We start from the raw sequence: 72,089 nt of genomic DNA, 5'->3' as shown, positions 1-72,089 counted from the left end.
AGCAACCAAATGTTACACATTTTCTATGGTCTCTTCCTTCACAATGTTGTTTGGTGTCCAAGGGTTTGACTGACATCGTCAGGTTGCACTGTCTTTCAACTGTGACAAACGATCGGGCACCACTCAAGTTTTATATCTGCAGTTAAACCTCATGACACTTGGTTTAAGAACCTGTGTGAACTCTCATCCTTCTGCTTCTGTTTTCCAAATATTTACATGGATCTTTATATTATTTAAATGCAAGATAGATCCAGCTGTCAGCAATTGGGACATCCAGATCGAGAGGAAATGAAGTATAAAATGACTCACTCCGGCTCTTTGTCCAAAAGGCAAGTGAGAAACATTTTAACAAATATACGTAATCCTCACAGCTAATTATGATTTTTCTCATTGCAATTTTAATTATTTTTTTAAACCCATACTTTCTTTCATCCCTCATGGCAGCTTCATTGTCATTAAAAGTACCGCTCTATTGTGTACATCTTCTATTCATATTCATGAGGTCAGGACCATTCAACCACAGTAATTGAGCGGTCTGATTGGCTGAATGTCCCACAGTGGTTTAGAGTGATACTGATTAACAAAAGGCACCAAAGCCTCTGCCATGATAGAAAGTATAATTAAGTAGGACCCTAAATGGGGACTCCAATCATCTGACAATGCCCATTGGACTCACATAATATTAGCGTGTTATCTATCATCCCACTATGATTAAGTAGTATTTAATTATTCTTTTTTGTGGGGATTATCCCCAGTAAATATGTCTCATACCTACCAACTTAACACAACTTCTTTTCTGGGTTTTCTAAAGAGGATTTTTAAAATCTAATATAGAAGTCAGGCATGAGCGTACCTAAAATGGCTAACCCCAAATTGGTAAGATGCTTGCAGGAACATACTGGTACATAATGATAGTATTGAATTGTATATAGGTTGTTTTACTGTAGGCAGGATAAAGTATGACGGTCTTTTGTCTCCTGGCTCCTTACTTTGAGCTCCAGGGGAGATTCCTTCTATTTCTTCCAATACTCTGGAGCCATGTAACCTCTGGCAGAACATTTAATCTCTCCGGATTTCGGATTCTTTATCTGTAAAACAGGAGAGGTTGGGAAAAATGGTTCAGAAGCTTTCTTCTAGCTTTAGAATTCTGTGATTTTATGTAAATGAATGTCTGTTCTACTTCATGAATGGGATTATTGTCAGAATTCCATAGTCTGCATGGTAGCTCATCCAGTGGTTTCAAAGTGGAGTCTGTTATATATGCATTTATAACACCATTTCCAGGAGGATGGGAAGAACTCATTCGAACTTTATTTATTTACATTTATTTTCAAATTACCTTTCAAGGTTTCCTATTATATATTTATGTTTTCTATTCATTAAGTTTTATGAGCACTTAATATGTGACAGGCACTATTCTAAGTGCTTTAAAATTATTAGTATTATTTAATCCTTACAGCAACTCTATGAGGGAGACACTCTTACTATATTGATTTTAATGATGAAGTTGAAACACAAAGGTTATGAAAATGACTTGAGATCATACAAAGTTAGAGGTATTGAAGCTGAGAATTGAACCCAGACATGAGTTAACCTCTCAACCACTTACTATGCAAAATAATACAGTTATAGGATCCAAAATAAGTAAGCACACAAATAAATCAATCCTTATAATATAGGAGGTATGGCAGACAGACTTTGTAAGATGACTATCCCCACCCTCTGTGATTCCCAGTTCCTGATGTTCCTAGGTTTGTATAATCCTCTCTCTTTCAGTATGGGCAGCATCTCTGACTTGATTTTAATGAACAGAATACGCCAAAAGTGAGGGGTTGCCACTCTCATCCCATTTACTAACAGATTTATTCTAATAGATTTTCTCCTTTGGTGGCTCTGAAGAAGCAAGCTGCCATATTGTGAACTGCCTTTGGAGAGGGCTACATGACAGAGAACTGTGGGTGGCATCTAGAAGTTGAGAGTGACCTCCGGTCAATGGCCAGCAAAAAACTGAAGCTCTCCTTCCTCCAACCACGAGGAACTGAATGCACTGAATGCTGCCAACAAAATCAGGAGCAAGAAAGCGGATCCTTCCCCAGCAAGCCTTGAATGAGACTGGGCCCCAGCCAACATTTCAATTGCTGCTTGCAGAAGACCCAGCTAGGCTGCACCCAGACTCCTGGCCCATAGAAACTATGAGGTAATAAATGTGTGTTGTTTTAAGTCTTTAAGTTTGTGCAAATCTGTTAGCAATAGAAAATGGATATAGGAAGTACCTGTTCATGTTTCTAGCCTAAAACAATGAGCCATAAAAAATATATACCACTTTAGTGCCTCTCTCTAACCCATCAGATGGAAGTAGAAAATTTGGTTTGGGTCACACTGGAGTCTAGCTATCCTCAGGTACACTGTTCCCAGCCAATACATGAGTATCAGTGTCAACAATATCCATGCACTGAATAGGCAGCTAGCAGAACATCAGAGAGCTTTCTGTCCAGCGAGCTGGGCTGCTCATGGGAAAAAAGGTTCAGGAATTGATTTATTAAAAAATATATTTAAAGAAAAAAATTAAGAAATGATGCCCACTAAGGGTGCCTAGGTGGCTCAGTCGGTTAAGCATCAATCCTTGATTTCGGCTCAGGTCATGATCTCAGGGTGGTGAGACTGAACCCCACATTGAGCTCCACACTCAGCAGGGAGTCTGCCTGAGATTCTCTCCCTCTGCCCCTTCCCCCCCACTTGCACACACACTCTCTCTCAAAATAAATTTTTTTTTTTTAAATAAAAAGAAATGGTGCCAGTGATACAGAAGAAAATAAAACTGGACCCCAATCAGACACCATACAACAATAAATTCTAGCTATTTGTATGATGGAGAAAATTACATGTAGAGATACACACCATAAGGTTATTTATGACTTCAGAGAGGCAAGTACAGGAAATTGCCTTTCTGTCTTTGAATGGCATGGAACAACTCATTAAGCATATTCCAAATTTTAATTTGAAATACATTTCATAAAAAATTTATTTTATTTTATTTATTTATTTTGTTTCAAGTTTTTTTTTTTTTTTATTTAAATTCCAGTTAGTTAACACACAGTGTAATATTAGTTTCAGGAGTAGAATTTAGTGATTCATCACTTACATGCAACACCCAGGGCTCATTACAACAAGTGCCTTCCTTAGTACTAACGCAAATTTTAAATAAAAAATAGAGCAAGGTTTATTTTGCTTTCTTGCTTAAAACACACATATGTGGTTCTCTTTTCATTTTGTGTATATTGTTTTTATTCATTGTATTAGAATTTTTTAATTGTACAAGTAATGCTTTGTCCTGGTAACAAGTTAATCTATGTAAAGATGTTCACTTCCTTTTTCCAGTCTCCTCGCTGCCCACCCGTCCTACTCCATTATCACTGCAGACTCTTTGATGTATATTTTTTCAACTTTAGCCATATCCATACAAGCAGAGAACAGTGGGGGTAAGGCATTTGGAAAGCAAGATCTCGACAATTAGTATACTCGTTACTATTGATGTCACTACTTGGGCCCTTTCAATGGATAGAGCTCAGAATTAAGAGTTATAAATCATGAGTTCATACTGATAATTTCAGATGCAGCTTTATAGGATTCTTTCTTATTTTTCTCCATTCCACAGTCATATCTTTTTCTCCTACAGTCAGAATGCTGATTTTTCTTTTTTAAGAGAGAGTTCCCAAGAGCGCAGGGGCCCACAAGGGGGGGTGGTGCAGAGGGAGAGAGGGAATCTCAAGCGCAGCGAGGAACCCAATGCAGAGCTCCATCTCACAACCCTGAGATCATGACTTGAGCTGAAATCAAGAATTGGACGCTTAACTGACTGAGCCACTCAGGCGCCCCAGAATGCTGATTTCTCTAACAACATCAATATATGTACTCATTTGTTTTGTCATATAATACATGAAAAATTGTTTCAGATCTACCACACCAATACTATTATGAAAAAAGAACTTTGTAACTAAACTTCAAAATTTCTCTGCAGTTCCTTTTAACCTTAGACTGTAACTCGTTAAGGGTATACAATTAGATTATTGTGTGTAAAAATTATAAAAGTTAATTATTTTATCTGCGTGATTACATTATCAGTTGAACATAGCTCCATTTGTTTCTATATATATTAAATTTTATATCTTTTTTAATTCACTAGAAGTATCTTAATTACTGTAATTTTTGAACATGTAAAACACTTCAAATTTTGAAGGTCAAAAATATATAAAAACATATACTGGCGATATCTTACTACAATCCCTAACCCTTCCTCCATGTGGCTACCTAACCCCATAGTTAAAACCACTTTTAATTAGAATCTGAATTAGCCTTCCTATGTTTCTTCTGCAAAAATAACTGTCTGCAAGGACATACACAGATTTATTTATGCATTTCAATTTTTTTCTTCTTTCTTGCATAAAACATAGCATAATATGTGTTCTCTTTTGTACCTTGTTCTTTTATTCAACAACATATTCTGGAAATAATTCTATATCAGTTCACAATGATTTTCCTCATTTTCACAATATGTGGATGCAGCATAGATAATAAACATTCATATATATATATATGATATATATACATGTATCAGCTGAATTCAAATAAAGAAAGAGAAATTGTAAAGTGCTAGACAGGCAGAGAATATTGAATACTAGGATACCAGCATGACTAGCAAGTGTAGTTACACAGCAGCTGCATTGGGAATGAGCACGCTGGTGAGAACCACAGGATTTTTAGTCTAGGGACATGAGTTTTTATGCCTACAGTTCATGGGTCAGGGTGAGGCAGAGTCAGCACTTAAATTCCCCACACAAAGCCAAGATCCTCAAAGAACTGTACCCTTCATGGAGGAATAGACCGGAAAAAAGTTGCCCATTGACTTACATAGACAATAAGAAACATTGTTTATGTTTGCCTAGTTATGATATACACTCATGGTCTGATAAATCTTGAATTAAGAATGTAACATAAAAATTGATCCTTGGACAGTAATATCCAAGGTAGGTCCTAGAAGAAGTAATATAAAACTCTTCTCAAGATATAATTCCACAAGAAGTTCATGAAGAATATTTCAGAGGAAGAGCTATATTCTGATAGAAATAATTACAAAGCCAACTCAGTAGCAAGACTAGAATCTCATGAACTTCAGATAACATGAAACAATCACAGGGGAGTATCAAAAAAGCATGTTTATTTATTTGTTTAAAGATTTTATTTATTTATTTGAGAGAAAGAGAGGGAGCAGGAGCAGAAGGAAGGGGAGGAGGGAGGAGCAGACTCCCTGTTGAGTAGGAACCAGATCCCAGGACCCCGAGATCATAACCTGAGCTGAAAGCAGATGCTTAACCAACTGAGCCACCCAAGCACCCCTCAAATAAGCATGTTTAAAATGGTTAAGTACAGAAAAAAAATAAAAAAATCAAAAGCCTAATGAGGCACTATAAGCAAAAAACCAAATGAGACCTCTAGAAATAAAAAAATTTTTTAAAAAAGCAAAGTCCATTAGGAGAAGGAAGGGAAAAATGAAGGGAGGGAAATTGGAGGGAGAGATGAACCATGAGAGACTATGGACTCTGAGAAACAAACAGGGTTTTAGAGGGGAAGGGGGAGGGGGGATGGGTTAGCCCGGTGATGGGTATTAAGGAGGGCACGTATTGCATGCAGCACTGGGTGTTATACGAAAACAATGGATCGTGGATCACTACATCAAAAACTAATGATGTATTGTATGGTGACTAACATAACATACTAAAATTAAAAAAAAAGCAAAGTCTATGGAATGAAAAGCTTAGTAAATAGGTTAAGCAGAGTATCAGACAAACTTATGAAAGTAATGGTTAATAGATGTGACAGTTTAACAGAAGGCAGTTCAGAGAGATAAAGGAATGGAAATTATTAAAAAAAAAAAAGAAATTAAGATATGTGTAGGACAGAACAAGAAAGTCTAGTATCCAGTAGTAGTGTTTCTGAAAAAAGGGAGAATAGAGAATGAGAAAGGTAATTTTTGAAGATAAGAATGAAAGATTTCCAATTTAACCAAAGAAATTAATCCTCAGGTTAAGGAAGCAAAATAATTCTTTTGAAGGCAAACAACTAGTAATCCATACCTAGACTTATAGTAAAACTCCAAAATACCAGAGGTAAAGGTCAATCTTAAAAACAATCATAAAGAAGATAGAGCACTTTTAAATGAAAAACTTCAAATGAAGATGGCTTTAAAGAAAAAGCATTATCATTTTCAAAAAAACATAAGAGACCTAGAAGAGCAATACACAATGCTAAAAGGAAAATTTTATAAGGAAATACTCAATTCCTATGCATCTAACAACACAGACTCAAAAAAATAAAGAAAAAGAGAAAATCACAAAAAGAAATGGAAAGATCAATGTTCACAGTGGAAGATTTTAACAGACATTTTTTTAGTAATAGGTAAAGCTAAATTAAATATTGGTGTTATTTAGTAATATAATTTATAAACCTGTCAATAAATGTTTACCAATACTACACTTAATGATTAAAGAATATACATTTTTCAAGCACACTTGGAACATATCTAAAAATGGAACACTCGTTGTACCCCAAAGCAAGTGTCAAAAATATTGAAGAGCTGATACCTTATTGCCAACATTCTCTCTAAAAAGAAGCAAAAAAAATAAAGAAATATAAAGAAATAAGAGAGAAAGAGGAAGTGAAAGAGAGAGAGAAAGTATGCATGTCCAACCTTTGAATGCAAGTTAACCAGATAAAAAAGTGAAGATGTGCGGTGTGGTTAGAGGCTACAGAGACACTGTTCTGGGCCTAGAGAAGAGCTTTGGTGGATCTTCTTATGGGGGCTTTGGTATATTTGAGTGAAAGGGGCTTTGGTATATTTGAGTGAAAGAGGAACAGGGTGGCTAGAATTCACTAGTGGAGGAGGAAAGGTAGAATAACATGGGGCTGAAAAGATAATCAAGAGCTAGACCAAGCAACTGTTTATGGATCATGTATTTTTATGAACAAAGGTTTTGGGTTTTATCTGAAAACAAGAGGAAGGCACTAAGAGGTTGAAGAAAAGAAGCAGATGTGATCAGATTTGGATAAGGAAAACTTGCACTTACCTACTGCATGGAAGTTGGACAGAATCAGACAAGAGTGGAGGTCAGAGATCAGTCAGGAAACAAAGTTGTAGTTCAGACAAGAGATGCTGGGGCTTTGGACCAGGATGGGAGCAGGAGAAAAGGTGGAGATGAAAATAAATGGCCTGATGCAAGAGATATTTAGGTGATACTTACAAGATTCAGTGATGCCTTGGCCGTGGGGGTAGGAAGGAGAGCAGGGAGTATTTAATTTGTTGAAATAGATGATATTACCAATAAGAAGAGAGCCAGGTGTCATATTTCACAAACAAGATAATTTTTTTTCTTTCCTCTGAGCCATTTTTTTTTTTTTTTAATGCCTAACTTCTTGCTTTTATTTTAAATATACCACACATATCCTGCAAGGCCTGGAGGATATCTGATTTCTTCCATTCATGGTAATTTATATTCCTACAGCACTATCTGCCCTTTACAATTTCACTTAATTATTGCAGGAAGAGACCCAAGCAGGCCTGAAGGTCTCCTAGTGGGAAAGGATGCTCCAATGTGACCCTGGAGACTGAGTTTTGATTCACTTGAAGCACTCAGAAACATACTAAATTCACCAGGATCGTTTCTGGTTACTGGAGTCTAACAAGAAGGCACACATGGAACCAGAGTCTCCAGAAACACTGAGAAGGAACTAGAGACTATAAAACCTCTGTTAAAATGACAGAGCCTCTCCAAGGACCCATGGGTCCTTTCCCTAAGTGGTAGTAACAGCAGCTTCTGGGCACCTTCAGTTGAAAGCTGCCCCACCTGCTCCATGCAGCAACCATCTGTGCATACTCAATTAATTTGTTTACCCATATTAAAGGAGCTCATATTCTTTTTGTGTCTTTTGACATTTTAGGGCTTTAGCTGGTGTTAAAAAAAAAAAAAGAGCCGAGGGATTTATTCATGTGCAATCAAAACCTTGGAGCTGTTTGCCTCTTAAAACCATTTGGGTCTCTTGTTATTTATCCAACTGATTAGTGAATCTTCCTTCCTCTTCCATATCTATTAAGTTTGATAGTCTATCTCTTTTTGTTGTTGCTATGTTGCTGTCTTTCTGCGATAACAGGAGTGATTCATTAATCAGATAATATCCAGCCTCAAACCTCTCCCGGTGGTTTCCCATCGTACTTAGAATAATAATGATGAACTACAAGAACCTACCTGATCTGCCCCTTGACAGCTTCCTCAAACTCATCTTTCCTTCTCTTTAACTTACTGTCCTTCAGCTACATTGCCCACCTTCATGGAACACAAGCAAATGCACACCTCAAGGCCTTTGCAATTTCTGTCCCCTTTCCTTGAAGACTCTTCCTCCAGATATTGATGTGGCTTACTTTTTTGAGTTCGCATCACAATGACCACTAACCTCTGGTTTTCTTTTACTTCCAGGTACAGAGAGGATTACTTTAATGATAGGCCAATGACATGTAAACACCAGGGACATGCAACTCTTAAGTGAAGGGTTTAGTTGAATCTAATTGTGTTGCTTGACTCTGCAATCCCTCTGCTCTGTTGTTGTCATGATCAGGAAGGTCATGTGCTCCAGATGGCCCTGCTACAAGATGGTGGAGCCCTTGTTGGCCAGGATTACCGCATGATGGCTGCACAGTCCTTACCAGCCCATGTTGGACATTGGTGTGAGTGAGAAACAAATTCTCCATTGTCATTGTAAGCCATTGAAGTTTTGTGGTTATTGGTTACTCCAGCATAACCTAAAATCTTCTAAATGACATATCTTATCTAAGTCTTTGCTCAAATGTCACCTCATCCAAGAGGTCTTCTCTGACCACCTTATCCAAAATAGTAGCCCTCTCCCTGTTTCTCTCTGTATCCCAACAGGGCTTTATTTTTCTTCATTGGATCTATTTTCCTCAATAGAATGGAAGCTCTGTGAAGGTGGGGACTTTGATTTGTTCATTAGGATACCAATTAGCATCAAGTATAGTCCCTGGACATTGTAGATGATCAATAGCTATTTGTTGAATACATGATTATTCATTATTAAAATTGAAATATTACAGATATATATAATTTAGAAAGCAAAAGCCCATGTAATTCCTTCTCCCAGAAATAATTACTATTGTTTATCATTTTTTCTAAATTGCATTGTTTACATACTAACTTATGTATAAATACATTGCATGTATTGCTTTCTTTTTTTTTCACTAAAGGAATATTCCTTCCTAAATGAATTATTATGTAGCTTGTTTTCCCATATAACAATTACTCATGGAAAGTTTCAATGTCAATGTTTACTTATACTGATTTGTCAGGGTTGTTTTTTTTTTTAAGATTTTATTTATTTATTTGACAGAGAGAGACATGGCGAGAGAAGGAACACAAACAAGGTGAACAGCAGAGGGAGAGGGAGAAGCAGGCTTCCCGCTGAGCAGGAAGCCCGATGCGGGGCTCGATCCCAAGACCCTGGGATCATGACCTGGGCAGAAGGCAGACGCTTAATGACTGAGCCACTGAGGCGCCCCCCCCTTGCCAGTTTTTTTAAAATCCGCGATGATATTTACCTTCTTAATAATTATGAGTTTCCCAAGGTTTCTGAAACTTATTATTTATCCATTCCAGGTAACGTTTTTTGCATGCCTGCATTCCAAGCTCTGGAGATTTGGCAGCAATCAAGAAGACAAGATTCTTTCACTTAAGGAGTTTATGTTAAAGTTGTAAGAAATGGATAAATAAAATAAACCCAAAATATTTCAGATGGTGATCAAGGAACATACAAATAAACATGGTAATGAGATGGGAAGTGACCTGGAATAGAGGGGGTCACAGAAGACATCTGGAGGGACTTTTGAGCTCAGCCCAAAGGGGACAGAAACTAGTTCTACATATATTTGGGGGAGGAGCGTGCCAAGCAGAGGGCACTTAAGGGGCAAGCTTGCCATGTCCAAAGAACAGAAAGGCCAGTCCAGCTGAAGTGTGGTCTGTGAAGAGGAGTACCATACAGAATGAGGTCAACAAGGAAGGCTCTGAGAATGTGGAATACACAGTAGGTATTCAGAGATGTAATGGATGGAGTCTTGGCTAACAGCAATAATATGATTTCAAAGGCAAAACTAATAAATGTGCAGAATGGGAAAATTTTTTCATTTCAGTTTCTACTGATTCCATAAGATATTTTGAATCCAAAGGCTGAGCAGAACCCTAGAATGTTTTGGCTCTTTTATAAGGCACCTTTAGGATGGCCATAAAATGTTTAGCCCTTAAAAACACATTCTACAGCTCAGCAGTATGTCTGAGATAACTTTAAATGTTAATGAAATGTTCCATGAGTCCACTGTTTTTAAGGCTGTTAGGAGTCTAAGGAATTTCTTAAATACCATCTCATAAAAAAAAAAAATCTAACTTAAGATTAACTTACATACAGAAAATATGTCACAGAAGACCTGGTATATGACTTGAATTCAATGAGTATTTTCTTCTGAGAAGGAACAGGATTGGTTCTGTACTGGCCTCAAATAGGTTCTTGGAAAGATCTATTCCTTTCCAAATGAAAATATATTAGTGGGAATAAAATTCTTTATAGCTTGTAATTCAGAAGTGAACTTTTATGAAACACTTTGGCGCTGGGGATATATGTCCAGTGGAATCATGTATAACTGAAAGATCTAGATTGTTTAGTTTCTGGGGAGCCATTAAGATAAACTTTGGAGCAGTGGAAACCATATTTCTGGAGACATCCTCCCATTCTACTTTAGACAGGTGAAGGGAAAGAAGAGCATGATGCTCTTATGGGCACATTTGTTCTGTTCTGTTCTGCTTCTGCTAATTATTTTGTGAATGTATTTTTTAATTCCCAGTAGTGACAGCAGTCCGAAGTGACCCTAAAGAAACAGCTAGGGGAGACGCTGCAGAAATCAAATCAGGGCACGAAAGGAGAGGAGCTATACGAAATTAAATACACTCACCTTCAGTTTACAAAGATCTTTCATTTCTCTGTGAGAAGTTACATATGGGTTTGCCTTGTTTAATTAACTTCTTTCAGTACACTTTACATCTTTCACGCTGAGAGATATATGTGAGCTAAATCAGAGCAGCATGACAGTATTTTTGTCACTGCTGGAAAAGCAAATTGCTCCTTTCAATTACCCAAGCCCTTTCTCATTGGACCAATGCGTACAATCAAGTTAAAACTTAACAGGAGACGTAAATGTCATTCCTCCAGCCCCAAAGGATAATCTGGGAAGTCAGGATCCCCTACTTCCCTTTGGGTTGGGTTTGGTTTTGCTGCTACCACCAAAGTAATGAAGGCGACATTCATTGTCCCTTGCCATTTAATGGAGGTAATAATTGCCAGCCGGTGTGGACTGTGATGCTAAAACCCAGAAAAAGCCTTTTCAATCATGGCCCCTGCCTTTCCATCCAAGCCCCCGCTGTAGAACACTAGAGAACAAGGTGTAAATCAGTTTAAGACCATAGTTCTGCATTCAAGGCATTGTGGTTTACTGCTCCCAAATGACCTCCATCTATCTTCCTTAGCTGTAGAGGTGTATAATTGAACTAAAGAGAGTCTTGAGTAATGAGGTTGAGAGTGGCAGTTCCATTGCCATGGCTTTAATAGTTTAACTGCCGCATGCTTTTTTATCCCCTAAAATGTAACAAAATAGTCTAGTAGGGCCCAATTCTTCAGGGTGACACTTGCCGAGAGTCTATATTTTAAAATAGAAATAGGTTTTTATAAGCAAAAAACTATAAATCTCTCTCTACAAGAGGGTTCTCAAAATACAATTATACAAGCCATTTTCTGCTGGAGCAGAAACTAATATGAATACACGCGACAACCTGTACTTCTTTTTGTGGGGAAATCATTTTTAAGCCTTTATTCTTCTAACGCAACGAACAGCTGCCTTTTCAGGCTCCAAAGGGGCTGGGGATTGATAGCTTTCTCAAATCATGAGCTGCTGGGAGTTATAGCCAGAAGACCCATGTTATTTCAAGTTTTCTTTTCTTTTCTGAAAAATTTTATTCGGTTTGTTCAGTGAAATTCAGGAGATACTGCTGTTAGAGAATTCTTTTTTTTCCAAGGAACGGTTCGCTTGCAAATGAATGTTTCTCTTTTAAGGATCCATGGTTTATACGCACTTCTCAGGCCTTGACCATATGCAAATTGCTGGGTGAGCAATTTAGTAGAAAATGTTAGTAGAGCATAAGAACTGAACAAAGACATAACCACCTCCTCGTGAATTCTCTGGGAGTATAGGCTGAATGTTAAGAATGAGCTTATTAACACAGTCATTTAATATGAGTAGTTAGAACTACATGGATGGTTTCAGGGGCTCTAAAACCTCTACTCTCCCAAAAACAAGATCCTAAAAGAAAAGAAAAAAAATAAATAACCTGCTTGTTGACTGTGCTTGAAATTCCATTTTGGACATTCAACACTATCGCGCAAGATATTCCTGGTTAACATGCAAATCTCACTAACAGGAGTAAATTGTTAAATAATACCAATGACAACAACTAACACTTCCTGATAGCTTATAATATTCATAAGAGTGCTAAGCACGTTATATGATTTAACTCGTTTAGTCCCCCAAACAACCCACTGATGGCCTCCATTTTACAAATTCAAAACCTGAGGCAGGAACAGAGAAGTTGAATAGCCCAAGGTTATAGTTAATAGGACACTGACAAGATTGCCTGAGTTTAGAACGCTTGGTCTTTTTTTTTTTAAGATTTATTTATTTATTTGAGAGAGAAAGCGAGCACGCACAAGCAAGCTGCGGGGGCGGGGGCGGCGGGGCACAGAGGGAGAGAGATTCTTCAAGCAGACACCCTCCTGAGTGCAGAGCCCAATGCAGGGCTCAATCTCAAGACCCTGAGGTCATGGCCTGAGCCAAAATCAAGAATCAAGCCCTTAACCAAATGAGCCACCCAGGTGCGCCCCAGAATGCCTGGTCTTAACCACTCTCTTCCTGTGGATCAGTTTATTAGATTCATCAGTGAGAAGAGAGAACTGGGAAGTTGAGAGAGATGAATTGTGCACTCTGAGGAGCCAGCCTCCTTTCAGAACCCACAACTCTTCTTGGGACCAACAGGGGAGGCAGTCGGTGGTTGAAGATTTGGTGATGCCACCAAGTTATCCTTAAAACCAATACCACATCATTTATGCCATTACTGTGTCACAGAAAGGTATCATAGTCAAAATTGTTTTCATACTAACATATGTTATTTACCTTTTTCACTTTGCTGACATTTGCAATGATGGTACAAAAGCAAATGGTGGTTACAATGGCTAGCAGTGGCGTCAAACGTTGAATTCTTCTCTGTCACACACTTGCAGTAAAAATATGCCAGTTCCATTCAGGAATGGCCTTGACAAAGCAGTAAAAATGATTAATTTTACTAAATGTGACCCTATGTGCTTTTTACATATTCTCTGTAATAAAATAGGGAGTAGGCATAAAGCACTTCTGCTACCTATCCAAAGTTCAATGGTTGCCTCAAGGATAAACCCGTATGTGATTATTTAAGTTACAAGTTAAACTAGACACATTTTTCATGGACTACTAGTTATTACTTGAAAGGATGACTGACAGACAAATTCCGGTATTTGGTAGCTAGGTTTTCTAAACCAAGCCTACCACACCAAGGAAACCAACTGACTTCCGCAACTAATGATAGTGTTGCTGTTACCTATTCGCAGGAGAAATCTGTGGAACTCTCTCTACAGCTCCACATCCCCCCCACCCCACGCACACACCCCTTCTTCTCGCAGGAGGTGTCTTTCCCTGCCCCGACCAACTTGATTGGGTTGAGGTGGGTGACTGACCCAAGCTGGGTCAATAAGGCCAAAGCTATAGCATGTAAAACTCATGAATATGCGGGTCACTGCATCCATGCCAATCAGAGAGGTGTGAGGCCACCATTCTGGGAGGAAAGAGAAAAGAATGAGGTGGCCATGATGTTTAAGGAACGGTTTCTCATTGTTTCTGAGGCTCACAGGTCCCCATGAACTCTGTTATTTGGGCAATCCATGAAATAAATTACCTGGTATATTTCCATTGGCTTCTTTTGGCTAACACTAGTTTAATTTGGATTTCTATCACATGCACTCAAAAGAGTCATAACTAAACTTTATTTGGCTCCATTTCCTACTGTATGCCTCTGTGTACCTTCTGTTCTACTCACGTTAAGCTACTCAACAGACCCTAAACAAAAGTGTTCCTGCATTTTCAGATGCCTTTGCCTTCTTCTAAGATGTTATTCCAGTGCAGAGTTACTTTTCTTTCTATCAAAATCCTTTCATTTCTCAAGCCTCAGGTCCAGTACCACCTACTCAACCAAACCTTCCCTGATTCACCCACCCAGCTGCACATTTCATAGCATCTCCATGTTGTGCTGTGTATTTCTCTATTGGTTTTCTCATTCAGCTCTGTATGATAGTTATTTTACCACCTGTCTCTCTCACTAGATGTTATTTCCGTGTGGGAAGGCTCACATCATTCTCTGATGCTTTAAGCCTTAGTACTTTAGTCACGGCACTTAGTTGGGCTCAGTAAGGGTTTGTGCAATGTGTAATTCCGGTGAAAGGGTCTCATAAAAGAACTTGTCATTCATGTCTCTCTAAAGCTGCAGGGTGAATGTCTTGTTTCTTGTGATATCTCTTCTTGACAATCTCTCTATTCTTTGTATTAGTGCCCTCTTTTTCTGATTTGTCATTATTCTTACCCTGTCTTGGCCAATTTTTTTCTCATTACAAAAGCATTCTGTTTCAGAGCCAGATGGTCCATTTCCTGAAGTAACACCTTATCTAGATAATGTGATTTTTCTCCATTGCTTGTTTCTCATGTTATTGTCAGGCCTTCCATTTACACTATTCAAGGTTTGTATTTTTTTTTTTAAGATATGATCATCCTGGACGCTATATTTATTTTAGCATAAATATATGTGAAGTCAATATATGGATTCTTTTGTGTTTGTATCAAGTTTTATTCCTTCTCGTTTTGTATTTTATGCCACCAAAGCTAAGAATGGGAGGTTGTGTGGAGAGGATAGGTTCACCCACCATCCATACATTAGCTCAATAGAGCAGTTTACAATCAATGAAGATACCATAATCTCATTATAATAACGTTTCACTAAAGATCGGTCATAAATCTTGGGTCACAGTAGCCAAAAATATAATTCAGAAAGACTTATAGGGGTTTTGGAAACAAAAGACACTTAGGTATCAGAACTGAGTTCCAATCTGGAGTTGCCTTACTTACTAGCTGCAGGACATCATATCACAGATCATGCATTATCATAAACAACTCAGAGTATCTGAGATAAAGTACCTCAGATAGATTCAACTACATAAAAAGTTAAATTTAAATGTCAAAAAGCCCCATTAATGAGTAAATAAGAGAAATCTGAATATAGCAATATATTTTCATTTATTTATTTAAAGTTTTTATGTGAAATATACTTGACATTTAATATTAAATTAGTTTTGGCTGTACGACATAATGGTTTGACAATTATATACATTACAAAATGCTCACCATGATAAGTGGAATACAGTATGATTACTGACTATATTCTCTATGTGGTACTTTTCACTCCTGTGACTTATTTATTTGATAACTGGAAGTTTGTACCTCTTAATCCCCTTTACCAATTTTGCTCATCCCTCCACCCCTTCCCCTTTGGCTACCACCAGTTTGTTCTCTGTATTCATGATTCTGTTTCTCTCTTTTGTTGTTGTTTTTTAGATTCCACATATAAGTGAAATTGAAGTCGTATCATATTTGTCTTTCTCTGTCTGGCTTATGTCATTTATTCCACTCTAGGCCCATCCATGTTGTTACAAATGGCAAGATTTCATTCTTTATTTCTTTTTTTTTAAGATTTATTTTATTTTATTTTATTTTTATTGGAGAGAGAGAGAGGGAGAGCACAAGCGGCAGTGGGGGGCGGTGGTAAAGGCAGAGGGAGAAGTAGATGCTCCACTGAGCAGGGAGCTTGATGCAGGGCTTGATCCCAGGACCCTGGGATCATGACCTGAGCCGAAGGCAAATGCTTAACTGACTGAGCCACCCAGGCACACCTTTCTTATGACTAATATTCCATTTTGTATATATACCACATCTTCTTTATCCATTCACCTATCAGTGGACGCTGAGGTTGCTTCCATGTTTTGGCTGGATATATATTTCATTTTTAATTGCGTTAATATATGGAAAAGATTAATTACGAGTTAATAAAAAAAAGATGAAGCCCTGGACAGAAAAATGGGCAAATAATATGAATAAACAATTCACAAAGATAAACATAAAAATTGTCAACAAACTTGTGAAAAATTTTCAAATTCACTAGAGACAGAGGTACATGAGTTAAATTTTAAAAAAAGACAAAATACCTTACAATAATTAATTGTAAAAAATAATTGTATCTTAGATTGCCAGAAGTCAGAAACAATAATAGCCTTAGATGTGGTGAGTATGGGGATTCTTACACATCACTGGGGAATAGTTACAACTTTTCTGGAGGCTAATTGGGACTAAAAGCCTTAAAATGTGTATACTTTATATATTTGACCTGGGAATTTCACTGCTGTGGGTTAATGCTAAAGGAGTGATTGAACAACAGTACCACGAGGCAGGGTTTTGTTTGTTTGTTTTAATGCAGAAGATCAGAAACAGTCTAAACAACCAACCAGGAGAAAAAGATGCAAATTAGAGATGTTATTTAGCACATCTGAAGAGTGGAATGCTGTTCAACCGTATAAAAAAGTGCCAAGAAGACTATTTCTCAACATGAAAATATACATTGGAGATAGAAAAATGTTTAATGAAAAAGAAGCTATGAAATGTGAGATTAGAAGGAAAAAAAATGCCTCTTTAGAATGATGTTAGGACGTTGGCCAGTGGCTTTTCTCTGGTGGTGAGATAATGGGTGATTATGATTAAAACGAAATCTGGTGTTCAGAAGAGCCACAGAAACCTACCATTAAAATTGATTGATAGCAGTCATTCCTCACACCCCTGGTGCTTTCCAAATTTCTCCATGAAGCATCAGTGAGACTCCTCTATGACCCACCCCAAATCCTCATTCAAACCATGGCGGCAGCGCAGGACGCATCTCTTGTGAGGCTTCTCCATGTCTCCGGCAGCAGGTGGCACAGGTCGCCCTTAACCAGGGTGGACAGAGCCCTCAGATGAATCCCCTCACCTTGCCTCCCCCAGGTGGATAATGCAGAGGTGCATTTTTAGGGTCCCTCAGCAGGTCTCAGCACCTGACCCCTGGCTCTTCACCACACACACCTGGTCCTGGCAGGGCTGCGGGCACCCGTGCCTCACAGACTTTTGCATCAGTCCTTTCTCCTTCTGTCTCACCCTTCCCAGCCCCTCCCTCCTCCTCTGGAATAAACTGTCTGTCTACAAACAAACCTGGTCTCAGGCTCTGCATGCATAGATTCATTACATCACAATAAAATGCAGTAACACTAAAAGCATGCTATTATTTTAATACAAAGAATGAAAAGCCCAAAGTTGTGAAGCACAGGGATAACACCACCACCAGCATCAGAGGATCTGTTGTTTTTCAGGAGGACTTCTGGGCTCCCAGAGCCACAGGGGAGCTCCCTGCTGGCCAATAGGCAAGCTGAAGATAACGCCATGCTTTCCCTTAGCTGTTTGTTCAAACCAGTCCTTAGATTCTGTAGGATCTGTGCTGCTGCTATAAATAGTGTGAGGACCGTTGAACAAATGACACCCATCACACCTCCAGGGGTGGAGTCTCCCTGCCTGGACGATAGCAAAGAGCGTAACAATGCCTGCCATCAGAGGCTGCAGTTCCAAGATGCCAACACACGGCACGGTTGGCAGGTGTCAGGCCACCACGAAACACATGACTCACACAGGCACCGCGTGGAGCAATGCTTTACTCACGTAGCCACTAAGACACAGATCAGCTTCGCTAGTGGCCGTCTCTCGTGGCCAGATGTCTCCCCACACAGCCGCTGCACGGAGATGGTGTGCACGTACCCCTGTTAGGCTGCAGGTGAGGGACCCCATTCCCTCCATGCTGAGAACAGATATAAGTGGGTTTGGCCGGGTGCCATATTATGCACACACTTAAGCAGAACAAAGAAGTACATGTCAAATCCAAAACAGGGACAAATATTCCCAAACAGGCTGTGAGGGCTCTTTATCCCTCAAAGGGAATGTTCTGTTCCCAAGGCACGTTCGTATGCACCCATGCAAGGGTTGGGACAACTGAGTGCGCATGACTGCCTTTCCCAACAGGGTCAGTGGTTTAAAATATGACATTCATACGTAGGAATCCCATGGCCGCCGTGGAATAAAACCCGCTGCTAGGCTCTACATTCCGTCTAGGTAAACCGTTTTTGCAAAGGTCAGCAGAGTAATTATTTTTACAAGAGCATCCACCTTTATGGGATTAGAAAGTTCTATCCTTTTTCTAATTACCACCCCCTTCCTGGCAAACCTTGATAACCTAATCCAGTGGTGTTCAGAAGAGCCACAGAAACCTACCATTAAAATTGACTGATAGCAGTCATTCCCCACACCCCTGGAAAAATTAAGTTTATAGATACCATCTTTTTCATCTTAAGTATTTCTTCCACAGCTTTGGCCTAAACCTTTGGCACCTGGTCTCACTGGCCTTTCCTAGACTATGGTCAGCAATAATATCTGATTTATACATATTTATTTTGTAACATAAACTTGATTACCTCATGGTGTTCTTTAAAAATGCCATTCCTTTGGGTAGTTATACCCACCCAAGTGAAACACTATCCTCGTGGAGCATACGTTTGCTGTTTTTTCCCCGTTTACCTTCCTAAATACCTGTGGGGGTGGTTTATAAGAATTGCCACAATGCTAAATGGGAAATAAAGTGGTGAGAAAATTAGAATCTGGCCAAGTTTTCCCTGCACGTCTTTTGACTCGAAATCTTATTCTGTTTCCTCTTATTGCCTCTAGCAGGAGCTCTAGGGGAAAATCTCAGGAGGAACTGGCATTCTTCTAATGGCAGCCCCACTGTCTTCCAAAGGCAAGCCCCTGATTCTAGTTGTGATAGCCTTCTTCATAACCAGGTAATCGTTGGAAGTGATGACATCATAATACAGTGCACACCGAAGGGTGAATTCTGCAACAAAAACTTGTTCTAAGAGATGGACTAATGCCTCTGGTGGAGAAGCTGCCTGTCTTAAGAAGCCTCGGTCATGCAGGAAAGATGCCGCGCAGGACCCAGGGAACCCAAAGGAATAGGCAAGGTGAGGATTGTCCAACTGAATGCCCTGTACGGAACAGGCGTTGTACACGAGAAGGAGATCACCACTGGCAGGTGCATCTAGGAGACTGAAAACAAGCAAGTGGCAAGTTACTCTTGTCAGGAAATAGTGTTAAGGGCTTTGGTGATTTGAGCTCTAGAAGTGTCCTACAAATTTTCCTTTATAGCCAGCACCCTTTCTTCAAGTCAAATCCCACCGGGAGGATCCAACCAGAGTTGTTCTATTTAAATGGAGAGTGTGGAGACCGCCAGCCTTGTGGCATTTTATGTGTCACCTTGACCACAGAGTGCCCAGATATTTAGTTAAACACGATTGTCTCTGAAGGTGTTTCTGGATGAAATTAGCATTTGAATCCGTAGACGGGAGTAAAGCAGATTGCTCTAATTTAATGAGGTGGGCCTCGTCTAATCTACTGAAGGCCTGAATAGAATCAAAATGGTGGAGTAAGAGAGGATTTTCTCTTTCTGCCTGATGGTCTTCAAACGGAAGACAAGCTGTCTTCTCCTGCCTTCAGACTCAGACTCAGACTGGAACTAGACCGGCGGCTGCCAGCTGGCTGACTGCAGATCTTGGGACTTCTCAGCCTCCATAACCATGTGAGCTAATTCCTTCCAATCAATCACTTTTCATATTGTTTCTGTTTCTCTAGAGAACCCAGACAAATATATTCCCCTAATCACCCTTCCCGTTTCCTCCTCCACGCATCCTCTCTAGGAGCTAGCATGGGTGTACGTAGGCAGATTTCTGGTTGGAGGCTCTAGTCAAAAAAATGTGATAAATTCCTAGACTATATACCAGTCATTCATGTCAGAGCAGTCTCTGGCACAAGGATTACACTACAATTTACTGGACTTGGCTCATCTATCTTCCTGGATTGCCTTTGACCGTCTGTCAACCCTGGAAATTATTTACCTCCCCAGAGTTTAGACTAATCCCTCGTTTTCTTCCTTTCATTGCCACACTGCTTATTCACCTGTCAGATGGCAACTATATTTCTTTTGGCTCCAGGGAGTTGACTTGCTTTGAACCTACTGGGTAGATTATAGGGTCTAGGTATCTTAATTTCTGGGAATTCCACAGACTCCTTTTTAACCATTGGAGAAATCTGATCACAGCTTTTCAATTTTGTCTGTCTTTCACATTTCTTTACATCTGAACCTATCACTGTATAAACGTAAAGATAGAGGATATGAGTCCACAGCATGACTTTCCTGATACTACTCTCCAAGGTTGAACACAGGTTGTCCCTATAAAGGCTAGAATTCAGAAGTGTAGAGGGATAACTCCCCACTTTTTCTTTTGCACTACTGGGGAATGGAAGGTGAGGGTTGGATCCTGTTGTCAAGTCGGAACCCCAGGCATCAATCTTGACTCCCCCTGGCCTCTTGTACCCCTCATTCAAGCTACCACAAGGTATCATCAGCTCCACCCACTAAATATCTGTCCAATCTTCCTACTTTTTTGTGTTTCATTGTCACTGCAGGGAGGTCCCACCTCACATAAGGATTAGGCTCTAAACAGTTGAGGCTAGCTGTGAGTCGTGTATAGTTATGATTGCCCTTGAGAATTCCCCAGGAAGACAGTAGAGACAGACATCCTGCTTCTCAGGAAATCAAACACAGTTTTCTCTCTAGTATTTTTCCTCAAACCATTTTCCTCAAAACATTCACCACATTGTGGCCAGCATGATAGGTCAAGAGCACGGAGTTGATCATGGCTCCCTCTTACTTCCCTGTGTGCAATCGTTCACCTGCTTCCCATCATCCTTGGGATGAGTGTAGAGTCCTTGGCATGACATAGGAGCTGTTCACAGCCTTCTCTCTGCTCTTTGCATGCTTCTTCTCCCACCACCCTTGTATCTATCCTGCTGCCACTTCCAGTGAAGTCCGACTACTTGCATTCTCTAAAAGAGCAATACTTTCCCTTGCCTCTGGACTTCTGTACATGCCCTCCATCTCTACCTTTGCTCAGCTAACTTCTCATCCTTAAGAGCTCAATTTAGACATCATCTTCTCTGGGACCTTCCTCAAATATCTTAAGCACTGCCACTTCTCCCACTGGCTAAGTCTTTGCATTTCTAACCCATGGCTGCCAGTTCAAGATCTCCATTGAAAGCCATTTCTCCATATTTTTAACACCCTAAGGAAACTAATAGACGTAGAAACGGTTGTATTCCATGGGGTCATGCTGTTAATTTGTTTTCCTGTAATGCCAATTCAGTTATAACTCAACTCCAATAACAATTATTATTATTATTATTATTATTATTATTACTATTATTACAACCACATCAATAGGAACAAACACCGATGTTTGCAGTGTATATACCAGGGCTTCTTCTAAGATATGTGTATCTATATGTAATAAATATATTCATATATACATTTACATATGTGTATATATATCTACATTATATAGATACTCTTCTAATAGGCACAGAATTGTTATTACCGTCTCCTCTTACAGATGGGGAACCAGGGTCACAGAGACACAAAGTAACTTGTCTGGTAGAGTCAGAGAAAACACACATAACTGCTTTTCAGTAAATCCAACAGAGCTAGGCTTCCTCTGAGTGTTGGAATACACTGGAAAAACCAGGATCTGAGCCCAGAAAGTCTAAATCAAGAACCTGCCTAACCAGTGTGCACTCGGCTTCTCTCCTTTGCTTGGACTAGCTTCAGGGACAGAGCTCAGTTTGCCATTCTTTCCAACTGACAGTTACTCACTCCACGGCTCAATGGAAGTTCATGCTGCCTTGAATAGAGAAGGAATTTTTTTTTTAAAAGCCTGAGCCTTGAAAGACGTATTCTATAAGCATGAATAAATCCTCCACCATTACTGTTTGCCACAATCAGAAGCCCTTTTCTCCAACAGTCTCTCTTTTAAAAAATTGTTGAATTCCACCCACGAACCATGCTAAACATTTCCCCGGACTCCCCTGATCCCGGCATTATGCTATTTGTATTCATTAAAACTGATTAAGGTTTTCTTCATATTTATCACCAGTTTGACTTTCATAGCTGAGGCTTACTCTGCTATCAGCAGGATTCCTGGTCTCCTTTGGAAGTTTTCAAAGTGAAAATCCATGAACACAAATGAATTCTGGCAGCCAGAAGTCCCTAATTTAGTGTGTGGGTTCAGCGAGATGAGAGGAGCTGTATTTTAGGATAAAACAATTAGATAACCCTGAATTAAACCTATGGTGTACTCATCACATTCTTTTCTTGGATTCATGTGCAATGTAAATGTACTTGACATGATTCAGTTATGACTTAAATTCCTGATTGCCAAAGCTAATCAAATAATAAAAGTATAATACACCAATCATATGTACAAAAGTTGTGTAGAGCCATTGACCCTGGAAAGGGCATGCTACCTCTAATTGTGCATTATGGGCTATGTGGCCCCTATAAGTCATAAAGAATAACCATTAAAATGCTAAAATAAGATTATGAGTTCAACAAAAGGTAGGGCTTTCCATTAAGTTTTATTAATACTGAAGAAGAAAGAGCTCAAATGGGGAAAACCATAGCATCTTTTTCTGGTCTGCTGTGTGGCTCCAACTTTGGGGCCCTTACCATCATCACCAAATACCTCTGATTCCTTGAACCTCTGAACAAGCTCATCAGGAAGAGCTGTGCCCTGCATTCCTCTCAAGATTTTTCTGTTGAAGTAAATAGAAGACTTTAGCTTACGAAGAATATAATATGTATAGTCATGGAATTTTCAATTTCTATCTCTGCAAACTGCCCACATTGGTTGGAAACAACAGGTGTGGCCTGATGTTTGAGCTGTGACCCCCATTTGCAAGGACACACATCTGCTACTTACAAGAATATGTTGTAGGCTATTTCTCCTCAGCACTCTGCCACCAAACAGGCCTCAAGGAAAAAAGAAATCTGGCAGGCAAGTGTCACCTTATGGAGTCTTTCTAATGGCATGCTTAAGTTTGTATATAGAGAAAGACACTTCATTGCTTTTCTCAGAAGTGTGGTCTGCCTCTGGCTTGTAATTCTTTATTACCGGGAATTTTTTTTTCTCCCAGTGACCTTAAATACAAAGAGAATAAAGTTCTATAATTTGGAGTGAGAAATCCTTCCCATCTTTCAAACTTGGCTGAAGTCCTCTCTATCCCCTAAACACCTGGCTATTATAAACTCCTGTTGGCATGCTATTGTCTGAACTCTGTTAGATGCTTACTCACTTTTCATGTGTTTGTATCTTATCTTTCCGATGAGACCATGAGCTCCTTGAAGGCAAAGACTGTCTTACACTGTTATGCGTCCCTGCAATTCTTGAGTTCAGCACCATACACATTACAGGCACCTGGCTATTACCTTTGATGGTTTAATTTATCAGGAAGAGTCACTGGCTGACAACAAATCTAAGCTTCAAATTAGAGTCACTGTGTCTTAGATCAGAGCTTCTCACACTTGAGTGTTCACATCCCTCACCTGGGGAATCTTGTTACTATGTGGCTTTTGATTCCTAGAACTGTGGGGTTACCTGGGAAGCTGCATTTCTAACTCTCAGAGAATGCCAACGCTGATGGTTCAAGGATCTCACTTTGAGGAGCAAGATTTAAACATGAAGAAAATCAGAAATGAATAAATCATCTAGCAATCATTTCTTTGCTTTTTATGCTTTTGCAGAGCCTCACGTAGATCACACTTCTGGTTGATGTGAATCTATCCAGTTCAGAGATGTTAGAAATATCCAACCACCAATTAAAGGTCTTCTATGCCATAATAAGAGCTGGTGTGGCAGGTAAGTCACGGAGGTACTAATTTGCATTTGTTCCCTTTATTTCTCATTCATTTGTTCTGAGCAGGTAGTCAAGCCCATTCAAATTCTTTGCTTCAGAGATTCAAGAGGCAGGGGGTGGGAGAACAGGAGCTGCAGAAGACAACCCTTCTTTCTGTCTCTTTTGAAATCTGAGTGATTGAAAGGATCATCCAAGGTATTCTTTGGGGAGGGGAGAAAGAAAGAGAAATGGGAAAAATTTGTCTCCAGGCCTGGAAAGGAAAGGAAAACCAGTGTAGCTCATAACATAAAGAACTCCTTGGAAAGTGTGACAGGACCCTGCAAGGTGCACTAGGAAGGCAGGGCACCAGGATACCAGCCTCCCACTCTGCTACGTACTTGTGCCATAGATGGGATGGAAGCCACAGACTTCCGGGAATACCTGGGCTCTGGAAATGGGCATCTCAATAACACCCAGAGTAAACTGGTGCTTGGAATGGACTCCCATGCTTTGGCCCTGACTACCTGCTCTACTCCAACCACAGAAACACTGAATCCATGAGTTAAAAATGTTGAAAGAAGGAAAAAAAAAATGGAAGTGGAATCACAAAAATCTTTGGAAATAAATTTCTCGTCCACCTGACAAAAAGAGTTTGGAACTGGGTTTAATGTGATTTTAAAGAAGTAAGTCTAGGAGATATTTTTTGTTTAACCAAGTGTAAGAAGTAAGATTTATACTTGGTGAGCCACCTATCGAGTGACAATTTAAAGACAAAATCAAATCATGATATTCCCCATCCCTCACACTGCAACACACACACACACACACACACACACACACACACACACACCTTCCCCCAGCCCTCTAACCCCCCCGATGACTTCCTATTCCTCACAGAATAAAATCCAGATTCCTTCCCATGAGTTATTACACTCTCTACGCTATATTGGTGCCACCCAGGATTGTAGCCACGGGCCACATGTGGCAACTGAGCACTTGAAATGTGACTGGTCTGAATTGAGATGTGTTTTAAGTGGAAAGTGCCCACCAGGTCTGAAAGATACAGTGCACAAAACGGAAGAAAGAAAGAAAAAATATTATACATTTCTGGTTAATAGTTTTTATAGCGATTGCGTGTTAACAGAATGTGTTGGCGACATTGGGTTAATTTCACCTCTTTCTCTTCCTTTCAGAAACGTAGCTACTAGAAATGTTAACAGCATTACATACACAGCTGGCATCTTACTTCTGTTGGACCGCACTGTTTTCCAGGAACTGCTCTCATCAGACCTCACCTCCCTCTACACCCTCCTCGGTGTCCCAGCTTCCCCGAGCCCAGCGGTCCTCCAGACTACAAGGCACCTGCGCACAAGCGCAAGGCGGCAGCGCATGCGTGGTTGGCTCTGTCTGGAAACTATTCTCCCGACCCTCCCCACCCGGGCTCACACCCCATGCAGGTTTACTGCTTGGGTTTCCCCTCATTGCATTCAGCTGAAACTCTGCTCAAATGTCACCTCTCCAGGGACGTATTTCCTTACCACTCTGCCTAAGCCCACGCGCATCCTTCTCAGTGCCCTGGACCTGCTTTCCTTTTTTCACATGGCATGAGATTGCTGGCCTCTCCCCAGTAAGATGAGCGCCTTCACTGTTTGTTTCCTTCACTGTCACGCTCCCAGTTACTAGGAGAGTGCCTGGCATGCAGGGGGCGCATGATAGATATTTATTGGATAATTGAATTAAGTGGTTATTCAAAAGTGAGCTCTTGCTACCAAAGAGGCATTTTGCTGAGAGTTTTGTGTACTTTTTTCGTGTTTAATTCTCATAGTAGGTCTATAAATAAATACTATTACAATCCTAATTATACACAGGAAAAATCAAATCTTAGAAAAGGTAATTTAATTTAATTTCATTTTTTTTTAAATTACAAATAACGAGAGAGGAGCTAGTGGTGGTGAATTTTCCAAACAGAGAACCAGGATCCGCAGCCCCGGGACCCAGGGGTCCGGCCACCCGGGTAAGGCAGCTACGTAATAAATAATGCGGTTGGGGGGCAGGGGGGCAGGGCTGCTCCTGCTTCTTCTTGACAGAAATCCGCTTCTTCCTTGCTGCCAGCATCTCATAGAAGGGGTCCACACTCACTGCTGCCTGGATGGACTTGATCCACTCCTCCTTCTCCTCCTGGGTCGGGCCGAGAACCGGTGCACCATGTGGTTCTCCTCAACCACATGTGGTTCCCCTCAACCACCCGGCCGGCCGCCTCTGTTTTACAGGCTTTGATGAGCTGCCCCTTGTTGTTGGGGATGTAAAGCTCAAAGCAGTTCGGTTTTCGGGGGTCATCCACTTCTCGGATGCTCAGATTCTCCAGGGGGATAATTCTGTGGGGTTCCTTGTCGGTGGGGTACTCAGAATGGTAGAGACAGTTGTCTGTGAGGATAAACCCGCGCCGCTTCCACGTCTTCACCCGGGCCCCTCCCAGCTTAAGGAGCCAGCCCTCCGGATCCGGGTTGAAGAAGGTGTGGGTCAGGTCATTCCCATCATCCTCAGGAATCTTGAAGGGCTCATTTCGGATGCTGTCATAGAGGTTCCTGAGCAGCACCTGGGGCAGGTCCCCACCCTCGTTGATGCCCCGGTTCATGGCCACGAAGCGCTCCAGGCCCGGCTTGTCCCGGACGTTGGGATTGTGAAGGCTGGTGTTCCCAAGCGTCCCAAACACCTTATATAGATCTATTTACTCAATCCTAATGGTAGGGCACTATTACTGTCTCTTTTTTACAGGAGGGGAAACTGGCACAGGGGGTAAAGTCATTTACCTAAAGTCAAGTAGCTAGCAAGTGGTGGGGCTGGGAGATAAAGCCTGGAGGGTCTGACCCCAAAATCCAAGCCCTCCTGCCTCAGGGCCAGGTTCACACATTGGTGAATGCAAAGCAGGTTTGACTAGCACTCCTGCTCTCAACCCCCAGAATGCCCTTACTGTGATACCTACTCTCAGTCAGAGAAGACCCCCTCTTGGCACTTGGACTCATACTTACCTCCACCTAGGCTCTATTCCTGCTATCCAAATTCACTGTCTAAAATACTGAAGACCCCATTAGGCTCCTCAAAATATGTTTACTCTCCTGCACTTCCTCTTCTTTATAAAAGTACCACTAATTTGCTCAGTGTCCCAGACCTAAAACCTTACAGGCCTTTGCCTTGCTCCCCTCACTTGTTGCTTCTACCTACAATTCTCTCTTCCCATTATTTTGCTTCTCCTCCTTTTTTCCAATTCCTACCGCCATCCACCAAGTTCAGGATTTTGTCAATGCAGACCTGGACTTTGGGAATAATATGTTAAATTTTGTGCTTGTTGTCACTTTCTCCTCTTTAAACTCATTCTGATGAATGATGGAAATTTTTAAAAATAAAACACTTCAATCCATTGCTATCATTTTAAAAAGTTTGAATGTACTCCTTATTGCCCAAAGGATAAAATTCTTTTGAAGTTCATCCGGTCAGTGTCATTCAATGTCATCCTCAGTTAGCGATAAATTGTTTTTCAAGCCTTATCTTCCACCACCACCATATCTGACCTTCTGCATTCTGGCTGCTTTACTGTCAGAAAAACGTCCTTTGTACGTTTTCACCTTTGCACTATTATTCTTGGCATCCCCTACTCAATGTACATTTTACATTCTTTAAAACATCCTAACATATCACACTCCTCAGTAAAGCGTTCTTTGAGCATCCCAGTCTGAAATGTTATCATTCCCCTAAGCTCTTATACCGAGGAGATTTTGCATAGTTTACTCATGAAATATCTGCTTAGATTTAACCAAGATTCCTTGCACTGAAATGTTAATTCTTGTTCTATTGCCAAGTATCTCTCTTCCCTGGAGCCACACACCCAGCAAGGGCTCTGCTAAAAAATAATTTTGGAATAATCTATGTTAATAGATGGAATCCAATATCACAAGAATTTCAGAACCAAAGATTGTATTTAAACTTGAGAAATTGGCATCTTTTTATCTCATGTATGCTTTTATTTTGTTGTGGAGGTTTGTTTATGTAAACCTTCTGGAACAAGAATGGAATGAAAGTGATCATATTAATGAATTGCTTTTCTTTTCCAACCTAACAGAACTGGAGGAAAAGAAACACGATGCTGGATTTCCTAGAAGCTATTCTTACTCTTTGCCCAGCCACATTTTATGAAAATGAAATGATCAGATGCTAAATCTTACATTTTGTTTACTTATAGAATCAAAGGAGAATTTAGAAATCAATCTGTCCAGCCACCTAATTTCACAAGAGAAAAAAACATCAAACTCAGACTAGACACAAAGCCAATGGCAAATAGACAAGTTGAACTCAGATTTTCTGAATCCCAGAAAATCCACCTTACCACCTCTTGTCTGGAGGAAATTCTACTCAACCTAACTGATGTTTGATGTATCATCTAAATTTGACATAAACACAGATTCTGCTTGGGACTTGTCATCATTACCTGCCACATTAATTATTTGCAGTCAATGCACTGTATTTCATAAGAAATTTCCAATTACATTATCTACTATTGTGATGCTCACAACTACCCTGGGATGTCAGTGTCAGCAAGTCTAAAGGCAGAGGTGAGGTGGGCTGGAAGAACGCGAATGCATCAGATGTGACTGTCTAGAAATTCCTTGTCCTGACAAATGTATCTCTTCATGATCCCTTAGTCAACAAACATCCAGTGCCTATTTTGTGGGGACACATGGTACTTGCCTGCAGGGGTTTGAGAGAAAATAGGCAGGCTATGTGCTAGGTTATGCATGTGAAATATCAAATCATGGCTCTATAGGGCAGCAGAAGTGAGAGAAGTGTTGGGACCCACCTGTAAGCTTCTTCATAGAGGGAAGACTTGAACGGTACCTTGGAGCCCCGGCAGGATTTACATAATGGTGATGCCCAATTGAACATGTGCATTCATTCTTTCTGCCTATATAAAATCTACACTTTATAAAGCATTTTTATATTCTTTACTCCATTTAATCCTTTGGAGATCCTTGACCCTCTAAATGAACAGCTCTCTCAGGGTTAAGACAGCCAGTGTAATCTCTGAATATTACCCATTCTAGAGAAAATTCTTTTGAATGCTTGCTCCCTCTATTAAGGTGAAAATTAAATTCTCAAGAAGTAGGGCACGGGTTGGGGGAAGAGCAGGAAGGTTTAGCACTGTTCAGTGTAGCCCGGAGTCCCTTGGCTCAACTTTGTCAGACTAATGACGCAGCCATCTTCCGTAGGCAGAAGTTTAAGTGATGGAATGGAGCCTAATTTTGCTAATTGTGTATTAAACTGGTGTTGTATTACCAAAGTGCTGAGTCAACAATCAGAAATGGGTTCTTCCATCTTTTATCAACACAAAACTTCTCTTGTCACTGGATAGAGATGCCGCGATAAGGTGACATTTTGTAGTATGTCAATTCCAAGAGGGTTGGATAAAGGTTTCTCGTAGCAGAATAAGTTTCCTTTCTAAAACTAGAGGATTTTCACATTAGTCTAGAAATGCTTATATCCCATTTCTTACGTTGATTAAAATGCTAGTTACAGGTGTTAAAATTTCACAGCTGCAACTTAACATTAAAGGAAATAAGTATCAAACCCTTATTATTTTATTTTAATTCTCCACACTGAGCTGTCCATAGAAATTCAATACTATCTTTGACCTTTACACTTCAATTTGACCCACAGGCTGTATGTACTCTCCACCCCCCCACACTTCTGGGGGTTGCTCCTGTTGACACAGCTATTAAATGGCTAGCATTAGGGCTGGTTTCTATGGTTGCAGAGTGAAAGATGGGTTTTCTATTACATTTTCTAGCACAATGTGAGCAAGAGGAACAGCCAAGCCTGTTGGAGAAAGTCTAAATGCCAAATTTAGATAAAGAGCCAGGAATTGAGAATGGGTTGGGAAACAGAACCAAAAAGCTGGACCTGTATGGATTGGCATTCAGATGAGAAAGGATCAGATGTCTGGTGTGCAGGTGGCCTGAGCCCAGTTGGATGCCCTGGAGCAGACCAGCCAGCACAGCATCCAGCATGAAAAATAAGCTCAGGTACTTGCATTCATGATGATCGCCTTAGCCAAGCCCAGAAGTGATGTCTTAAATGGCAAATGGGCACTTCTCTGTAAGTTGATCCTTGGGAAATTGTCAGAAAAAAGTTGGTTCTTGGTGATAGGAGGGATGAGTGAAAGAACAAGTAAGTAAGTGAGACACCATCACCCACTGAAAATGAGTCAAAATGGCCAATTTGTGTATTGAGAAAAACACCCTTATTACCTTCTTGCTATGGCGTGGTTTCACTTCCGGTCCTGACATACCACAAAGTTGTAGATTAAGATGTTGTTCAGAGAAACACCCAAAATCTAGTCAATCCAATCATTTCTTATTAGGATTTCCCCAATTGATTAGTGGTATTTCCAGAACTGAGCTAAGAATTTGGTTCCAATGGGAACTTTAGGATCATACTACTTAGCACACAGAAGTAGTCATTTACTAAAGAGGACACCATCGCCTTATAAGACTTACGGAAGCTTTCCAAGTGCCTTGCCTGGTTATACTGGAGTGGTAAACCTGCCTGTCCTTTCTTATAAAAGGAATGTTATGACCGTAATGTAACAGGGACATCAAAACCCTGTTATATGGGTTTTGTCACACCATGATAATAGTTACACCTCTTTATGAGCACTGCTTTAAGATAAATAGAGAATGATAAAATTCTTGAGAAACTTTGTTGGACATTTTTGAGATTACTCTAACGTAACCAATGTATTTATACCATCTCAACAGTGTTAGAATTTTCATTATAAGAAAAAAAAAAGAGCAAATTATTTGGAAACAATATACATGATATCTAAAGAGAATTTTTTATTATTCTATTTCCCATGCTACAAATGTATAAAAAAATACCCTTTAAGGGTAAATTATTGACTTGTTATAATTTAGTTTCCCGGACCCCAGGGAGTTGTCTTTCTGGCAATGTTTTTCTTTTTTTCTTCTTGGTACACCAGCCACATGTACTGAACACCCACTGTGTGCAAAGACTTGTGCTCAGGCAACCCCTTCCCATGCCTGGAAAGCCAAGAAATAATTATGAACAAAAAAGGTATAAAATGGTGGTAAGTAGCAGTATACAGGGCTCACTCAGTGAGCCATTGTATCGCTGGGGACAAGGGCATGGGGAAGGCAGGGATGGAAGGGTTAAGTCATGTTACTGTGGCACCTAAAACTGCTACACACATGTTCTAATTCAGATCACAGAAATGTCAGGGATTTAAAAAAAAAAAAAACAAGGTGTCCGTGACCATGAACAGCTGACCTTAAATATGATCTGTTTTGCAGAATGGCGGTGCCCTCCACCAAAGCCCCTTTCTGCTTGTACTTGACATTTATACTCCTGAGGGAGCCATCCATTTATTCGGTCTTCAGAGTCCCTACTGATTCTGGCCGTGTTTCTCACCCCTGCAATAGTGTGGGCGGCCATAGCCATACTCTGACTTTATAAGAAAGGAACAGCTATTTACCGTTGTTAGGGAAACAGTAATACAGAGACAATAACACATTACTTAAAATCAAAATGTTTAGAGTCAGACTGACTTAGTAAAAATCCCTACTCCTCTATTTCCAATTTAGAGGACTTTGGGCAAGTTTCTTAACTCCTCTGTGTCTCAGTCTTCTCATCTATAAAATGGGAACACTAACAGCATCTGCCTTGTAGGGTCACTGTGAGGACTGAATGGGAGGCTATATCCATTAGGCTCAGCTGGCATACACTGATGATCACTAAAAGACAGCTCTCAGTCATTGGCTCTTTGGGAAAAATGTGCTTGGAAGTCCCATTTGTCACTTAGAAATGCACTTATAGAAACTGCCTACTTTGTGTTGAGGAGCAGAAAAACCGGTCAAATATACTTGAAAGAATGAGTATACGGACAATGACCAGATTATATATAAAAATAAAACTCTGTGGCAACCTGCAGCAAGTAGCCCAAGAAGATAGCCTGTTTACAGTAAGCGATCCAAGAAGTCAACTACTATCTGAAGTGAGTATTCCAGGAAGCCAAACAATAATCCCTGTTAAACTCATCCCCAAACAGCCAGGACTTGATTAGTAACTAACATCTCTATTCTTTTCCCTCCAGATTCTGACTTAGGACCACATGGAGAAGGTCAAATAGGTACCCTTAACCAGCCCCATAGGATGTCCCGCTTCTAGTTAGCCCACATCTAGTCTAGCTTCCTCAAGCCAACAGCCTCTACTTAGGGCCCACCTCCACTTAGAACACACCTGAAGCCCTCCTCTTTCTTCACTATAAAAACTGACCCTCTCCTCTGCCTGCCTTTGAGTCTTTGCTGAAACTCAAGCGGTGGTGGCTTACTCCCCAGCCACAGCAAATTCTGTATAGATAGCCTTTGCTGGTACTCATTTGGGTGGTTTTTATGTATTTCCACACACCTCTCAAAACACAAAGCTAAGCTGTCATAATCATGGGGAGGGGATGGAATCTGCTTTTGACTCACTGCTATAGCCCCAATATCTAGCACGGTTATCTGGTTCATAGAGACATGAAAGAATGAATCAAAATTTCTCTCTTCAAAACCAATCAGATTACCTGTAGCACACGAGTGAAAGGAGTGAGCTGGGACAAAGGGAGATGTCCCTTGTGAGAAGAGGTCACTTAGGGAAGAGAGCCTGGGTAAGGTGCAGCCCTTCCATAATCCTGATTAGCTTGTTCTAATTACTAAGGTCTGAAAGCCATGCAGGCCCCTGACCCACAAGGGATGCCTGGGTGGCTCAGTCAGGTGAGCATCTGCCTTTGGCTCAGGTCATGATCCCAGGACCTGGGATCAAGCCCTGCATTGGGCTCTTGCTCAGCAGGAAGCCTGCTTCTCCCTCTTCCTCTGCTGCTCCCCCTCCTTTTGCTCTATCAAATACATAAAAAAAATATAGAACATGAAAAAAACACAAAAAAATTCTTAATTTTATAGTGCTATATATACATTGAATATTACTTTTTTAAAGAAATAAGAAGTAACCTTTTATTATTTCATACTTTATTTGAATACTCCATATTGGGCATATATTATTAATTCAACAATAAACAATATTAACATTACTGAAATGGACATTTGATACATAAGAGACAGAATCGTCTAATTTGGATATGAACATGATTTGTTTATTTAGCAAATATTTATTTTGAATCTATTTCAGAGGCATTACACTAGGTATGAGGAGGTTTCTAAAGGTATGCAAGAGGCTGGTCCTTGTCCTCAGGGATTGGGTTACACAGAGAAATTTTTAAAAACCCTCTCGTATAAGCACCTAAAGTTCAATGTGGGATGAATAAAATAGTAACCACGGTTACCACTGGAAGCCAAAAGAAGGCAGGCCACTTCTCACTGAGGTGAGAGGGAAAATATCAAGAAGGAGGGACATTTGAGTTTGTGTGGGAGGCTGCCCAATAGAAGTCAGGGAAGGACATGCTAGGCAGAGGGCAGGAGAAAGAGGTCAGAAGCAGCAATGTGTAACAGACTCCTTTGTTAGACACATTATAGCACAGTGACCATCTTCATAGCATTTATTACACCTGTAATTAATTTATTACTTGAGCAATTTTTAAAAATTTTTTATTTATTATTATTTTTTAGAGAGAGAGAGAATGTGTGCAAGCTGGGAGAGGGGCAGAGGGAGAGAGAGGGAGAGAATCCTAAGCAGGCTCCACACCCAGCATGGAGCCCCATGCAGGGCTCGATCTCACAACCCTGAGATCATGACCTGAGCTGAAATCAAGAGTTGGATGCTTAACAGATTGAGCCACCCAGGCACCCCAGCTTGAGCAATTTTTTTTTTAAATGTCTCTTTGTAAACTATAAACTTTATAATTGCAGGAAACATGTCTATTCTGCTCACTATTATATCCTTCAAATCTTAAAGCTTAATTGATGGTCAGTATATATTTGCCAGATGAAAGTGCCAAGGCTTGTGAATGGGTGCAATGTAGGGATGATAGTCACCGATGTAGGGGACCCCCACTCACAATCGACTTTTGGTTCTGGGCAAAAATGGCAACTTCATTCATAACAAATGAAAATTCAACTAGACATATACAAGGGTTTTTAAATGTAATAGTCACAAATTGGGGGGGGATGCTAAATATAACTTTCTTTCATTTTCATCAGTGAACCCAACTTAGTTTCAAAGCCCTTATTTCTGCTTGGGAGTGGAAAAAAATAACTAATCTTTCAGGGTAGGTTAATTTCTGATTTGATACCTGGTCTCTACTGGGCTAACTTAATCTCTTCAGGGGAAATTCTGTTTTGTCAGTTGCTTTCCTCTTGTGTCAATTTCCCTTCCCCTTTTTCTCCCTACCTGACACCTTGGCCACAGGAGAAGGTCCAGAGGGTTCTTTCATTCTAGTGCTGTAACTCAGTTCTCTCTGGCTCCCACTGACCTCCAGGTGAGGTACACTTCACCTATCCCAGCCTTCAGACAACAGCCTCTGTTATCAATGCCCTAGTGTTGGTGTCCGCTGTAGCTCATGGCTTGTTCTGGTGTGGCCTTGAGTCAAAGGTGCTTGATGCTGCTGCTGATGTTCTTAGGTTTAGACCAGCCTCCATTCAACCCCTAGCTTTGGACTTCCCACTGGCCACCTCTGCAACAGCATCCCACCATGACCCCCAAGTACACTGGCAGAGCCATATGAGTAATTCTAGTGAATGGACTATGAGCAGAAGTGTGATGTGCTCCTTTCTGGACTTAGGCAGTGGGGAAAGGCTATGCAGTGCTGCAAATTCTCTTCTCTTCCAGGAGCATAGAGACCTTAAGGTAAGGCAGCAGAGTGTCATGATGGGAAGCAATATGAATCATTTAGCTACCATGTGGGGGCAAGCCGTCGGAGAGAGTTAACCAGACCCACAGCAGGCTTTATGAAAGTGGGAAATAAATAGGTTTGGTATTTATGTGTTACTGCAACATAACTTAGCCTGTCCTGACTTTTACAGTGTATTAGCTAAGCTTTTAATTTTCTGTATTTGATGCTTTGACATCTGGGGTCCTGCTAACTAACCCTGGAGAGTCTACCCCTTTCTAGGGTTAACAGATTCCTAAAGATATAGACAACTCACCTGTGAGCACACTTTTTAAATACAAACTAACCAATCCAGAACCTATATCCCAACCACCTTCTTTCTTGGCTCTCATACTCTGGGCAACAATCCACCAGCTCCAATCATCCAGGGCCAGGTACAAAGCAACAAGGACAGGCTCTACATCCCACAGCACACTGAATTTATTCAAACTACCCTGCTTACCATACTTCACCAGTTTCTTCTCAAAGAAGCCACATTGAAGGCTTTTATCCACACCTCTCTCCTCTCCCGAGGTGCCTCATGTGCCCCCCTCCATGGAGAATGGTGCGGCCCCTCCTCTTGGGAACTGCGAGTAACAACCTATCTTTCAATGGGGCAATTGTTTTCTCATCTGCTATCCTTACTATACCTCACATTTTCTATTAATACCCCATATTTTAAAACAGAGTGACTATTTTCACCAATGGGATTGTGAGAAACTTGGCGGCAGACACATGTCACATGGTTCTTTGGAAGGCAGTCTGTAATTCAGTGTGTGGCACATAGTAGTATATAGTCAAATCCATGTATTAGTATATGTAATTTATATATACTATATTGTAGTATATATAAACTACACAGCATATAAAGCTATATACTAGTATACAGTAGTATATAGTCAAACACGATATATTCAACGAATTAATGGGAATAACACAAATCAATATATACAATGTATTTTTTGAAGACAGGAGAATAGCAGTGCTAAAACCTTCAGAACTACCCACCTTTGAAAGTAGTTAGGAGGAAGAAAGAATGAACAGAATGTTATGAAGAAAACCATCAATCACAGCATAGAGCCATCGACGCCCGCCAAACAATTCTGACAAGGAATGGTGATAAAGAAGCAGATTTTAAGGAGGGTTGAATAAAAAGGCCAGCAACAATAGTGAACCCAAGTACCACAGGTACTTAGAGACAACGTTGATGGGCTCACTGTTATCATCCTGACCAGTGCGGACTTGGGAATTAGGAAACACTGCCTTCTGAAAGTTAAACTTGAAGATCAGCCCATAGTGGATCCTATCGCAGATATGCCAATTAAGAAGCAGAAGAGGGAGACAACAGACAAAAACACAAGTAAATGTGCTATTAAAATTGGGAAGCTTGCTCTCAAAGAAAATGTGCAAATTGTTATGACAGTGTAATCCAGAACAAAATGTAAATTGGTGGCAGGGAAGTTTCCTGATGAAGAGACATTAAAGCTGAGACCTACAGAAGGAACTATAACCTGACTGAAAACATAAACATATCTGACAAACGAAGAGGGTGTGTTCAGCCATAACGTCTCCGAAATGAAGAGTCACGAAGGTAGAAGTCTCAGCCTGGAGACTTTGGGTGTCAGCAAAGTCATCATTGACATGGTGGCAGATGGGGGCTCCCCTGGCAAGATTCATATGCCGTAGAGAGCCAGCTCCCTTATCCTCTCTATCAAACCTTAGCTTCAGCCATTAGACTTTCAACTCATCTACCATCCCCTGTTCTGAATCCATGCCAAACTTCTGATTATAATTTGGCTTCCCATGGGGGTCTGCCTACAAAGAAAGTCTGCACTGATCATGTGAACTTTAAGATATTTCTGATTTCTAGTGGTGGTTAATTAATAAAGTAACTTCTGGTCATGATTTGCCTTTGCATAAAAATGACAACAGAGAGAGAGAGTGATGCCCATAGATGTTTTGTTTCTTGTACCTTTTAAGTGCATCACTGCAGATTAACAAATTGTTGTTCTGGTTTCTGCCTGAGGTTCAGGAGCGCTGAGGTCAGCTTCATGTAAACAGCGTACTGGGACTTGATTGTCAAGAGAGTCCTGAAGCCTTAGGACAGTCAAACAGCTTTCAAGGCAGGCTAGACCCTGGGACACAGTGACCCACTGGAGAAGTCCTTCTCTCCTCACAACAGCCACTATGTCCCCCTTTCTCTCCACCACATACTTCCTCGACTACCAGTAAAACAGTGGGAGTGGAAACCACGTGATACATACTTAGTTACTTGTTTAACATTGAAAATGCTTAAGCAGAAATTAGATGGTCACTTAATACCTAAAAGGATACTTTCGAAGCTATTAGATGAGGTATGACCTAAGGTCACTCTAGCCTCTGAATGAATGAATGAATGAATGAATGAATAATAATGTCCTTTGACTTCGGGTGATTCCTTCCTTTTGATGACTGAGAAGGTCTAGGTGCTGCTGTTCTCATTCCTTAGGCTGAGTTCTTCATATAAATAAACTTTAGCAAGGACCAAGTTTCCCCTCGGGTCTCCCAGAAACACTCAGACAGAGCAGGATCCCAGCAGGGAATTCAGCTCAGACCCAAACTGGTTTGCACACTACACAGTAGGTTCCAGGCATAAGACTAATTAGAGAAGGTGAGGACCTAGGCTGGGGAGAAGTAAAATATGTACCTACAATATGTGTGTATGTATGTCCAGGGACAAGGCTGGATAACAAAGGACACAGGGCACTTGGAAGTTGGCCGATGGCACATAGAAGTGGTAAGAAGCAGAAAATTGCTGAATGGCCAGAGTCTAGCATCTGGAAAAGGATCAAGAGTTGAGATGAGAAATCCCAATTTGTCGCTGGACTGCTGGAGTGGTGGATGGTTGGCGTGGTGGATGCTAGCAGATGCTGAAGACTGCTGCATTTTACTTTCCTAGAGTAAAATTCCTAGGGCTTGGCTGTGTTACCCCACCTTCATCCCTGATTCAGTAAGTGGTAGCTTTTATTACTGAAAGTGCTCTGTCTTACAATGTACAAGTGGTAAAACAGTATACATAATGCAAATAGATGGCTATAATTAATCTCAATACGGCACCTGAAGAGCAAAGAGATTCCAACACAAATCACTGCCCTGGAGCCTTGATGTTTTGCTGCCCTTGGAATCAGTGACACCGAGTTTGTTATAGGTGAAACTGTAACATAATGAGATCCTTCTGGTGGATTTGGTAACTACGTCCTCTTGGATGAGATCCATTCAGAGCACATGACACAGAATTCCATGTCTAAGCAGTCATTTGTGAATACACTGTATTTTAATGGTGTCCCTCAATTTAAAAAATGCCGTTCAAGTGGGTAAATATATGGCTATATATTTGACTCTATTTCTTTTTCTAGCGTATGCCCAAACTAGACATATTAAAACTTTAAACAGCACTGGAGAGTTTCCACATTTTAGAGTCAAAGTTTATGTAGTTGAGATAAGTAGGGGATTACAGGTTTTTGCTGAAGTTATTTAGCCTGTAGCAGCAGAAGTGGTAGTAATAGTTACCATAACTTAGATTTGTAGAATGCTTACAACGTGCAAGGTGGCTTTCTAAGTGCTCCAGGTGCATCCCCTGTGCTTCATCCTTACAAAAGTATCAAGTAGGGACTTTTTTTTTTTTTCATTTTAAGATAAGAATCTCAACCTTCACCCTCACAAAGATGTGCAATTATCAAGTGCTGGAATAGGATTTCGAATCCAAGCCTATCTGGCTCTAGAGCCGCATTATCGACTGCGACTCAGTATTGCTCCTTTTTCCTTAGCAACAAAACCAGAACAAATATCTCCGATCTTATTTGTTAGCTTTCCCATTAAGAACAATTTAAAACCTGCTAGGTTTAATCAGTGAGCATTTCTTGAATATCTAGAATGTGTTCAGCCAAGATAAAAAGCATGAGAGATGATCCGTGCCTTAAGAAGTTTCCAATCTGAAGTTGGAAGAAGAAAAGAATACACATAAAATAATAACAAACAGAGCAGAAATGAATAGAATTAATGGGGGAAAGAAAAGTATAAGGTCCAGACTCTGACTGTCTGAGATGTTGGGATCACTGGAGGATGAAGCGACTGGCAGATTTAAAAGAGATAAGCCTTGATCTGAGTCTGGGAAAAAGATGAAATCTCTCTTATATGTTCTTTGTCTTTATACATTTATATATATTAATACATTAATGTATATTAATACAATATTATAAATATTAATACACATATATGCCTACACATATAAATCACATTTTTAAAAAATGTGACATAAATATATATACCTAAAAGCATACAAAACACATATGTATGGCCTGATGAGTAGGTATAAAGTGAACACATTATAACTTCCTCCTGGGTTAAGAAATTGAACATAACTAGTTTCCAGAATTTCCCCATGTGTTCTTCCCAATCCATACCCAATGAAGCACATTTGATGACCTCTTATTATTTGAAGGCAAAAAACTGTAAGTAAAGGACCCGACGATTATGTTCGTGGCAGTTTGGTGTTTTACATTTGAAGTGGCTTCGGGCATAGACAAAGTAAAAATCCAATTGTGTCTTAAAAGACAGAAAGACTTGCCAATAATCAAGCTGGTCTCCGCTCAACCAACCCTGAATATATCTCACGATGAATAGCCGACCAACGAGGCGTTTCTCAAGTAGCTTCCAGATGTTGCTGACTGAGACATCCTTCTCCTACCATGACAAATAGGGCAGAATTAAGGGAATGGCAGGCATGTGACACAAAGGTAGCCATGCCCATCTTGGCAGGACCCTCTCATTCAGCTGCAGACCCCCAAGGCTGAATAATCTGAATGAGCACAACTGAACAAAGCGTAAGCCCACTCCTGCTTGATGCAACTCTAATCCTGCCCCAGCTGGGGCTCATTAGGTTTAAGGAATGGAACAGTCATATTTTCTGAAACACACAGTAACAAGAAAAGCCTAATTAGAGAGCAAAGGGTAGAAGTTTAGCAGCCCTAATAAATATGATGTGCTGAATGCATTATCTATTTGGCAGAAAACAAATTATGGAGTAATCTGCAGTATTCAGATAGTCTAATTTATGGCAGCTCATTTAAAGAAATGCTTTAACCCAGCATTTTGAGATCATAAAGCACATTTTACCAAGTGCAAGCATGATTTTCTGGAATGTAGAGAGACTTTTAAGGGATGGAAATTTTCTGGAATATATTGAGACTATTTGAATAATGTTTTGAAGATTAATTAGTTCACAAATGCTATTCCAGCAACTTGATATTACCAAATGATGGGAAAAACATCTCTTCATGTATTTTTTTCTGAAATGCATGGGAAATTATCCACTGGACAATTATTTTAGGGGACCCATTTGGTCCTTGATCATTGTTGCTTAGATGTCATGCAATTGCCTTCTCTTGTGCTCAGAAAGCCAAACTCCAGCTCTCCAATTGCCTACCTGCCTCAACTCTCCCTACCAGTTGGGCTTTGCCCATAGTGGCCTACTTTCTGATACTCAACCAGGCTACTTCAGGTCTCATAGACCTAACATTGGCTCTTTCCCTCTGCCTGGAAAGCTCTTTAGCAGATCTTGTGTGACTGGTTTCTTCTCATAGTTTATTTCCCATGTCTCTTCTGCAGAGATATCTTCTCTGACCACTCTCTATTCAAGAGTGTGAAGACACTCTCTCTCGTTCCCTTCTCTGATTTTCTTCACAGCACTTATGACTACTGGAAATTAACTCAAGAGTTCACTCATTCCCTGTCTCTCCATTTAGGATGTCCATTCCACTGAGCAGTGACCTTGTCTTGCTCATTCATCTTCAATCTCCACCGCCAAGAACAGTACCTGGCAGATGGTAGGTGTCCCCCATAATAATGGAAATTTGAAGTAGTGAGAAAAAAATGGAGAGAAACTTAGGTAGATCTTGGCTCCAGAACTGTGAAAAATAATTTGATTTCACAAGATATATTTTAGAAATCAAATGTTCTTAACTTATATAGGAAAGAGTATTTAATGGTGCCAATATTACAAGTAATATCTTCTTTGTGTGTATAACTTCAATGACTTTCCTGTCACTGACTGAAAAACATATTCTAAATACATATTGTCTTTTTCTTGTGAGTGGGAAAACTAAGGTCTAGATTGGCCCCTACTTTTGTTCAAGCCAGGGCCCATGAGAGACAAAACCAAAGTTAAAATTCAGTGATTTGATTTCTATCCCCTGGATTTATCTTCCCACAATTTTCCTTCTGGCTGAAGATAGACAAAATAGATGATAAATGAAGAAATAGTCACACAATACTTCTGTGACTTTTTAATAAAAGTAATTAGTAAAATTGCCTTGAGTTATTAGTTTTTGAAAGTATTTGTTTTCCTTTTTCTTATGAGCAAAGTGAACATTCTCTTGCCCTTTTGTAATAAATGCAAATAAAAAAATTGAATCCCATCTTAACTTTTTTTGTTAACTTACATTATCAAAATGACTTTCAGTGATTGAAAGATCATCAATAGTTCACATTATAGTCACTGTGCAGTTCATTACTTATATGATTGCTATAAATTGAGACATTACACTAATAGTGTGCTTGACATACAAACCACATTTCTCTAAGTTATATAAAATAGAATATTTCCCATCATGATATTTTGCTATCTTAGTAATCTCAGGGATGAGCCAAGTAATGAGCCAAGTGATGAGCTGTGTCTCAAACAACTAAACCCAGACCCTGGTGCTCACTCTAAATGTGAACAAGTTGGTCATTTCAGACATCCCACAATATTTCAATCACAGAGGTGCCCAATGGCAAGCATTCCACAATAGTTATAGGAAAGCCTTGGAATATTTATCCCAAATTGTCTATACATGGCCAAGCCAACTGACCAAAATTAAGAGTTGGCATTTTTATTGCCTTCACAAGGGTCAATAAAAATCATTCCATGTTTAATAATTCCAACCCCTTTGAAAGTTTACTGACCGTTGTTCCTCCTAAGGCAAGATGAGATATGGACGCTGGCTAGTCAAGTCCAAAAATACATACCCAATTCATTTTTTAAGTCTTCCCCTTTGCTTCCTTCATTGGACCTGATACTGACAAATGCTTCTCCACTATGGATACTGCTACGTGCTTCTAGTCAAGTATATGTTCCCATGTCCCTTGCCTTAAGGGAACATGTTTTTTTGGAGAAAGTCCAGGTTTTGCTCATTTTAGCACACCTCATGGTATGAGGTCATGACTACATGCAATTGATTTGACTATTTTCACTCCATGGAGCCTCTAACAAGTTAGCATAAATAGTCAGCAACTGAGCAATCATTACCAATAGTAATAATTTAACAAATAATTTAAATTAATTATGCACATGTGGATGTAGCTAATGATGTCATTTACAATAGTGATTCTTGGGCTCCACCACATATTTCCTTAAACAGTATATCAAATACTCCAGGATTTCATGAAGATGGTCTTGCTTAAAAGAATTTATTATAAACAATGTAGAAAGAAAAAAATCTTAGCACTTAAGGAAAAGTCTTGTTAACATTTAGGTGTATGTATATCCATGAATCTAAACAATTATGTATAGTTTTACAAAATGAGCCTACATGATACATAATCAAATATATTTCTACAACTTTATCACGTCATGAATGCATGGCACCCTTGTATATACCATAACTTACTTACACATTCCCTTATTTTTGAACATTTAGATTATTTCCAAGTTTTCTGTTGGTTTGTATGTTGCTTTCATAAGCAATGCTGCAAAAATATTCTGACAGCTTATCTGATAATGCATTCACAATTACTTAATTTGCATTATTTTTAAATGAGATACAGCACACATAATCAAATAATTTATTTGACCTAAAGTGAAATTATAGGTGTTATCATGTTATAACCATGATGTCCGCAGAGATCAATAATTTTAGCTAATAATGATAACAGTAATAGTAGCTATTATTGTTACTACTATTTTCATTTACTGAGAACTTACATGCCAATACTATGTTAAGCACTTCCTAAACAAAATCTAATTTAATACTGATGCTGCTTTCATGAAGCAGGTATTATTATCCTATCAATGATTTATGATTAAAAATTAGCAAAATAGCCTGAATTCATCACAGTATTCAAGCAAACTGTTTTAGTATCAAAATATTGTTTTTATCTATTTAGCTATTGCATTTTATATATCATACACAACCATGAAAACAGACTTTTGAATATGGAGAATTCCAGACATAGACTGGTCTCAATCCAGATCCTTTGCCACATAACGATGTTGTACTCTCCTTCCCTTTCCCATGTGACTTGATGAGGCCAACAGAACGAAGCTAGCTTCAAGCCTAGGTCTCAAAAGGGCTTTGTGTGTTTTATTTGCCCTCTTGCACCTCTGTCAGAGCGGTAAAACCATGCCTGTCTATCCTGCTGAAGAATGGGAGATTTGTGAAACAAAGCTGAGTCACTTCAATGCTCCAACCATAGCCATCTTACGTCAGCTAACATCTAGCAAACACCAGATATACGAATGATCCGGGCCAAAAGAAACCATACCACTTAGACAAATCACAGTTGATTCCAGAAACATAAGCAATACATATTTATTGCTATATGCTACTTAAGTTTGTGGTTGTTTGCTATGAAGCATTATTACAATAGCTAACTTATATATATATATATATATTTTAAAATATATATATATTTTTAAGATTTTATTTATTTATTTGACAGAGAGAGAGATAGCGAGAGCAGGAACACAAGCAGGGGGAGTGGGAGAGGGAGAAGCAGGCTTCCCGCCGAGCAGGGGCCCGATGTGGGGACTCGATCCCAGGACCCTGGAATCATGACCTGAGCCGAAGGCAGACGCTTAACGACTGAGCCACCCAGGCGCCCCAACTAACTTATATATTTAATAGAGATAATAATAGAACACATCCCCACATGTTATTAGTTTCAACATCAATAAACATGTGGCCCACCTTGTTTGACATATACTCCTCATGTCCATCCGGACTCTTCTGAATCAAATCCCAAACACATACTTTCATTCATAATACTTTGGTCTGAATCTGAAAAAGATACCCTTTTAAAAAATATATAACCACAACACTATTATCACATCAAAAATAACAACAAGTTGCTAATATAATCAAATAGGCAGAGAGAATTATTTCTTTTTTGGCTCATCTCTCAAAAGTTATTTTTACATTTCAAGTGCTTGAATCAGGCTTCACATCTATGATTTGCTTGCTATGATTGTTTTAAATCTATAAGTCCCTCCAACTTTTTTCTTTGCCATTTATTTGTTAAGAAGCTAGGTCATTTTGCCCTTTAAAATTCCCACACTCTGGATTTTGCTGGTCACATCCCCATGATGTTATTTATCATGTTCCTCTCTCCTTTTATTTCTCATAAACTGGCACTTTGATCTAAGGATTCAGCTAGGCACAAGTTTCATTTTTAGGCAGTAATACTTCTGAGCTGTTTATAAATTCATTTTGCACCATAGGGAAGCTCACCATGTCTGGTTCTCTCTTTTCGTAGGTGTTGCCAGCTTATCCATCCATTAAAGACTCCCCATCGTTGTTTCATCTAACAATTTTAGCAGCTTTTAATGGTCTTTACCTAACCCATTACTTCATTCAGGGCTGCCAAGTGGTGGTATTTTAATCGTATTATTCCTTATGTATTTATTACCTAAAATTTATAAAGAAGAACTCTCTTTCCATGATGATTTGAATACCCTGGGGTACAGATTGCATAGAGTTCATTCTTCCCCTTTACTGACCAATTTTCAGAAAAGTAGAGTGGTTCCTGAAAATACTCTGAATATGACTAATGAGCTTTAATGCTTCTGAGAATCATAACGAACTCAATGATGTTAGGCTATTTTGTGTATTTCAACCCATCACGGTAATTACACAGGCATTTTTTATAGGGAGAAAAATTTTATAAACATTATGCTTTATTTTCTTTGTATCAAGAGGTGTCTTGACTTAAACGAAGCCTATCTTTAATATCATGAGCACGTCTACTGACTCTATTTTTAGCTATAAAAGTATATTTATTCTATTTATTAAAAAGAAGTCTACTGCCATCAGTCAGTCTTCTAGAGATTCATTGTGAGTAGCATTGTCTTCTTTTGGGGATAGATCATTTTTAAAAATGATCTATTCAGAGAATTTGTCAATTGACTTAATATTTATCAAGTGCTGTACGATTCAGAAATCATATCCATGGCATATCACACAAGAAAAGACTTTTTTCCTCTATTTAGGAATTTATTTGGACATTATTATTTTGAAGAAAGTTCTGGGAGAGAATTAGAAATGATTATGTGTGTGTGTGTGGATGTGTGTAAGAGAGTGTGTGTGATTCCACTGAGTAGACCTGCTTGATTTGCAGAAGAGCTTTAGACACTTATGAGATGTTAGGAGCCCAAGGCCAAATAACTGTGAACTTTGCTGAATGTGAAATTTACCTTATTACTATTGAGAGATTGCTGTCAAAATAGAGGGCATAAGCTACTTTCTGTATCATCCTTTCATCAGGAAAAATATACGATAAATAGAAACTAGCTCTTTAAAAATGCGACTTACTATCCTCTTCTATCCCCCTTCAACCACCTTAATTCTTTCTGTCCTACACCGGGATGCCGTCCTCATGCCTCTAGCTTCATTTTCATTTTCAATCTTTCACATTTCTTATTTCACAGGAACATTTAGCTAACAGGGTCAACTTATACCAAATCATTCACCAGTGTGCATTCAGAAGTAAACAATGGTGATCTGAAGATCATTTTGTTTCCTATCTAACAAAGGATAGTTTATTTCAGGCTATACTACACACATAGTAAGACTGAAATGATTAAATTTTCTTTATAGTATGATGGAAGCACATTTACATAAGCAATACATATTTACTGTAGAAAGGTTGGAAAATACTAAAGAGTACACAGAATAAAGTAAGAATCACATATAATCATACTGCTCTGAGATTACTACTCTTATCATGTTGGGTTTTCTTTTCTGTTGTTTTATCAGTTTTTGATGATCTACTTTAATTAATTATCAAAATTAGGAAACAGATTTTGAAGCTTTGATAGTAGTCAGTAATAGTTCCTCTGTTAAAAATAATTGCATGGCTGTCTTACGATAAACCCTGATGTGGAGGGAAGACCTGAGAATATAGGTGGAGAATACAGGAAGTGAAGTTTTGGTTCAACTTAAGCGAACTCAGTTTTTCCAACATTTTAAGGTCACAAATAACAGTGGTATGCTCTGCCAACTTGTACTGATTCATGAAAGAGCCTTGTTACATTTTAAGAAATCTAGCAGGCTGGCATCAGATTATTAGCTTGAAATTGACCATGGTGGGAGTATTTACACTATGGAAATTGGCAAATGCTACAAACCAGGGCTCCTCACTCCACCTCCAGTCTAACACCACCTACGGGGCATAGGAAGGTAATTGTACATGCCTGAATCAGACCAGGTAGTATCTAAGAAGAGGGAGCAGTCCAGATCGTAGTTATCTGGAGAGATTCGTGCAAGGGAATCTCTTCATTTCTAGCCATGTTTCCATGTGGGAAAGGGCAGCCAGTGTTTTTCAATCTCACAGTTTCATGAAGAAACCCAGAAATACGGATTTTTTTAATGTGAAATTTTCTGAATTTGAAAACACTGTTGGGGGTGGGGGGTGATTCTAAACTAAACACAAGATGTCAACCACCAGTTTTCAAATCTTGCTAAAATATTGTGAGTGCCTTTTATCTGGCTGTGTACGGAGGGGGTGAGTGTTTTCTCATCAGGTATGGCATAGCAAGGATTCTTGCTTTGAACAGGGGATTGACTGAATGATCTGTAAGGTCCTTCCCAATTCAAAACCCCCTGACTTGATGCTTCTGCACCTCCCTTCCTTGAAATACCTTTTATTATTTGCAGGCACTAATCATTATATCCATGTGATATTTCACTGTGGTTGTGTTGAATTCTGCTTCATCTCTTGCATCAAGGGACACTACAGAGGGCCATATTCTCAGAGGTTTGGAGGCTTCTGATTTTATAGAATCTTAGAATGTCAGGGCTGGTAGAGGCTTGATGACAAGTCAACGAGCCTAAGGGTTATTAACCCAGAATCCATGACTGAGAGTGGGTGGTAACTGTGAATCTCTTGAAATTTTCTGAGAAAAAGGTCCATAGATTTCATTCATTATTCAAATATTCCAAAATGGGTAAGAACCACCCATATATTAGGCTTTTCCAGTCATTCAACAAATATTTTTTGAGTACTGGCTATATGTCAGATTCTATGGGCAAAAATTAGCAAGCAAACAAAATGGGGACCATTATCTCTCTTTTAAGTCCAGAAGAGAAGGAAGAGAAGCCACACAATTAAATAAGCAATTCTAATAAAGCATGGTTATCTTGTGGCAAAAGAAGCACATAAACTGAGTACCTACCCTAGCCTGGGAGGCATGGAGTATGGTTGTCATCAGAATGGAGTATTGGAAGAACTGACTTAAAATTTAAGTTAATATCTGGAGGGTGAGTAGTAATTGGACAGTTGAAGAGGTGGTTATCCTCCCAAATAGTTAAGAACCACAGAATATATGTAGCACTTTCACTTCACATAGGAAGAAACTGAAAACTTAACACCCAGCAAATTTTCCCAAGTCACTGGAATAAAGCAGAGCAAGAAAAGTTTGGTATACACATACAAATGAGTAAACAAATAATGAAAGCAAAGACCTTTTTGTTGTGGAACACTGACAATGCTCATTTTCCTTTCACCTGGGCTTATCTACCCATGTTAGTGGTTGGGAATGAAAAGCCCTAACATCATGAGGGGAATCAATTAATCAACCCAATGAGGCCAGTTTTACTGTAGATGGTGGCTTTGGCTGACCTGGTCTCCTTCTTCGCCTGTTGGGATTGTTCTTGCCCCTATATGTGAGCTTGCTCTTAACCCACCCTAAGTTTGGGCAAGGAGTCTGGAACTCAGTGGCTCCCAACTTCAAGGTCCCCAATATCCTGTCTTTTCCCTGTAGAATTGGACACTGATAAACATTATTTGTATAACCCCCAATTTTAGAGGACCTCTGGGGTGAGAACTCTGCCCTTGCTTCATGACATTTCCAGACCAGGTCCCTTCAGCCTTGCTTTGTAAAAATGCAGGCATTGAAATATTCACTCTCTATCCCTTTTCTTCCTCCTCGTGACACATACTATAAGATTATATTAGCATCAAACCTCTGGGGGTACTTCCTCTTCAGGAAATGAGTATTAATAATAATAACTATAACTGTATGTTAAATAAAACTTTTTTGTTATTTTTTTAGATTATTGGGTATCAAGTATCCATAGATTCTAAAGAAAGTTTCTAGACATTTACCTGCAAGGCTTGCTAAAAGTTGGCCAAAACCTTAATTGGATGTTCAAGAACTTATCCCAACTGGGACAATTTGGAAGTGAAAGGGGGGCTATTAATAACTACACTGGTCAAGAGGTGTAAACCAGCATTCCCAGTCACTTCATCCTGAGCCCAACATCCACCTCTGGCCAAAATGGGAGAGAAAGAGAGGAGTGTTATTAACATCCTCAAGCTAAATGAGACGGAATCAAGAGTAATTAGTGATTCCTTGTCACCTGGTGACTGCTGAGATAAAAGAACTCACAGGCTATAGTTGAATGGTAGCCCCTAAAAAGATGCATTTATCCTCCCCCTCAAAACTGGCGGATGTGACCTTTTTGGGAAAAAAGCATTTTTGCAAATATAATTAAGGTTCTTGCGATGAGATCATCCTGGATAACCCAGATGGGCCTGAAATCCAATGACAAATGTTCTTATAAGAGACAGAGGAATAAAAGACCCTGACAAAGGAGAATTAATGTAAAGATGGAGGCAACCCTGGTACAACATGGGAGGGGACTCCAGAGGGAGAATACTAGAAGGCAGAGATCGTCGGGCACATCTGGCTGGTTATCAGGAGTGGAATTGTAAAAAGCCAGCAAAAGAATCCTCTGTAGCCATCCCATCCAGGACCAGCGTAATTAATAGCCAAGAGAGAATTACAGATGGCACCTGCTAAATAAAAGAGTTTTTTCTCCTTTATTTTTTTTTGCTCTGCTATTCCCTTCCCTGAAGGAGTCAGAGGTAGCAGAGATAGATGGATCAAAGAAAAAAAAATACTGATAATGCCCCTTGCTTCACTGATGATCAGCAGAAATACAGATGAGGAGTGAGCTGGTGAAAAAAAATAGAACCTTTGAATATGATGAGAAATAAAAATTTTTTGCTTGTTTTGTTCACTTTTATTACACAAAAGTAAAGAAAGATATAAAGAAAGATATAATGTAACAATCTTCAGCAATTATCAAACTTTTGCTCCCCCTCTCTTATGGATGTGCTCTCTTTCCCTTGCTGTATTCATCTTCTCTCATCCCCTCTTAGCCTTCCTGATCAACATAGCCCACAGATCTTCCTCTCCTCTGAACTTCTGGTAGGTTTCAGTAGAGCCTGGAACCCTAACCCTAGGGCTTCATGGTGGGGTACTTATCCCTGCTCTTAACTGGAGGGTCCCAACTGATGCTATTATTGACCGGCCAGGCTCTAAGAAAGGGTATGGAATTGGGGAAAGAAAGGGATGGGCCAGAAGATGGACATCCACTGGCATATGCAGAAGCAGCCTCCCTGGACTAAGGATGAAGGGTTATGGGCAACTTGTGCTGGGAGCTGTCTGATGCACAGAAGCTGCTCAAAAGTCTGGAAGAGATTTTATGTTCAAGGTGCCAAGATAAATCAGAATAGGCTGTACGGTGAAAAGAAACTAGAAGTAAAAGTCAAGAGTGGGTGTTCATCCCAGATCTACTCCTAATTTGCAATGTGACCTAGGTCAAATCATGTCATCTCTCTGGTCTCCAAAGCCTTTTTTTTTCCCCAAAAAAAATCAGCAGGAAGAATTGACAAGCTAATTCCAAAGTTCACCTAAAACAGTGTCTTTTGATATTTTTATGATCATTGTTTTTATTATTAATATTATTATTAATATTATCACCACTCTAAGGGGATGTTTTAATATTTTTCTTCTAATGACCCCCCATGAAATTTTAATACTACAAATATAGAATATATCTATTTAACTGCTGTATGTCTCTCTCTCAAGTGCTTAACCATAGGAAGAGTGAGATCTTCCACCCTCCAACAGCTAATTCCCACCTTCTTGGAAGTGATATCACTTCCATTGAGAATGCACGATCTAGAATTTAAAACGTAGAAAATAATTTGAAAAAAAATGCAGAACAAGAATTATGAAAGATCACCTTTCCAAACTAACATCAAAACATGCTGAAAATTACATTAATTAAGAGTGTGTTGGTACGGTAATAGACAATGGAGAACAGCATCTTAAAACAGATTCACATCTATATGGAATATTTAGGAATTTATTATGACCATCTTGGCATTTCAAAGTCAGTGAAGAAAGGAAACTCTTTACAAAATGATTTGGGGAAAAGAGGCATCCACTGGCAAAATAAGCCAGATCCCTGAATCCTCTGAATAAATAAATTGTAGGCATATTAAAGAGGTAACATATAAAGTAATTCCATAAAAGATTAAGAAAAATATAGAAAATGAATTACATTTTAATTTTTCCTACTCTTTCATTGTTTTCTTTTTCCCATTTTAATCATTTAAAGATTTAGGTCATAATCTTTCATATCATTCTAGTATTTTTAGTTCTCGGGGGGGCTCATTCTCTTGTGTGTTGCATGTACAGACACACTTTCACTTTCATGGTGGTTTTCTTCTTGTGGTTTGCAATTTTTTAGTGTGAGCTCATCTTTGCAGGATTGTGCCCTGGCATGTGAGAGCAAACCTACAGAGGGTTTTTACATTTGTTTCTTCTAGACTCCTATCTATGTTAATTAATTCTTGTTTGGGGATCCCAAACCACGTAAGTAGTGTAAATTCACATCCCACAAACCTGCGTGGCGTAGGGGTTTCTATTCTTTATAGGAGACTTCTTCTCTACTGAAAGCCCACGGAAGATGGTGCAGGTCTCTCTTTCCCATATCAGAAAGACTTCAAGGATTCTAACTTAATGAAAAGCACTCAGATACAGCTACCTGCCTCTCAGAGAGGTCCTGAGGGTCCAGAGGAACTCATGCTTGTCCCCAAACTAAGTAAGCCTCTGGATGCCTGCCACACAGGAGGCTCCAAACACCAACTGTTGCGGGCTGCACTTCCAGGCAGGTGAAGTGACATTTGCCCCTTTGGGCCACCACCACCACCACTGTCCACCACCCCAGTCCTAACTACCAGAGACAGGAACTTCTGCAGGACAGGCCCAGGGGAAGAGACATGGGGCTTTTAAGTTGGACTTACTGAGTTTGCTATTGTTTGAATTACTGAGAGATCAGGCCTAGGTGTCATTAAAAGGCTTGAAAATGAGATTAGATAGGCTTTGGTTGGAGAAATATTAAACACTTTCATGCTTGTATCCCAGCATCCCAAAGTGTTCATGAAGCTGAAAACACACCTATTACAAAGACTGTGGAACTCTTAAGTCAAATACACTGAGGTTCCATTTTCACTGTTAGGTGAAAGAAGCAAGTCATACACTGACATGTATGATACAATCCCATTTATATAAAAACATTAAAAAAAAACTATGTTTCTATATACCTTCCTATCTATATATCTGTCTATCCATTTAAATGAAGCATGTTATCTCACGCACTAGCTCCATGAGCTTATGTAAGTTGCTTAGTCTCTCTGTGCCTCAGACTCTCCCCTCACCCCCACTGGTAAAGAGGAGTAATAATAGTAAATGCCTTATGGGATCTGTGAAGATTGTATGAGTTGTATAAAGACTGTACGGTTTAGAATAACTTTTGGCATCTGGTAAGTGCTGTAAGTTTTGATCTCATCATTCTCTAATGAATTAAACAAGGTCTAAAAGATATTTACCAAACTTTGTGGAAATCAACTCAGGGCAGAAGAGGATGATTGGGTAGAGAGCTAAAGTTTCAATTTCATTTCCTACCTTACCCCTCCCCCCAAAAAATCCTCACTGAGGACTGTTAGAATATTTAAGTACAACACCTATTCCTGCAATACTTGTATAATTTTAAAACATAGAAATAAAATGTTTGCTCCAAAAGATAACCGCATGTCCCTTCAATGAGAACCCTCTATGACTCTTCCAGTACCTCCTGGTCTTTTTTTTTGCCTCTTATCACACCCCCTCACTAATACCCCTTCCTTCCCCCACTGATACTAGCCCCTTATTTTGTAATCTTATACCATGAGTTATCTTTCCTGTGTCCAAGTTTTGTCTTTCCAAGTAGACTTTCAGCTACATTCATGCCAGCATGGTCTCATACCTCTAATTTTAACCCTACCATGATGAATAGAATGTGTCAAATAAGGCCAAGGGTCCAGGTTAACTTACTCACTACCTTTTAAATCCAGAGATGCAGGTGATATCCGTTCTTTTAAACTCATTTTAGGTTCTGGAGTGTCTGATCAGTTAAGCGTCTGACTTCAACTCAGGTCATGATCTCCTGGTCCTGGGATCGAGCCCCAAGTAGGGTTTCCCACTCAACAGGGAGTCTGCTTTTCCCTCTCCCTCTGCCCCTCCCCTGTCTATCAAATAAACAAATAAAATCTTTAAAAAAATTAAAAATTAAAAAAAAAAACCCTCATTTTAGGTTTCAATCCTCAGGCTTCCTTGACTACTCTTGCTCCACTGAGTCCCAACAGAATCCCCATCACAAACAATCTAGGTTCTAAGTCTTATACTAGTTGCTATATGTATCAGACAATGTTTTAATTTAGTTGTTCCCAAACTTTTTGCTCTTCGGCCCCCTTTACATTATCCCTTAAGGACACCAAAGAGCTTCTGTTTATGTGGGTCATATCTATCAATATTTGTAATACTAGAAATTAAAGCTGAGAAAACCTCAAAATATCAATTCATTTAAAAATAATGATTGAGATAAATCATAAGTTTCTGATGAGAATTATGATAAAATGTTAACATAAATACTTTCTAATGAAAAAGAATGTACTTTTCAAAACAAAAAATGTGAGGAGTGATTTTGTTTACATTTCTGTAAATCTCCTTAATGTCTGGCTTTATAGAAGAAATCTGGATTCTTCCATCTTCTGTGTTCAGTCTGCTGAGATAGCACATGTCAGGTGGCCTCTTAAAAACTCCCCTGTACACTCGTGAAAGACTAGGAAGGAAAAGGCATTTAATAGCTTAGTATTATTATAAAAGGAGAATGAAAAAGTTAAATATGTCTTTGCATAATTATGAAAATAGTTTTGATCCTTCAGAACCCTTGAAAGGATTGCAGGGACCTCAGGAGGCCCCAGACCACACTTTGAGAAGATCACACTTTGGGAAGAGCTGTTCTGATTTAATCCTCAAAAAGGATCTGTAAGGTGAAAATGATTATTATTCCTCTTTCACAGATGAGGAAATTAAAGCCCAGAGTGGTCAAGGAAATTGCCTCAAGTTACCACAGTTGGTAAGTGGAAAAGTCAGAATTTGAGCCCAAATCTAAACCTCCAACTGCTTTGCTATATGGCTTTTGTAGTAGCCTGCACGTACGTCCATTTCCTGTTCTCCTGACTACACAGAGGTCAGTGATTGCCCTTGTCCATCTCATCCACCTGACTATATATCTATGTACCTACCTACCTACTTTTGAGAGACCGTTCATAATCCATCATTCTAACTCTTGTCCTGACAGTGTCTGATAATGTAATTTGAATAGACAAATGAGTAAAAGCACTGGATTTTTTTACATTCACACAAGTAACATCATGACTAAAAAATAACTTTTCAGTGGTTACTTTTAACCGTTCACTACACCCCCAAGGATGAGATACCTGATTCCTTGTCTTAAAGCTGGGAACAGTTGTTTAAGAAGGGTGGTCTTTGCAATAGATTCTATAGTAAATGGTGCTGGAAAGGCAGTCACAGAAAGCAGAGCTCCAAGGCCATTTCAGTACTCTGCCTGTGATTTAGAAGTATACCAGTAGATTTGAAGTCTACATTCTTAGCAAAACATCAGTTGCTTTTCCAGTATCAAGTTCGTGTTGGATGATCTCAAATTATACATTGTCATATGCTTGGAAGGTCTGTTCGTAGGCTTTTGGTTCAACCACATAAATATCCATGGGTCCTCTGTGCATTCAGTTGTGAACATCAATTACTTAATAGACCTGGAACATGAGAAGTAGGAAAGAAAATCCTTGAGCTCATATATCTGACAATATTTCATTATGGTCAACCTCATTTGAATGCTAGTGTTAGGGAACAAACACTTGGTTTATAACTTTACTGTGAGTTGATTGTTGAAAGTGATATTTTGTACATCACCACAAATGTGGGGGTCTGATGGGACCCACAGGGTAAAACATGGGACTTTACAGGCTGCAGTTTTAATCAGGAGAACCACAGCTTAGCTAGCCCATTGCTTTTGCTCGGCACTCTAAAGTTTTGAAAAAGAATACATGAGTCTTATAACAGAAAGACTGAATGAGGAGGAGGAGAAAAGGGAACATTTTTGCGCTTATCTAAATCAAAGAAACCTTACTAAATAATTTATTTTTCCTGATTATTCTCAAAGAGTACCTGGATTGCTCTCCATTCAAGCTCTTGTCCTTAACTGCCAGCACCCTGAATATTTTTTTTTTCTCATGCAGATTTTGAACTATAGGTATTCGAGAGTCAGGGGGAGTTTTATTGTTCTTAAGCTTGTCCTTCTGATAAGGAAGAAGCCAGAAGGGACCAGAGTCACAGGTGACAAAGGTGGGTCAATCACAGAGGATCTAATTTGTCCAGAAGTTCCTGTACCTTCTTCATGACTTAATCTTTCTAGCCCATACACTCTCCTACAATCCCAGGACAGAATGGAAGTCGTCAGTGCAAACAGCCACTCCCTTTCCTGGAAAAAAATACCTCCCTGTCAGTGGGCTTTCATGGCACCCAAAGCCTGATGGACTCAGTTCCATCTGCATCACCTTCATCACCTCCTGCTCTGCAAAATACAAAAAGATGACCACAATCTATTAATGGTAAACAGAAAAATCCTCTAAGTGGAGATGAAATAGTGGTGCCTCCAGAGATGATCATTTAGAATATAATTAATAATAAAAAAAAAAAGATGGAGAGTAAATGATTCAAGAATATGGTAAACTGAAACAATTAATTAGGAATAAATGGCTGGAGAAAGAACTATCTGATGAAAAAGTGCTATTAAGTGCCACATATTAATAAGAAAAAATATTAGGTAAATGATTTCTATTTTATGATGGTAATTCATTCAAATTTAAATAATCCAAGGAGAGATGGTAATGAATGTATGCTTTCCAAGGAAATGTTCACTTAACAAAGAATGCAAATTATTTATATTTTTAGCTCCTAAGATAGGAAATATACAGTAGTATCTTCTAGAACAGTTTTGCTCTGAGCAGTGTGTTTTGGAACAGAGATTGTATATGATGAGTAATATGACCTTTTATACCCTATTATCTGCCTCATTTGAAGTTCAACAGATGTATTACCACAATTACATATTTCCAGCTAAAATACCAGTTCTGGGAAAAATTACCATATTCATTATGAAGCCTTCCCACTTTCTAATTTCTATTGTCTGGAAAGGTCTGAACATCCCGTGTTTTAGTGTGGCCCGGGGTTTTGAGCCGTTGGACCCACTCCCTAAGGCAGGTAGGATTTCAGTAGGCTGCTCAGGGCTTTCTGCTTGAGCGACACATCTAAACACAGTCCACACACACATCCCACCCTAATCTCGGATGATTTCCTTACTCCTCCATTTTGAACCTCACCCCCCGTGTTGGCCTCAATGCTCATCACTGCCTTCCTAACCATGACCCTGATGCTATGATGCCTCGGTGAGTTGGTCAAGAAGCTTGAATGTGAGTAACAGAAGTAACTCCGACTGCTTTCAGTGGGGAAGAAAATTTATTAAAGGTCTCTTGACTAGCTCACAGAGTGGCAAGTCTAAAGGCCTCAGTATTATGCAGTGAAGTCTAATATCTAAAATCATAGTACAAAACTAGTCGGGTGAAGACCACTGTGATGCTCCCCTTAGCTGGGAGGTGTTACTACTAGCAGTAAGTAACACCACTGGCAGTGAGCACAGGACACTTCTGTTAAGAGGTCTCTGTGAGCCGGGCACCTGGGTGGCTCAGTTGGTTAAGCGACTGCCTTCGGCTCAGGTCATGATCCCAGCGTCCTGGGATCGAGCCCCGCATCGGGCTCCCTGCTCCGCGGGAAGCCTGCTTCTCCCTCTCCCACTCCCCCTGCTTGTGTTCCTGCTCTCACTGTCTCTGTCTCTGTCAAATAAATAAATAAAATCTTTAAAAAAAAAAAAAAAAGAGGTCTCTGTGAGCCTACACATAATTTCTACCACTACCTCCAAAGCCATGTCACATCACCTATTCAAGAAGCATCAGGGTGGCTGGGCAAAGAGGTTTCAAACAATCCTAACTTGGAGCATCTTAACCACGTAATATTTTTTTACTTCCCCAAGGCTAACATGGCCACTGGCCCTACTAAGTGTCCAACTTACCAACCAAAGAAGCCAACACCGAGTCCCAGCGTGGCACAATTCCTACACAGAGGGACAGGTGGACAGGATGAAGTCACAGGAAGTTAAGCTAGTTTCTGTTCTTCCCCCCCCCCCATTTTTCTTTTCTCTCAGTTTTTCTTTTTCTTTATTCTTTTTTATTTCTTTTCTTATACCAATCAATCAGTTCTACTGCGAATAATGTAGCAAGCTTCCGCTTCTGTAACTTAATCAAGACAGCCAACCAACCAGTCCTTTTTTTTTTTTTTTAAAGATTTTATTTATTTTTTTTTGACAGAGAGAGACACAGAGAGAAAGGGAACACAAGCAGGGGGAGTGGGAGAGGGAGAAGCAGGCTTCCTGCAGAGCAGGGAGCCCGATGCAGGGCTCCATCCCAGGACCCTGGGATCATGACCTGAGCCGAAGGCAGATGCTTAACGAATGAGCCACCCAGGCGCCCCCCACCAACCAGTCCTTTCATGGGGATTGCATTTCAAGAGATATTCCCACCATTATACAGCTCTTCTGCTGGAGCAACTCTAATGAATTACAGAGTCGGAATCTTGTTTCTTCTTGGCAGACTTTGAGTTTAAAGGTGATAAACCTCTGCATTTTATGACCCCAAACCCCATGGTGGCAGCAAAACCTTGGAAGTTCTAGTTAAGAGAGATTTATGGATTTCCTGAAAGACTGCATCTGGTTTTCTAGAATGACTTTTTTTTTTTCTCTAGATCAATTTTACGGTATCAACATACAATTCATACATACATATCACTGATGAACCAGGAAAACAGAGAGTCAACAAAGAGAGAAGTGGACCATCCCAAATCAACTGGATTAGCCAGGATTTTTAGTTGCAAGTGATGGAAACCCAATTCAAAGGAGCTGAAGCAAAACCAGGAATTTATTGACTTTCATACCTGGAAATAATATGGATGAAAGGCCCGTCTGGCCCCAAGGGCTCAAATGATATTACCAGGTTGTCCTCTGCCTCAGGGTTTTGCTGCTCTCCGTGGCTGCCTTCAGGTCCTTATAATAGGGACTGGCTGCTTAAGTGTGACGTGGATATTGGGGAAAACATGGCCACAGGCAACCTTGGGCTTACACCATCCCAGCTTAGCTACTCCAGAACAAAAAGAGAGGCCTTAATTTTCCCAGCATCCATCTAGCAAATTCTCAGGGAAGTACTAAGTGGTTTGGCCTAGGTCACATGCTCATCCCTATGGGCTTATCACTGTGGTCAAGGGGAAGGGTAATTTTGATTTGCCAAACCTAGGTCATGTTCTTGTATCTGTGATCAAGGAATGGGGTAGTATAATTTGAAGCCTCCCTCAAACCACGTAAAGAGGGAAAAGGTGGTTACCTAATAGAAGCAGGATGTGGTGCCCAGACAGGAAGTGGTAGATACAGATGAAATGAAAAACAAGATGTCTATTCAGCAGGGTGCTGGTAGAAGTTTAACCACCATCCTCCTCTCTCACTAAAAGAAAACCCTGACTTGGAGCATTTACGATTTCTGCAACGTGAATGCTGCTACCACAGCAAATTTCGGGCTACCCCTGTGACATCACGGAATGAATGCAGAGTTGGGAAGATCAACGCAGTAGCCTCACATTTTAAGGTGTCTCCCCTCTACAGATATGACAGAAGCACACAACCTCAAGGGCACGGATCCTGGTAAAAGGCAGGAATTCGAGGAATGAGTTTGAATATTCATTACCTTTGTTTTTAAATACAAGTTGTTCAATTGCAAGTGTAGGTAACTTAATTTTTAATAAATGCTGTGTTGAACAGCTGGCTCACCAATTTCCTGGAAATTTAACGGGTAGCCACACAGCAGGCTTAGCATGCCACGTGGATTTAAAACAAAACTAATCAAAATAGGATATAACATGAATCGAAATTACTGCATATACACTGAGGCAGTCACAATGGGAAGAAGGAATTGGCTCCTCCTTTCAAAATGAGTTCAGGTAACTGCAATCTCAGGATGCAGGAGACCTCCTGGTTCCTGCCCACACCCACCCTGGAAGGGTCTGGATCTGCATCCTCATCTCTGCCCACTTTTGGCCCTGAGGTACTGGGAACAGAGGTAAATATCAGAGTCATATCATGATGGGAGGAGAGGACCTGGCTACACAAAACATCTGCCTCTGCTTCCTCCCCTCTGTCAAATCAGTCAGACCCAAATTTGCTCAGTTACATGGCCTAGCATATTTAATTTTAATTAATACACATAACAGATACTCCTAAAGTATAACACATAACAAGATAACCCTAAAACTCACTCTTTCCTTCCTTCCTTCCTTCCTTCCTTCCTTCCTTCCTTCCTTCCTTCCTTCCCTCCTTCTTTCCCTTCATTCACCCCCCTCCTACCTGCCTTCCTTCCAGACTTATTGATAGCCTACTATGTGTCTAGCACTATATCAGAGATGGAGTCTAATTACAGTGTATAAATATAAAATGCTACCTTAATGGACCCAATGCACACATATACATATATTTCTCATACAATACATCAGAACATGATGCTATTATTAACAGTATTATGTATCCTATAATTCTCACCATCTGTAGGATGTGTATTTCTTAGTGCACAGATGGCTTATCTTGAATTATCCATAAATTTCCTTTAAAGCAAGAAGAGCTAGCTTCCTATTTTGGGAGGCATGGCTGAATTTTAAATCCCTTCGTCAGAAATTATTACACATTGGCAAAGACATCTGGTCACTTACCTGGTAAATATAGGACTCCCCATAAAGTCCAGCCTGACGCATGACCACATATGCCAGATTTGCCAAAATAGGTCCTACAAAGCCATGAGCCAGCTGCTGAACTGATCAAATCCTCCCACTGCCTTTATGTTCCAACTTCCTCAACGTCTTCCTATTTATACAAAAGCCACTTTCTTCCCTGACCTCACAGCAGCCTAAATCCACACTTGCTCACTTCATCTATTTATAAATAAGCATAGTATTTTTTTTTTATTTTTGCTTCTTTTACATGATGTTCTTCAATGCTATTCTAACCTCAAGTTATTCCAATTGCTGTTGCCATTTTCCTGCCATGAGTTCCCATTCCTGATTTCTGAACAGAACAGTCTAGAAGCAGTGGATTTTCAGTTGTGGCTTAAGTACTAAAGCCCAACATGCACCAAAAAAAAAACCATACTGGGCTAAGAGAAAAATCTACTAAAGGCAGGTTTTAATTTTCTGTGTGATTCTAAAATCTAAAAGTAAAGCAAAGAAATTATAAAGCTCTCTCAAAAATTTACCCCCAGAGAGGACCATTTCTAGACCTATCGTAGCTAAATAATTTGTTAGCTCAAGAGTTAGCCTAGAATTCCCATCTTTTGCAGGGAAATCAAGACAGCAAAACCGCCCAAATGTCTCAAGACCCAGATCCCAAGTCCTAAATGCCTTCAGCATTCCACTGTGAGAGAGGTTTGGGGCCGGACCGCTGCTCCAAGGTGAAAAGCCATACTTTTATAAGCAGATAGAAATTGTTTTGTAAACATATTTTTATTTAATGCTTATCTTCACAAAAGATTGGCAATGAGGGAAACCAGTTGGATTGGATAAAACCAAAAGGCACATTTGTTATCGAGGAAAAACAGATAGCAAACTGAACCTCCAAGGCCTATCATGCAATCAATAGCTCCCTATTTTTTTCCTCCTTTCATATTATCAGTTTATAGCAGCAATAAATACATTGGTGCATGAAATTTACTGGAGTATAATGACCAGCTGGCACTTCTGACCAGAAGCTGAACGGGGCAACCTCATCCCTTCCCCACTATCATCAACCCAGATAATGATTCAAGCCTTGGTTATTAGTCCCCAAATGACATTTAATTATAGTTCTAATTGGAGATCTCCTGGCTATTCTCCTAAATTGAGGTGTGCTCAGCGAAGTCTTGTAAAATGATACAAAAAATCCACTAAGCAGTTGAACATTGTATCCATGCTTTTGGGTGTATCTCTGTGGGTAACAGAAATCACTAGTTTGTATCTCTTTTTCTAACCCTTTCCCTTGCAAACTGGGAAATAACTGAACTGTGCTCCTCACTGCAGAGCTCAAACTGTGTCAGAAAAACATCATCTGGTAAAAGGTATTGTCTCCAGAGATAGTCAAGTGTACACTCAGCATATGTACAACAAAATGTTGCTGTTTGCTGTGAATCCTGTTTTAGATGCTGTCAAGCTGAGAATGAAGAGTCTGACATATGGCTCTGGAGCATATCAAAAGCATTGCTGGATGTTATTTATCAGAGGTAATCAGATTAGAAGCTTACTTTTTTATTATTCATTTGTTCATTAATTCTTTTCAATAACTACTCCTTAAGGGATGTGATGGCCATTTTTTTTCCTCTAATAAAACTGTTCTTATGCAACTGTTTTATGTAATGCACATTTTGTGCTCTCTTAAGTGAAAGATTATAATACACTAGGGTCTTTTCATTTCATATTTCAGCTTCAGAAACACAAAATTATTTATATGTAAGTGATATTTTTTTCTAAAGTATGTTTTCTGTATAAAGTCCATTAAAAAAAAATGCTATCTTTTTACCAGTGAATCTCTACCATCTAACATAGGTCTGGTACTTAGTAGCCACTCAACTACTTGCTGAATGACATTTGATGCACACATATGGGAATAATATTTTCTGACTATGATGACCTGTTATATATTTGGTTAATGGTGTCACACCAGTCAGGGTAATCAGTGCAAGCTTTTAAATCATTTCTTAGTTATACATTGTATTTGTTCTATTGAATACGGATTTTTTAAAAAGATTTTATTTATTTATTTGATACAGAGAGCGAGTGAGAGAGCACAAGCAAGGTGAGCAGCAGAGGGAGAGGGAGAAGCAGGCTCCTCGCTGAGCAGGGAGCCCGATGCGGGGCTCCATCCCAGGATCCCGGGACCATGACCGGAGCCAAAGGCAGACGCTTAACTGACTGAGCCACACAGGTGCCTGAATATGATTTTAAGGTAAATGAAGGCTAATGTAGGAAATGAAATGATTTGATGATTCTACCTAAAATATTGTGGAATAAAGAGAATGTGGTTTCCATGGTAAGAAATTTACACTTCGAAGAGCGAGCCTTCACATGGAAGAAGAAAATTTGTACCTGCAGGGTACCTTTTTAAGTGACTCGTCATAAAACAGTCCAAAGATTTTTCACCACTCACTCTGATATTGGGCAAGCCTCAGTTTCCTCAATCTGTAAAATGGGGATAACAATCCGACCTATTCCGCAGGGTGGATGGAAAGATAAAGTAAAATCAGGCATCTGGTTCTTCTTCCCGGGCCAGGCACAGAGTCAGGACTCCCCACAAAGCAGCCCAGTACTTTGCTTCTCTCTCCTCCTGCCTGCCCTGTGAGCACCCGAGCGCTCCCTTCCCCGATGCGATGGGGAGCGCTCAGCCACTGTGGCTGACAATGCTGTCCCTGGGGCTGATGAAAGGGCTTCCCTTGCTTCTCGGGCTGGAGATGAGAACAGCAGATGATCAGCTGTAAAACAGAAAGCTAATGATCCCAAATCAAGAGAGGAAGGTTTCATTTTACCCGCAGCAATACCTGGGCAATTTCAAGTGTCTCGCAAGCGTAGAGCTTCTAACAGAATCTCCAAGTAGCTGCTTTTTGTTCGCTGTTATAAGACAATGTGAAGGCCTAATTAGCCTGGGGAATTCAGGAATATCGCAGCAACACGGTCTGCTCCGGCCTCTGCGCCTGCCCCCACATACGCGTGATTTGGGCGGCATCCGCCTATAGAGCTGGCAATATCTGGTTTCCCACTTTGACGGCTTTGCTGACAGTTTACAAAGCCAAGCAGCCCAGAGGAGCAAAACGGAAAAGATTATTTGAATCTGCTTCTGTGATCAGTAGAGACTTCACAGGAAGAAGGGCATCTTGTCCTTTCCCGATTTCACATAAGCATTCTGGCAGGTACACCGGAGAGGGACACGTAATTGCCTCACGGCCTTGTCACATCCCTGTTGTCTCTGCTCCGGTGACTTTGGTCTTTCAGTTGAAGAAAAATGAGGCTTAATACTTTCCCTGGAAATCAGGAAAGTGACCCAGGGTCCCTGAGGGGCCGAGCAAAGGTGGAATTAAATTGTAATCCGGAGGCTATACAGAATAAACCAAAAGGAAAATTTACAGTAGAAATGTTGTGCCACGGTAGGAGGACCAGACTAACGTGTCCTGCGAGAATGTTCGTTGGGTTGCCCAAATTATAATCTACTTCTTCTCTAAAGCAACGGACCACCAAATGACGGACCGGCTCTTTCCAGTTCGAATTGAGTAATCAAGCCCTTGCTGTATAGTTATTTTTCTTCTCCAAATGGTCACAGTCTTAGAGACCTGGTCGTAGTTAGGTATCAGAGGCCAGAAGACAGACTTTGGCTCTCTATCCGTGTTTCGTTGTCCTTGGATACAGGAGGCAGTGGAGAGTAGTGCAGAGCTTGGGATTTGAGCTCACCCATCTGGGTTTGAGACCCATGTTTACTTATAAATGTGTGATTGATTTTAAGTATGTTACTTAAACTCACTGTGTCTCGGGCTCTTCGTTTGTAAAATGAGAATGATGACTGTCCTTCTCCCAACACCCAAGACTGCAATGAAGGTACCAGCAGTGTAGGAAAAGAAAAACTGGATTTGAAAGTAGAAAACCATTGGTTATGGATGTTGTTATTAGACTTAAAATTGGACGGTTTTCTTTAAGTAGACCACAACAATTCATACAAATATTCATTGAATAGCTTTTAATAAAAGACAGTCTTTGAATTTAGACAAATAAGGACATGCATCTCAGTTTCATCATTTACCAGCTGAATGAAATGGGGTAAGTGACCTAAAATCTCTAGGCCTCAGTTTCCTCATTTGTAAAGAGGGACAATAATAGTCACCACCCCCCACCCCCCCAGGGCTGTGGGAGTTTGGCAGCAGTACTTGTTGTTGTTTTTGTTTTGTTTTGTTTTAATGTTTTATTTATTTATTCATGAGAGTCAGAGAGAGAGAGAGAGAGGCAGAGGCAGAGGGAGAAGCAGGCTTCCCGCGGAGCAGGGAGCCCGATGCGGGGCTCGATCCCAGGACCCTGGGATCATGACCTGAGCCGAAGGCAGACGCTTAACCATCTGAGCCACGCAGGCGCCCCTGACGGCAGTACTTGTATCAAGAATCTGGCCTTGGGATGCCTGGGTGGCTCAGTTGGTTAAGCATCTGACTCTTGATTTGGCTTAGCTCATGATCTCATGGTTGCGAGATTGAGCCCCCATCGGGGGGATTTCAAGATCAGTGGGGAGTCGGCTTGAGGATTATCCTTCTTCCTCTCCCTTTGCCCCTACCCCCTGCTGTCTCTCTCTCAAATAAATAAATAAATCTTAAAAAAAATAAAATAAAATTGGGCGCCTGGCTGACTCAGTTGGTTAAGCGTCTTCCTTCCGTTCAGGTCATGATCCCAGGGTCCTAGGATCGAGTCCCGCGTCGGGCTCCTTGCTCAGCGGGGAGCCTGCTTCTCCCTTTGCTTGTTGCTCCCCTTGCTTGTGCTCTTTCCCTCTCTCTCTCTCTGGCAAATAAATAAATAAAATCTTTAAAAATAAATAAATAAAATAAAGTAATCTGGCCTAAAGTGAGTTCCCTTTTCCTGTTACCTGAATGACAGTGGTGTGGGCGTATAGGACAATGCCAGTAATCAAAGAAAAGTTGATTTTATAAACATGAAAGGAGCAGTAAGAGTTCTCCCAATCCAGCCTTTGAAATGTCATTTCCCTTCTTTGCCTCGCCCCTCTCTTATAGCGAGATGCTAACTTCTTATCCTGGACAGTCACAATGGAGACAAAATTTAAACCATAAATCTGAACCAGCAATGGGAAGTTAGAGAATTTTTTTTCTTAAGCTCAAAATGCTTCCCAAATAGTAGTAAGATCTACTTAAGCCTAACACCACGAGTAAGCACATATGTAGACACTTAAGCCCTATAAAAATAGGTCTGTTGCTTCCAATAGATCTTATTGACTCTGGTGTAAGATGCTGTGGGAACCAATGCAGTTTCTTTTATTTGCACATCATCCTTTGTTTTGTTTAATGTATGTTCAGGCTTTGGAAAGAAAAAGACTTTTTTATCTAGCTTTGCTCTCTGACATGTTAATGCAGAGACTGTACCAGTGCTAGTCCCCAGATTCAATATTCTGAGTTCATTCACATTTGCTCCTAATAAATTTAGCTAATTAGATTACTTGTGCTGTTTTTAAATGGCAGACTAAGGCAATCTGCTTAATTCTAAATTTGATTATTCTTCTTTTTATTTAGAAGCAAATTTGTGGAAAACTTCTCACATCAGTGCTTTTGGGGTTAAACCATTAATGAGATTAAATCAATGGGCTTTTAGATACTTTTTTAGTTGGTATGCAACAAATTAGGGCTTCTTGGCACAGGAAGGTTTGGCCTCACCTACGTAGACTCATTTGGGAATGTGCTCTTGAAAATTTCTGTCGATCATGAGTGCTCTCAGGAAATCTTGTTAGTGTTGATGAAACATTTTGAACTCTCTGTTTCTCCTTCTTTAAATTCCCTAACTATCCTTTGCTGGTCTGTCCTATGCTTATAAAATTCAGAATTTGGTTCAGTGGTGATGGCCCAAAAAAAAAAAAGGAGAAGTTAGCAATTAGTTCCAGGAGAGGGGGCAGGTAGAAAAATGAAATTTCCATCAGAATTCCATTTGAAATGGTTGAAATGGCAGCACATAGAAACTCTCAGCCTTCTTGGTTACGGAGGAGAGATGGAAAAACAGAAGCTGTGCTGGTTTCAGTGCTGACATTACTTTTTGCCTCCTTTGGAGGCTGCAGGAGTGTTTGAGACTTTTCAATGGCACATTTCCCAAGTATAAGAAACTACTAGGGTAAAGAAGAAAGGAGAGCCCCTCACTGCTAAAGTTTTGATGGTTCTTCAGTCAATTAAAAATGTTCCAAGAGCTCTTATAAGAATGTGCTTCTGTGTGGTTCTGCCTAAGAGTAAAAGATGATGAGCCAAATGGCCAATTTCCAGGGCTCTTTCTGTAATCATTAGAAGCAGTGGTGTGATGACAGCCAAGATACAGATGACCACGAAGGCAAACTTGCATGTTCATTTCTTTTTACCTGTACTCTCTCCTGAAAAGGAAGCCATTTGTTTACTGTTCCCAGATCTTTCATTTTTCTACGCTTTTGTGTTGACAGTAACATGTCACTCAGGATGCACATTCTCCTTAAAAATGGAACCATGCCAGGCATTGGCATCTGGGATAGAAAGACAATAATCATACCACCAGGAGTAGTAGAAACAGTTGTGATGGTGGTCAACACGGAACACTCCCTATGTGCCCAGTAGCTCTCTCAACAGAAGTTTCAGCTGGTTATAGAGCTGCCTTTAAAACCTCTCCCATAGTCAGTTTGGGGACTGGAGCTGTTGCTCAAGGCTGGGAGGGAAGAAGGGACAGAAGGAAATTATGAGGACCAGATGGTGGCCTTAGATGCACAGGCTGGGTCCCAGGATCAGGGTTGAATCTCATCCAAAGCAGGAGTGGATGGGAAAAGAGATAATGAGCGCCTGTTCCCACGGGCGGCAGAGACATGGTCACATTCCACCCTTATAACACCCCCAGGAGGTAAGTATTGCGGGTCACAAGCCCTGCCCACAACCCTGAAGTCCAAAAAGTTCCAAAACACGAAAAAGTTGTACTGGATCTGTGGCAAACTCACTTGAAAGCAAAATCTGACCTGAATTGACGTGACGCCTACTTATGGGCTTCATGCCAGCTGGTGTGAACCACCAAACGTTTTACTGCAGACATGGCATCATCATCGAGCACTTGCACAAACCTCAAAGAGGCAGCTACATAAAACATGGTATATATAAACCGTGTGAACTATCTACATCTTAAAATTCTGAAATCTGAAATATTTCTGATCCAAAGATTGTAGAGAAGAGATTGTGGACCCAATTTATAGATGATGAAATCGGGCCTTTAAGAGGTTTAGAAACCTTCCCAAAGTCAAACAGCTTTTACCCTACAGAGTCACTTCCCCACCAGACCTTATGTAGACCAAGATTTTTGGTGGCACTGGGGGCAAGTGGTGAGGGACACAGTCACGTAAACCTTAACTACTGTTCTGAGTATAAGCAAAGATTATAAGTGGAACAAAACCGACCAGACATCAACAATTCCCATGGCACGATTTGTGATAGCAAGCGAGGAGTACAAAGCTTGCATCAACACTCAACACTTTCAGTGACAGCACATTCTGAGTCCTGGACAGTTTTAATCATTAAATGAGACCCATTTCTCTATAACTTATTCTCATTTGTCCTAGTCTTAGCATTTGGAGGACAGGGAGAAGAAATGAGGAGACTTTGAGTTGCTGGGTTTCTTTGGGAATTTGGATTTCAAGGAATAGAAAACCCACTCAACATGGCTTACAAAGAGAATGGGGGTGAGCGTGGCTCATTGAAAGGATACGGAATCATCTTGGCTACCCTAATTCTGGACTTCCAGAATCTGGAATTCCACCAGGTATTTTTCCCTCCATCCCCTTCTCTGGGCTTTCAGTCTCTTACCCCTTTTTTTCCCTACACATCTGCTTCTTTCTTGTTTTTTTGCAGACTAGATTCCTCAGACAGGCTCCAGTAACACTGACTTACCATTAGGCTGACTCTGACCTTGAAGCCAGTTCCACTGTCCCCAGCCATCTGACTACAGTTCCTTTCTTTGGGGTTTTGAGAAAGGGGATCTGAGACATGCGGCCCTGGCACAATTAGTTGGAACCAAGAGAATGGGGTCATCTTATGCAAACATGGCCTCCAAGTTAGTATCATTCAGCAGGTATATGTCTCTGGCTTACGTGCCTCTGATAGAAGGGGCAGTTATAAAGTAAGGACTAGGCAGTACCTTTTCAGTATTTCCGCTAAAGAAGGTAATGTCTCCAGAAGAATTACGGGCCCATTCATTTTTTTTCCCAGAACAACACAAAATAAACTCATTCCTTCTTTCATCTAATAAATCACCAACTACTGTTTTCCTTCTAGGTGTTCTTAGATCTAAGGACTTCAAATATCTTTCATTACAACCTATTTTCTATGAATTGTTCTCCAGTTTGCCAGTGCTGCAGAAATAATGAATATAAACTTTAAAAAAAAATCTAGTTTTATCCCTAAATGGAGCATCTGTAGTTATGACAACGTATATTTGACTTTGTTTACTGATCATGAAAAGCTTCAGATGCTGCAAATGTTTTCTGGATAGATACCGACTCCATTTGTTAGACAGATTATAGATAATCTTTACAAAATTTTGCATCCGTCTCTATTTTTAAATTAACAAATGCTAGATCCATTACGATAAAAAATATGAAGGATCCTTTTTATGTTAAGAAAAAGTCTTCAAAATCTATTCTATCCTCTATTGCTTAGACCACACGTGTATCACCACATCAAGGTCAGAAGAGAAAGACTCAGGACGTGCAGTTTGCTTTAACTTGTTTGGATGGGCCACAGATAGTTGCCTGCTATTTCTGAGGCTTTCCTACCCCTACAGCCATATAGAGAAGCTTATGTGAAATAGAAAGAAAAAAAATGGATTGTTTTGGCATCCTCTTACTCTGGCTCAGTGTAAAGGTGAATGAAGTCTTAAGAACAGAAAAAAAAAAAAAAAATTAGGGGCGCCTGGGTGGCTCAGTTGGTTAAGCGACTGCCTTCGGCTCGGGTCATGATCCCGGAGTCCCGGGATCGAGTCCCACGTCAGGCTCCCTGCTCAGCAGGGAGTCTGCTTCTCCCTCTGACCCTCCTCCCTCTCATGCTCTCTGTCTCTCATTCTCTCTCTTGCAAATAAATAAAAAATCTTAAAAAAAGAAAAAAAAATTAAATCGCTTAAATGGCCTTGAAAACCTACATCAAAGAGCCTGCAATTTGTTACCAGTCATTCTCTCAGCCCTATTGGTAAAAGCTTTTCTCTCATTCACTTGTTTATTCCCCCAAAGCTTAGTTTGTCATTTAAATCAAAATGATTTAGATGAAGAACTTGATCAGAGAGAATAAATTTACAGGTTTTCTCCTGCACAGAATATCTTTTCTTTTTAAGGTGATAAACTTAAAAATATGATCGGTTCAATACTTGTGCTTCTCATTTCTCTTTCCAAATGATAGTGTGATGTTATGTCATCTGCTGGTAAATCACTGCAGCATTACATTCCAGAGGTGACAGAATTTTTAATGGCCCAGAAAATGACACCACATATATCAATCTAAACACATCTCACCTACACCCAGGTACAAGGCAGTGTGGACTCTTACTGATTCCTCTCTTATTTTCCTAACAAGTTTGGAAGGAACCCTGTTGTTTTGGGTTTGTTTGCTTAAGACGCTTATTGGCTTGTCTCAAGGAGTGTGGAGAGATGAAAGGTCAGAATTACAATAAGTATGTTTATTTATGCATGTGTGAGACTTGGCAAATTAGCTACACTGTGGGCCAGCAGCAATTTCCGGGTAGTAATGGTTATAGTGTTGAACTAATGTTGATTGAAGAAAACCTATGGCACGTAAGACCAGTAAAAAGTACTTCTCGTAAATTGAACACATTCAATTTAATTTCCAAACAGTCTTAAGAGTTAACATGAGTACACGTCAGAGATCTGGAATGGGGGAAGTTGGTGATATTGTTCCATTTAGCAAGATTGCTCTTGAGGGTTGGTTGAACAACCAAAGCATGCATCAAAGTTGAAACTATGTTCAATATGATGTTCCTTCTGCCTCATGCATAGCAAGGTGCCGATCAAGTGAAAGTGCTCTGTTTGTGGTGACTATTCCAGAAGGGAAAAGATTCAACAGAAGAAGCCCATGACCAAAAAAAATCTGAAAAAGTTAAAGAGAAGTCCAGAGAAGATTTGACTTTGAAACAAAGCTCCAATAATATTGATGTTTCTTGTCTCAGCGATTTCACAACCACAAATTTCATGAAAGTCAGCAAGTGCTTTCTTGCATGGATGTTCACTTCAGAAAAAGAAGAGGAAACAGCAGATAGGTTCAATGCTAGGAGATAAATAAGTTTTGGTACATCTCTATAATAAGCTATGTGTCACAAAAATCATGATAATGATGTAAAAAACATTTAATGGTATGGTTTATTATCATTATTTATTTATGATATGTATTTATTATTTATCATTAATATTTAATGATATGACTTATGAAAGGAAGTTTATAGAGTAGTATATATCATATTTTATCATTTTGGTGGAAACATAATATGTCCTCTGTGATATTCATGCATGACTACATGCATAGGTACAATTGTGAAGGGAAAATTCCTAACATATCAACAGTGGAAATCTCTAGAAGGTGAGATTATACGTGATTCTCCCCTTCTCTTTGATTCTGTGCATTAATGTTTTCTAAAATGAGGATGACTTATTGCTTGTGTAAATAAGTTTAAAAATTTAAGATTGGGAACAGAGCAATACGTGCATTATGATTAAGCAAAGACAGAAAGGACACAGGGAACATACTGGCAATGGCAATTCCTAGGGAGTGGACCGTGGAGGCTTTTTTTCTCTCCTTTCACTTGTTTATGTTGTCAGAGTTTTCCATAATAAATATATATCAGGTTAGAAAAAAATTAGTAAAGGTGTGAATAGTCTACATTCCTCTGCTTTAAGTGACCCAAACTTCACAACCCATGGTAACTACAAAAATAATGAGGAGGATTAACAGTAAGACCTTAGAAGAACTGCAAGGTTACTTAACTTAAAGGTTACTTAAGATCTTAAAGGCATCAACAACCATATGATGACACCACGGACCACAGGCTGTTAGCGCTCAGCCTTCCCCTGAAGTCTCAAGTTACAAAGGTAGTTTCTTTTTCATGCGACTTTAACTTATCGAGCAACAGTTCTCATACCTATGACCCATGTGATATTATGTTGGGAGAAGGACTGACGCAGGATGTGTGAGATGAGAACAAAAAAGAACACAAGATACAGCCCTTGACCTTGAGGAGGTTACAATTTGTAGAGGCAAGCTTTGACTCCAATAATGATTAGGGTTTTATGGGTGGTTTATGGAAATTAGTTATGTGAGGAGGGCATAATTAAATAGCATTTCAAAATAACAAATAAACAAGGACATGTAAGTATAGCACAAACAAGAGTGAGGAAGAGAGGGGGTCATGAAAGCCATAGGTTACCTTGAGGAAGTTCAATGAACTACTTAAATCAGTCATAATAGGGTAATCAACTTTAGCTAACTTAACATCTGAGAGAACGGAAGGCGGGACATGGTTAATTTCGGAATCACAGACAAGATGCCAAGATTCACACTAATGTGAATATAATTCTTCCCTCTATAAAACAAACATTTACTGCACACCAGCTTTCATTGCTTTCAATCTAGAGATCTGAGGTAATACGCCAGCCAACGTCAATATCACAGACTCGTCCCCCTAACACTTCCATTTTAATTTAAGGAGCTAAAAGAAATTACTCTTAAAACAATGAAAGAGGGGCGCCTGGGTGGCTCAGTTGGTTAAGCGACTGCCTTCGGCTCAGGTCATGATCCTGGAGTCCCTGGATCGAGTCCCGCATCGGGCTCCCTGCTCGGCAAGGAGTCTGCTCCTCCCTCTCACCCTTCCCCCTCTCATGTGCTCTCTCTCTCTCTCATTCTCTCTCTCAAATAAATAAATAAGATCTTAAAAAAAAAAAACAATAAAAGATACCTTTCAGAACTGAATTCTGGAATGAATTCATTCATACAATAATATTGTATTGAGGGGTCACCATGTGCTCACATGGGTCTAGTCTTTAATGGATCAAAGTGTTTATCCTCATGGAGTTTACATTCTGGTATGTGTATGTGGTGAGATGTATACAAAACAAAGATATGTCTATGATGTGTGGTTTCTGTGATCTGCACAATGGAAGAAATGAAGTAGGATGAGGATAAGGTAATCGTGAGGGGGGTCAGGTATATGATTGCCCAGAAAGGTGAATTTAAGCAGAGACCTGAAGGAAATGAAGGAGAGGTTATTGTGTATCTTGGAGAAGAGTATTCCAAACAGGGTGAAGAGCAAGAAAGAGGTCCCTGAGCTTGTGGTGTGATCCACAGGTTCCTGGAACAGTAAGGAGGCCAATGTGGCAGGAGTTGGGTGACCAAGGGGAAAAACAGTAGGAAGTGACGTGGGAGGTAAGAAGTGTGGAGTTGGGCTTTTCTGCTGAGTGGGTTAGGGAGCCATGAGGATAGTAAGCAGAAGACAGACTTGATCTGACTTGGATTCTAAGAGGCTTCCCCTGGCTGTAAGGAGAGCAAGGATGGGGACAGGGTGGAGATAGGGAAACCAGTTAGGAGGCTCTTATATAAAAGTCTGGACAAGACATGATGGTAGCTTTGACTACTTCAGTAGCAGCGAGGGTGGTGAGGAGAGGTCAGCGTCCAGAT

The sequence above is a fragment of the Leptonychotes weddellii genome, chromosome 3, assembly GCF_054177405.1.
Source record: "Leptonychotes weddellii isolate Sample4059 chromosome 3, ASM5417740v2, whole genome shotgun sequence".
In the NCBI taxonomy this organism is placed as follows: domain Eukaryota; kingdom Metazoa; phylum Chordata; class Mammalia; order Carnivora; family Phocidae; genus Leptonychotes; species Leptonychotes weddellii.
Note: the sequence above shows the minus strand (reverse complement) of the source record.